Genomic DNA, 67,951 nt, shown 5'->3' on the forward strand with positions numbered 1-67,951 from the left:
GCCTCGAACTCACAGCGATCCCCCTGGGCCATCACCAACAGGCTGAGAACACTGGGCAGGGGCATCTTCCACTGTAACAGTCTGAAATCTTTAAAAGCCCCTAATCCCATCTCCATGGACGCTTCATAACAACATCTTAGCTCCTTCCCATTCATGTCCTGTAATTACTATTTGCCTCACAAAGGTATTAGCTTTATGCTGTTGCCCCTTCCTCCTGAGACACTCCTGGCTGGAGGGAGGTTGCTAAGACTAAGGAAACCTACAAGCTCTCAGGAAGCAACTGAAACTTACAAGGCTCTTTTACAAATGTGACAAGGTGCCTCCTCAAGGCTACAGAACAGTAAAGGAGGGCTGGATGTGCCCTGGTGGTGCTGCTGCAGGCTGGGTAGATGTGCCCTGGTGGAGCTGCTGCAGGCTGGGTAGATGTGCCCTGGTGGCGCTGCTGCAGGCTGGGTAGATGTGCCCTGGTGGAGCTGCTGCAGGCTGTGTAGATGTGCCCTGGTGGCGCTGCTGCAGGCTGGGTAGATGTGCCCTGGTGGAGCTGCTGTGTAGATGTGCCCTGGTGGAGCTGCTGTGTAGATGTGCCCTGGTGGAGCTGCTGTGTAGATGTGCCCTGGTGGTGCTGCTGCAGGCTGGGTAGATGTGCCCTGGTGGAGCTGCTGCAGGCTGTGTAGATGTGCCCTGGTGGAGCTGCTGCAGGCTGGGTAGATGTGCCCTGCTGGTGCTGCTGCAGGCTGGGTAGATGTGCCCTGGTGCTGCAGGCTGGGTAGATGTGCCCTGGTGGAGCTGCTGCAGGCTGTGTAGATGTGCCCTGGTGGTGCTGCTGCAGGCTGTGTAGATGTGCCCTGGTGGCACTGCTGCAGGCTGTGTAGATGTGCCCTGGTGGAGCTGCTGCAGGCTGTGTAGATGTGCCCTGGTGGTGCTGCTGCAGGCTGGGTAGATGTGCCCTGGTGGTGCCGATGCAGGCTGGGTAGATGTGCCCTGGTGGAGCTGCTGCAGGCTGTGTAGATGTGCCCTGGTGGAGCTGCTGCAGGCTGGGTAGATGTGCCCTGGTGGTGCTGCTGCAGGCTGTGTAGATGTGCCCTGGTGGTGCTGCTGTGTAGATGTGCCCTGGTGGTGCCACTGCAGGCTGGGTAGATGTGCCCTGGTGGAGCTGCTGCAGGCTGAGTAGATGTGCCCTGGTGGCACTGCTGCAGGCTGGGTAGATGTGCCCAGGTGGAGCTGCTGCAGGCTGGGTAGATGTGCCCTGGTGGCACTGCTGCAGGCTGTGTAGATGTGCCCTGGTGGTGCTGCTGCAGGCTGTGTAGATGTGCCCTGGTGGCACTGCTGCAGGCTGTGTAGATGTGCCCTGGTGGAGCTGCTGCAGGCTGGGTAGATGTGCCCTGGTGGCGCTGCTGCAGGCTGTGTAGATGTGCCCTGGTGGCCCTGCTGCAGGCTGGGTAGATGTGCCCTGGTGGAGCTGCTGCAGGCTGGGTAGATGTGCCCTGGTGGTGCTGCTGCAGGCTGGGTAGATGTGCCCTGGTGGTGCCTCTGCAGGCTGTGTAGATGTGCCCTGGTGGAGCAGCTGCAGGCTGGGTAGATGTGCCCTGGTGGAGCAGCTGCAGGCTGGGTAGATGTGCTCTGGTGGAGCTACTGCAGGCTGTGTAGATGTGCCCTGGTGCTGCAGGCTGTGTAGATGTGCCCTGGTGGAGCTGCTGCAGGCTGTGTAGATGTGCCCTGGTGGAGCAGCTGCAGGCTGTGTAGATGTGCCCTGGTGGAGCTGCTGCAGGCTGTGTAGATGTGCCCTGGTGGCACTGCTGCAGGCTGTGTAGATGTGCCCTGGTGGTGCAGGCTGTGTAGATGTGCCCTGGTGGTGCCGCTGCAGGCTGGGTAGATATGCCCTGGTGGAGCCGCTGCAGGCTGTGTAGATGTGCCCTGGTGGTGCCGCTGCAGTCTGGGTAGATGTGCCCTGGTGGTGCCGCTGCAGGCTGTGTAGATGTGCCCTGGTGGAGCTGCTGCAGGCTGTGTAGATGTGCCCTGGTGGTGCCGCTGCAGGCTGTGTAGATGTGCCCTGGTGGTGCCGCTGCAGGCTGGGTAGATGTGCCCTGGTGGAGCTGCTGCAGGCTGTGAAATGTGCCCTGGTGGAGCTGCTGCAGGCTGGGTAGATGTGCCCTGGTGGTGCCGCTGCAGGCTGTGTAGATGTGCCCTGGTGGTGCCGCTGCAGGCTGGGTAGATGTGCCCTGGTGGAGCCGCTGCAGGCTGTGTAGATGTGCCCTGGTGGTGCCGCTGCAGGCTGTGTAGATGTGCCCTGGTGGTGCCGCTGCAGGCTGTGTAGATGTGCCCTGGTGGAGCTGCTGCAGGCTGGGTAGATGTGCCCTGGTGGTGCCGCTGCAGGCTGGGTAGATGTGCCCTGGTGGTGCCGCTGCAGGCTGGGTAGATGTGCCCTGGTGGTGCTGCTGCTGGCTGTGTAGATGTGCCCTGGTGCTGCAGGCTGGGTAGATGTGCCCTGGTGGAGCTGCTGCAGGCTGGGTAGATGTGCCCTGGTGGTGCTGCTGCAGGCTGTGTAGATGTGCCCTGGTGGAGCTGCTGCAGGCTGTGTAGATGTGCCCTGGTGGAGCAGCTGCCGGCTGGGTAGATGTGCCCTGGTGGCGCTGCTGCAGGCTGGGTAGATGTGCCCTGGTGGAGCTGCTGCAGGCTGGGTAGATGTGCTGGAACTACCAATCATCCTCACCCATGCTAGGAGCCTCCACCGCCAAGGGGTCACAGCATGCTCCTGTAAGTAACCCAGTAAACCCACTGGTCCACCAGGCTAGACTTGGGTGGATTCACTCTTTGGGGTAAAACTTTCTCACATGTCCTCCTGTGATGAATTTCATCTTTCTGTATATTTTTTGGCTTTTTGTTTTTTATTTGAGATGGAGTGCCACGCCATAGCTATGGCAGACCTGGTGCTCACCACATAGCTCGATCTGGCCTAAAATTCATGGCAATCCCCTGCATCAGCCTCGATAGCTCTGGCTCCAGGCATCCTTATATATTGAAGCATTGAAAGAGAAGCAGTGGTGAGGAGAGGTGCTTCTTAAAGAATCTGATTGACAGAACAGCGGAGCTTTCCTGGCTGTGGGGAGGGCAGTGAGAGGGGCACAGGAGCAGGGCTGTCTATATCTTAGCTCTGAAGCCAATTCTACTTCAGAAAACAGGCCAAGGCAGGGATGGGAAGGGGGGCAGACAGGGAGTTGGCTGGAGAGATGGTTCAGTGGTTAAGAGCATTGGCTGCTCTTCCAAAGGACCTGAGTTCAGTTCCCAGCAACCACACGGTGGCTCACAACATTCTAAAGTGCGATCTGATGCCCTCTTCTGGCAGGCAGGTGTACATGCAGACAGAGCAGGTGCATACATTAAACAAAACAAACAAGCCAGGAAAAAGCCAGCCACTGCAGCTTCTTTCAGCATCACAGAGAGAGAAAGAGAGGGCTGCAGGGCGGGGTGGGGAGCTCTCACTGCTCCTACTGTACAGCCCTGGCAAATAGGCTTGTTTCTATTTCGTGACTGAAGAGTTTACACCTCTCCTTTAAGAAACATGCTTCTGTAAAGGGTGGGATAAAAATGTCCCTATCGGGGACTCTTGGTGACTCCTTCCCCTTTCATTCTTTTCAGACACCTGAGACTTTTTCTAATCTTTTTAAATATATGGCTTTTGAAAGGAAAGTATCAGCTCAGGATGCCCAAGACCAAGTTCTCAGCACAAAGGAGATGTATTTGTCCTAGAGGGGCACAGGGCAGGGAATAAGAGACAAAGGCAGGAGACAGAGGATGAGGGAGAAAGAGGGAAGGGGGCAGGGAGAGGGGGAGGGGATCAGAGGACTGCCTCTGGATGTTGGACCTTACTTGTCAGTCTCAGAGGAGGAAGTGAAGGGCTAAATACGGGAATAGACCCTGGTGGCAAGTGCTGGGAATGTAACAGATTTTGGCCAGGCAGAGGGAATGGGTGAAGGGCGGGGCCTGCCAGTGCGGTGCCTGCCACACACAAACTGGCCAGTGTCCCCTCAGCTTTCAATATGCAAGTAACAAACAGACAGGTGACATACCCAGAAGATGCTCCACCATACAACATGGGCATATACTCAACCATGTTCATAGCAGCCTTATTCATAATTGCCAGAACCTGGAAACAGCCTAAATGTCCCTCAGTTGAAGAATGGATAAAGAAACTGTGGTACATTTACACTATGGAATACTACTCAGCTATTAAAAACAAGGAAATCCTGAAATTTGTGGACAAATAGATGGAACTAGAAATGATCATAATGAGTGAGTTAACCCAGAAGCAGAAAGTCTCACAATGGTATATACTCACTTATGACTGGACACTAGCCCAAGAGGCATGTCCCATGAAAGTCTTCACTTAACAGGAGATTGAGATAGATGTGAGGACATCCTATTGCGAATCTAGATGAGAGAAGTATGGGAGAATGGGGAAATAGAAGGACACATAGGGTCCTAGAAACCTACAAGAAGAACATTATGATGGGCGGATCTGGGCCCAGGGGTTCTGTTCATACTACTGCACCAACCACGGACAATACTTGCAGTAAACATCGAACCCCTTCTCAGATCTAGCCAATGGACAGTACGTTCTCCACAGCTGAGTGGAGAGCGGGGAATGGCTCTCACACGAACTCTGGTGCCCCGTATTTGACCACTTCCGGTGGTGGGGAGGCCTGATGGCACTCAGAGAAAGAATAAGCAGGCTACCAAGATGAGACTTGAGAGCCTATGACCATATAGTGGGGGAGGACGTCCCCCTCGGTCATAGACCTAGAGGAGGGGAATAGGGTGAAAGCGAGAGGGAGGGAGGAACGGGAGGATACAAGGGATGGGATAATAATTTAGATGTAATCTGAATAAATTAATTAAACAAAACAAAACAAAAAACACGTAAGTGGGAAAACGCCGGCAAAATTCCCAGCAAACCCCAACTGTGTTGCACTTTCTCATGATTCAGTCCTTGATCAGTAAGAGTCTAGACCTTGGTGTGCTTGTGGCGCACGTAGTGAGCTGACTAACGAAGCTTACTCTCATAGTCACACAAGTTTGTTCTTTAGTTTTCTTCCAATTTAATAAACATAACTGTAGGATTAAAAAACACTTCTGGGTTTTGAAAACCCACCAATCCCTGAGCTCAAAATCGCATCCACCCCTGGCTCGCCCCAAACTCAGGGCTTGAAATCTCACTAATTCCCACCCTGGAAATCTCCACACACTCCCATACCCAACCCCTCCCCTCACAGAACCCTACATAAACCTGCCTCCCACTGGCTCCCTGTTACATCTCACCAGGGAGAGGCAAGCCACCCTCTTGTGTCTTTCCCAATAAATCTCTTGTGTGAGGTTTGTCGTGTGGTGTGACTTTGTGGTGTTCCTGGGTTCCTGACTGGCAGGATACCAGCCCTCTCAGAGCTCCAACACTTGCACTGGAGAGGCCTTTCCTCTTAGAGCTATAACACAATAACCATCTTAGGGCTCAACACTGGTAGACAGTCAAAGCTTTGATCCACCCCAGTTTGTCAAATGCTTGGGGAGCATTCACACCGAGGCACTGTTTTTGGTCACAGGCTCCCCCCAAAACGGAAAGTACGTTGTTTGGGCTTGTAGTTTTAGATGGGCCAGCGTTAGCAAAGCTGCCCAGCAGAGGACCAGGTAGGAAACACTGATGGCCCTGGCTTCATGGTCTCCACACGGGTGACATATTCCTCAGTGGAGCCCCTAGCGATGTGTCGGCGAGCGCTGTCATGTCGCGCGCAGCCTTCGCCGATAAAGGAGACGCGGCAACTCAGGATTCTTCTGACAGCGATTTTATTGTACAGCTCTTTTTGATAGCAGATGGAGAAGGACCTCTTCCCCAAAAAACCCGAGGCTTATATAGGGAATTCAGGGGCGTATAGGGACGTGTCCTCTTATCATTGGCGCTCTAGAGAATACCCAATTAGCATATCGTCTGCGTAAGCAGGTTATGTAAGGATGACGTAATTGCGCATGCGCACTGGCCACAAGGGCTTCCGTGAAGAACCAGGAAACAGGAAACCAGCGCCATCTTGTAATGGCGGAGCGGCTCCCGACATCTCCCCCTTAACTTTCAATTAAAATGCCAAACTGAAGCCATGAAATTACTGATCCAGCTCTCCGCATCAGCAGCAGGGAGCGATCAAGGAAGTTACATGGACGGAGACCCTGTACACCTGAATTCCCGTGCAATGGGAACTCGAGCCCCGGGAGGTGCACAGGTCTATCCTGTAGCATCCTGGTGCAATGGGAACCTGTGCCCATCAGGAATGCTAGAATCAGGATAGTGTCTCAATGTTTGAGCATGCTAAGCCAAACCTGAGGAGATGCCCCTTGTTCCACAGCAAGCATAGCCTGTGCAAGCACAATTCTGTCACGCTGTTGTTGTCTTTTAAATTTGCAGAGCAACCAAAGACAGAAAACCAGTCCCACAACTAACATAAGGCCAAATGAACCCATCCCCATCCATTCTTTACATCACTGGAAACGGGACAGGGTACACTGACAGTATTCCCCACCGAAGCTCCTGCGCCCTCAACACTGGACTCAGCATCAGCAGACTCAGAAGAACCTGCAGCGGGGTCTCCATCCTTCTCGTCCTTTTTCCCTATCCTGGTCAGCCACACCGGCACCCAAATTGGATTTTCTTGGTCCTGTGGAAAAACACAAACAGCTCCCCGGATCTTATTAATATTGGATCCGGGCCTTTCCATTTGTTATCAATAACATCCTTCCATTTTACCATTTCTCGCGGTGATGAATGGCCAACATGTCTGTCTCACATGTTGATAATGAGAAATGCAACTTGTTTGAATAAGTTGATATAATTCTTATAACCCTGACATTTCCATTTGCATCCGAGCTGAATCACCTGTTAGAAGTTTCAAAAAGGTCAGATGTATTCCAGCTGAAAGTAGTATTACCAAATGCTCCTCCATTAATCATGGCCATTGGTGTCAGCTGTCATTGACCCCACAAAGGAGCCGACTAATAATTCCCAAGAGCTTTTAAATTATCCTTCCTAATTTCAATTTTTTTTTCTTTCTTTCCTTCTTTCGAATCAGGAGTCTCATTGTCAATGCCTCAAGATCCTTTAAAGGATAAAGCCTTTGCAATGTTTCTCCGGGCGGTGAACTAGGTCCTGAGGGGGGTTGCACTCCTTTTACAGGAGGGTCCTGAGCCTTGTGTAAGGATGAGGCCTCATCCTCTTTGGCATCTTCTTGTTCCTCCTCGGAAGACGTCTCCTCCGAGGAAGAATCCCTAACTTTTAAATTTTTAAACTCATCTAAAATAGGATACAATTTTTTCTTTGGTGGTGTAATCTTCACTCGATCACCACCTTCCTTTGTATCACTTTCATTTTTCCCCTTTTTCCTGTTTTTTATTGCTAGCACTCTTTTCTTTCTCTGCTTAAACTCAAATCTTTTTGTTCGAGGTTTCTTCTTTCTCCTTAAACCTCTTCCCTTTTCTGCTTCTGATAGACTATCTGGATGGTCGGCCAAAACCCTCTGTCCTTTGTTAACCGTCTCCCTACATCTCTCATCTTCTATACATGATTTAATCATCTTATAAACTGGCCATGTGCCTGCTCTCAATGTTCCTTGCTCCTTTTCAGTAATCAAGTCTGTCCCTAACTTACTCCATGACCCTTTGGATAAGGATCCTGTGGAAGTAAACCAAGGAGCCACTCGATCTACCTCTTTTAAAAAATTAATCAGCACTCGCTCTGGGATTTTTAAACCTCTCTGTCTAAGCAACGCCCGCGTTGCCTCCAGAGTCGGCTTAACTTGTTGATTTCCCATGCTTCCTTTATCTACAGGAGCGGGAGCGCTTGCTCAGTTATCTACCTGAGACTGACAGCAAATTAATCTGTAGCACAGAAAGGGGACGTGCAAGTCTTGTCCCGTTTCCCACCACTGAGACAGAGGCGACACAGCAAAACGATAACGAAAGCAACCAGCAACAGCGGACCGTACCAAACAACAGAAATCATACCTTGCAGAAAAGTGCCTAGGCTTCTCATGCCGTCAGTTCTGAATCCTCTTCCGACGAGCAGTCAGGGGTCCTTCAAGTCGTTCCTTCACCCAGGGGTCGGCAGTTCCCGGGTTTCGGCACCACTTGTCGCGCGCAGCCTTCGCCGATAAAGGAGACGCGGCAACTCAGGATTCTTCTGACAGCGATTTTATTGTACAGCTCTTTTTGATAGCAGATGGAGAAGGACCTCTTCCCCAAAAAACCCGAGGCTTATATAGGGAATTCAGGGGCGTATAGGGACGTGTCCTCTTATCATTGGCGCTCTAGAGAATACCCAATTAGCATATCGTCTGCGTAAGCAGGTTATGTAAGGATGACGTAATTGCGCATGCGCACTGGCCGCAAGGGCTTCCGTGAAGAACCAGGAAACAGGAAACCAGCGCCATCTTGTAATGGCGGAGCGGCTCCCGACACTGTCATTTGTTAAAATAAAACTTGATCCGTAATGAAATTCAAGTTTCCCTCTGATGTGTCATTAAACGTTACTCATTTTTAACTTTCTTTTCTAGCTCCAAAAAGTGTGAACATCTTTCTTAGCTCACACAGTGGGTGAGTAGGCAGCAGGCCCTGGGGTAGTAGCTTACTGGCCCCTGGTTCAGAGCACAGGGCTGGCAGAGGCAGAGGCTCTGGCTATATCTCAGTCAGTCCTTTGCTGGAGTGCTGATGGCAACCTCCAACCAGGCTGCCTGGTGGCTTATTGCCTGGGTTTGGACACTTGTGGGGAACAGGGTTGGGTCAGGGGCTGTGCAAAGGAACTGCCCTTGAGGCTCATCATGTGTGGCCCATAACCATATTCTGCATGTCTGTCTGTGTGTGTGTGTAGGTGTGTGCATTGCCTCTGTGTATGAGTGTGTGTCTGTGTAACTGCGTGTGAATATGTGCATGCATATGCATGTGTACATGTGTGTGTAGCTGTGTGTCTCTGCATGTGTACCTGTGTGTCTGTGTGTGAGAGCTTGTATGTATATGTAGGTGTGTGTGTCTCTGTGTCCATATGTGTGTGTGTGAGAGAGAGAGGTGTGTGTGTGTATGTAGGTGTGTGTCTTGTCTCTGTGTGTGTATGTATGAGTGTCCATGTGTGTGCATGTGCATGTGTGTAGGTAAGTGTGTGAGTTTGGGTGTATGTGCGTGTTACAGATGTTATATGACGCTGCTTACATATTTTTAAAAAATGACTGACAGCATTTAGTGAGCGACGGGTTTGCTATGACAGTCTCTCTGGGACGGCAGTGAGGTTCTGAGACCTAAGACGCTACTTTTATTTGTGTGTTTGCTGTAGTTATTACTCAGCCTGTGAGAGGCGAGAGGTGTGGGCTGAGTTTACTAAAGGAAGCTTATTTGAAAATAAAAGGCCAGAGTGGGTGGGGACAGGGCACAGGAGGAATGTAAAAATAAGTGCCCGCTTTTATTTTATAAACCAAAGGGTGCCATTCCCCCAGTTTTTCTTTAAAAAAAAAAAAAAGATTTGTTTTTTGTTAATATTTTATTTGCGTGCATGTGTGTTCTATGTGTATCTGAGACAGACAGACAGACAGACAGACAGACAGACATGTGTGCAGGTGCCTGAGGAGGCCAGAAGAAGGCATCAAATGCCCTGGAGCTGGGGTTACTGAGGTTGTGTACACCACATGGGTGCTAAGAACCAAATGCTGCCCCCTGCTCGGCAAGAGCAGCAAGGATGCCTAGCCACTGGGCCATCCCCCCCCCTCTCTCTCTCTGTCACCCCCTACTTTTTCCTTTTAATCCAATATTGAGTATCACGAACTGTCCAGGGTATACCCTATGCTGTTGGCTTTTTGTTGTTGTTGTTCAAAAGAGGACTGTTCAGCAGGGTATGGTGTCCCACACCTGTAATCCCAGCTCTCAGAGAGCTAGAGGCAGGTGGAGCCCTTTGAATTTGAAGCTAGCCTGATCTACAAAGCCAAGTCCAGGCAGGCAAGACTACACAGAGAAACCTTGTCTCAAAACAAAACAAAACAAAACAAAACAAAACAAAACAAAACAACAACAACAAAATTCAAAAAGGACTGTTCCCTCTCTATCCAGCAGAGTCCTTCTGTGCAGCACCCACTCCCTACTGAGGCAGATGCTCAGGACTCTGGAAGATCTGGTCCTACCCTTAGGGACAGACACTGCCACAGGGACCATGAGCCTCCAGTCTGTCTCTCATCTTCAGACTCTTTCAGAGGCAGCTTTTGGATTTGTTTTAGGTTTTGTTTGACTGGCCTCAAACTCATAATCAGTCCTGGCTCGGACGACAGGAGTGTCCCATTGTGTCGGGTCATGGTTTTGTTTTATATTTAGCCAGTATCTGCCTCTGGCATTCTGGCTGCATTTGGGACTCTGTCCCCTAGGAAGAAGTCCCTGAAGGCAATGCCACCCTACACACCCTATGCCCTCCCTTTCTGTGCGCATGTGTGCAGCCTCTCTCTCGAGATTTATATTTACTTATTTATTAATTTGGATTTGAGATCCTAAGCAGAGAAAAAAGACAAAGTCACTCCCTTTTTGTCTGTTGCTGTTGTTTGTTTGTTTTTTATTTTTATTTATGAGCTACATCAGAAGGCTTCAGATGGTGTGGGCTCCTTGGCCAAAGGTGCTGACTGACCCAGCAAGTGAAAGTCGTCACCTCCGCCCTCCTCTCCTCTGTTTCCTTCCTTGCGTCTTAGGCTGTTCCTTTGCTTGCTTTTGGCTTCCTGAATACTTCCTTCTGGCTTATACTCCAGTTTCACAGTCTTACATCTTCACTATATCTCATATTTTGAGCTCATTCATGAAAACACTTCCAGGCAGTGTTGGGGATGACACCCAGAGAGGGAGCGCCATTTAAAGAGGACCTCGCCATAGCTCACGGGGAGGACAAGGAGCCCTGGTAAGCTACGTTCAAAGGCGAGTGAACACAGTGCCCATCTGCTCAGGAAGAATGTGGCTAGTGGTTAAGACACACACACACACACACACACACACACACACACACACACACACACACGATATATAAAATGTGAAGAATTGGGCTTAGCACCTCTAGTGTGCTAAGGTAGAAATCTGGTTTTTTGTTTGTTTTTGAGCTAGGGTCTCACTAAGGTGTTATACCTGGTCTTGAATTCCTTCTGTAGCTCAGACTGGGCTTGAAAATGTAATTCTCCTGCCTCAACCCCCCCAAATAGCTGGAAAGCCCAGTATGCACCACCAGTCCCCTAAAGCATTCATTTTTATTCCATGTGTACTGACAGCTATACTGTAACCTAACCCACGTGTGTGTGTGTGTGTGTGTGTGTGTGTGTGCGTGTTTCCCTATTTCTTCTCTCTCTCTCTCTCTCTCTCTCTCTCTCTCTCTCTCTCTCTCTCTCTCTGTGTTGTGTATGTTTCCTGTGTGTGTGTATGTTTGTGTGTGTCTGTGTGTGTACATTTGTGTGTGTGTGTTTGTGTGTGTGTTTCCCTATTTCTCTGTGTGTGTGTGTGTTGTGTACGTTTCTCTGTGTATATGTTTGTGTGTGTGTTTGTGTGTGTGATCTTCATGGTATATTCTGGTATGTATGTGTTTGGGAGGCATGCCCCCAGAGGTCGATGTTGAGTGTCTGCCTCTATCATGCTCCACCTTGTTTTTTGAAGCAAGTTTTCTCGCTGGACTTACAGCCTGCAGATCATCTAGGCCACCGAGCCCCAGGTCCTTCTGTTTCCACATGTCCAGTGCTGGGAGGCATGCGCCATTGCTGCCTCTTACACAAGCGCCCCGGAGGTCTAGACTCAGGCCCCTGTGCTGTCCCTCACAGCACGCTCTGTACTGACCAGGTCACCGTCTAGTCTCTGGGCAACCTGAGCCTCACCAATAATTGAGAGAGACTTGCCTTCCCCCTATGGAATGAAGCTGAGGTAGAGAAGACAGCCACAGAACGCGTGGAGACATTCATAGGGACGGCAAGTCCTCTCGCCTGATTCCTCGCAGCTGGAAGCAGTTCTAAAACAGAAATTGGATGTGTGGGCATTCTCTCGGGCATCCTTAAAAGAATCTGAGTTAGTAATCCTAGCAGCTTGGGGGTACAAGCATGGCACTGGCGGCAACAAGCATACCCACCGTGAATTTTTGTGGGCAGGGAGACGATTCTGGGTGGGCCAAATTTAATCCACTCCACTCTGCCCACAAATGCTGCAATGCAGAAAACACTCCTCCTCAGCAGCCTGTTTACTTTATGAATGAAACTAAGTCAGTCATTTCTGAACTGCCTTCTGTGTCAGCGCTTCCCTACTCTTTGGTTAAAAAAAAAAAAAAAAAAAAGACTTGGCTCACCCAGCTTAAGGGACTGAGGGCTGTCGTGTGGTTACAGAGACAGTTTTGTCTTGGTAAGGTACGGTGACTGGGCCCTCCTCACATCTAGGTGGCTCAGGAAAACAGGGACAGGACAGGAAGTAGGGTGGGCTATAAGCTTCAAGGATGTCCCCGCTAGTGACCCACTTCCTGAAGGTCCCACAGTCTCCTCAACAGCACCAGCACCTGGAGACCAGGTGATTGGGCACATGAACCTGGGTGGGGTGGGTGGGGCGGGGTGGGGGTGGGTTGCTGGGGTTGGCGGGGAGGGGCCCTTGACATTCAGACCGTAGCATTTCCCACAGACTGTTGTGTCCTGGAGGCGGGGCGCGGGCAGCCAGATGAGTGTAACCCAGGAGTTGGCTAACCCAGGCCTACAGTGCTATGGAGGATCTGTGCCTCAACACACTCCCATGACCCGAGACCCGAGCCTGCGCTGACCGCCGCTGTCTCCTGCACAGTACAGCTACTTTCGCTAGAAACAAGTGAACAAGCGAAATGTAAAACAAATCAAAACAGCGCTGCTCAAGCACAACGGAAGGCCCTTGCTCAAAAGTCTTTCCAGTTCTCTGAGGCCATGTCTCGCCACCAGATACGCATTTTGTTTACAATTAAAAAAATAAATAAAGCAGGATGTAGAGGCACACACTCAAGTGGCTGAGGCAGGGGGATTATCTCAATGAAAAGGCCAGTCTGGGCTATATACTGAATTCCAGTTCAGCCAGAGAAAGAGAAAGGGGGAAACGGGGGTGGGGGGGTGTGAAGGAACAAACGGAGAGAGTGGGAGAAGAAAAAAAAAAAAGAAGAAGGAAATGGGCAAGAGAAGAAAAGGAGGCCGGGAGGAGGAGAAAGGATAGAGGGAAACGGTGTGTCAGGCTACAGTTCTGACACCTGGGTGCCCCGGCCCACCACAGGTGAGTCCTTCAAGCCTGTGAGGCACAGTTTCCTCCTATGCAAAGTGGAGATAATAAATTCACCCTCCCAGCTGTGCGTGGTGGTTGTTTTTTTTTTCACCCTCCATGTCTCCGGGCTCCGTGCACAGCCACCCCACTTCCTGGCAGCCGTCTTCACAGAATGCATCCCTCAGCTCCTCTCCACGGCTTCCCCCCCGTGTCTAGTGCAGCCCCACCATCATCAGCTGTCGGGAATCTCTGGCGACAAGTTAGGGATGCTCCGGCCCCATGCTCCGCCTGCTAGCCTGGGTGAGCTGCTCGCTTGCTTTGTTTTTCAGACTCCTGAGAGCAACCTCTTGGGCCCGAGGAAAAACAGGTGGTGCGACCCGAGGACCGCTCCATGGACCGTCCTTTCTCATTTCTCTTTTTCATCTTTCTAGTCATGGTTTATTTGCATGTTCACCCCACCGCTCGAGGGAGATGCCATTTGCGTTCTCGGCTCTTCCCCTCCCAGGGCAGCTGTTCTTCTGTGAATGGAAATGATGTGGGCTTTCTAATGCTGCAGGCGGTGGTTCTAATCCTGGCTCTGGCATTTGCTGGCTGTGTGGTTAACAGTGACTTCTCTGAACTCGAGTTTCTTCATCTGCATAAAACGGAACTCACATCTATGTCTCGGGTCTCTTCTGACTAAAAGAGAGGCTCGCCTCCGAATCAACCACAGCGATCGATACGCGCCGGTCGCCTCACTCCTTTTATGGATGCCTTCTTCTCTTTATTCTTTGCCATGACAGGAGCTCTGAGTTCTTCACTTTCCGTGTCCCTCCTGCCTGCCTGTCCTTTCTCTGCCTACATCGTTTTTTTTTTCCTAGCTTCATTTCTGTTGCCATGATTTAAAAAAACAAAAACATAAAAACACCCAGACAAAAAAGCAACCAAATGGAGGGTTTATTTGGCTGCCATGTCCAGGCTCCAGCCACCATTTTAAGGAAGCCGAGGCAGGTACTCAAGCAGCTAGTCACACCACATCCCCAGTCAAGAGCAGAGAGAGGCAACCCCCGCTGCCTGCTTGCTTGTTGCTTCGTGTAGCTTTCCGCTGTTCTAGACAGTTCAGGACCCCTGTACAATGAGTGATGCCATCCACCGTGGGCAAGGCTGGCCAGCACAGCCACCCCTCTAAGCCTTTCTGCCCCCAAGTCAAGGAATTAGCATAGGAGCCTCTGGTCACATCAGCTGCCCTTACAGATGAGTCCTAACTCACAGACAGGTCCTGACTCGCCTGTTACCTGGGACTGTGCTGCTGGGGGTGACGGGCACGCAGAAGGCTCTGAACCATGGCTTCCGCGTCCTCCCTGGTCACACTCTGGTCTCAGTCTCTCTGGTTCCGTATTGAATCTCACTCTTTCTTTATGCTCATCACGAGTGATCTGCCCGCTTATTTCTCTAACCTCAAATTTCCTTTTTAAAACTAACTTTTCCCCTTTCTGCCAAATTACTCTTCCCCCCTCGCCTACACACACACACACACACACACACACACACACACACACACACACACACACAGCAAAACCATTCAAAGAGTCACCAGTCTGCTCTTGAGATGTCAGAGAGCATTCTCCTCAATGTTGACATTTTTAGTCCTTTTGCTCACTTACGGCTCCATGCTACAGCCATTTAAGGATAAATCTAGCACCATTCTTTTTTATTATTTTGTTTTGTTTTTTGGTTTTGGTTTTTCGAGACAGAATCTCTGTAGCATTGGCTGTCCTGGACTCGAACTCAGTGATCTGCCTGCCTCTGCCTCCCCAGTGCTTGGGATTAAAGGCATGCGCCATCTAGCGCCATTTTTACAGCTTGAAGCTTCGGTTTTCCTCAGGCCACGAGATGATACCTTGCCCATCTGTATCAGACCTCGGGTATTCAGACACGTGCACCCATCTCTCATTTGTGGCCTCTCTTCCACGTTCACAATGGCTTCTTCTTGAAATGTCTCCCTCCGTGCATGAGCTCACCTGTCTCTGGGCTGGCACCATCGCCCCCTCGAGAGCCCTGCGGTTTGTGATGTATACGTCAGAAGAAGTTGCAGATGTCGCCCAGGGGCCATGCTGTATGTCCTGACTACAAAGGCTGTTGTCCTTCAGACCAGCCAAATACGAGCTTATCCGTGCTGATGTCTTATTGGATGTGGGTTTCTTTTATGTAAACCAAAAATTGATTTGAAGAGATTCAGATGGGAGGCCTTAAGGCAGCACCTCAGCAAAGATGCCCATGTGTGCCCAGCGTCCAGTCTCTCTCCTTATATGTCATGCTCAACCTCCTCCCTATGACTGTCAGTCATCCCAGTGCCCCAACCTCTGGGCCTGAACCCCACTTTCTTTCACTACAGCCGTGGCTGTGACCTGTTGTGCACTGAGCTGACGGAGACAGCTTTTCCCTGCTCTTGGCAAACACCAGCCCCTTAATTTGCTTGTTTATTACATGAAAACAGAAAACATTTGAATTGCCTATGTTTCTCTTTCAAGTGACAAAAATACGTGATAAAGGCAAACGTAAGGAGGAAGGGCTTATTTTGCTCACAGTTTTAGGGTGCAGTCTCTCATGGCAGCCTTGGCATGACAGCAGGCGTGTGAGGCTCCTGGCCACAACACATCCATGGTCAGGAGGCAGAGAGCGATGGCTGGTGTTCAGCCCACCTTCTCCTTTTTATTCAGTCCAGGACCCCTGCCCGTGGACTAGCGCCTCTCACACTTAGTCTGGGCCTTTCCTTCTCAATGAGCCCCACATTTAGAGAGTCCCTCCCAGCCACGCCCAGAGGCGCTCCTCCTGAGCAGCTCTAGACCCTGTCAGCCCCCAGGTGCTCAACACAGAGTAAATGTCAGGTTTGGGGCTACCGCAGTGAACCCTCATAAATTCAATTTTATTCTATTTTTTTCAAACAAGAAAACTATCAGGATGGCAGCGCAACTCTGTAATCCCAGCACTCAGGAGCTGGAAACAGGAAGACGCTAAACACAGCTACACAGTGAGTTCAAGGCCAGCCTTGGCAACATGACACCCTGTCTCAATTTTTTTTTCTTTAAAACTAATTCATGGAGATTAATCAAGTAGCTTCCTGAAGGCCCCGTTAGGCCGTCCATCCTTAGCATCACTCGCCTCGTTCAGCACACAAAGCCAGGTCTGTCTAATCTCAGAGCCAGCCTTCTCTCTGCTCTGTGCTCCTTTAAGAGGGACAGTAGGGGAGGCAGGGAGGGCTGCCTGGTGCTCCTCAGAGCCTCACTAATGACTGCTCCCCGTGATCCCAGGCAGCACAGTCTGCTCAGACATTGTCTGAACATGTGTATCCTGTCCCGCTCCATCTGTAGCTTTTCACTCAGTGCTTGAGGCCCTGCTGGGTCCTTACCACGCAGAAAACGCTGCGGTCCACCCTCACAACGCCCGCCACACAGTGAAGATGCTCAGCTTCCTACATTCACGCAGGGAGAGTTTCAGGAAATCCTAACAAACACCGTTATCTTTCAACATGGCAAGAATTGAAAGAAGCCCCTGACCAAATGTGGAAATGGGCCCTTTCAATCACTTTCAAGATAACTGGGCTTAAAATGTAGCTTCTGGCATGTGGGCAGAAGAAAACCATCCAGAAAGCAAATGCTGGAAGCTTCTTGGACTACTCCAAGAGGACTGGAGGCTGAGCCTCCTCACCAGCAGGCCCCTGCTCTGAGGCCCCGGGGACCCCGCGCTCTAGTACCTGGATCTGGGCTTGTCCATCTTAAGGGACAGGACATAGCTTCTCACGAATTAGACTTCATGTCTAGAGCTCAGTTTAGCACCATCATTTCTGGTGACTAACACTGAAGCACTCAGGGAAGGCCAGCTCCCAGAATTCACAGAAGCCCACTGATCCACAGAAGAATTCAGGCGCTCCCTTCCTAACACAAATCAATGCCCAATTCAGGAACCTTTGGATTTCCCGGTAATAACCAAGGCTTGAATGGTGGCACCACTAATTCCTGTGTTTACTCACTTACAAGCACATTCATTCACAAATATTTCTGTATTGTTATGTTTTCATTCTGGAATGCCCCCACAGGTTCATGCATTAGGCATTTGTTTCAGAACCACAGGTGCTGTCCGGGGTGGCCATGGAGTGTTTGAGGAGCTAGGGCCTAGTAGGAAGTGGGACTCTGGAGTTGTGATTTTGAAGATTATAGCTTGGTCCAGGGCTCTGATTTCTCTCTGATTCCTGATCAGCATGATGCAAGGACTCTCTGCACCATGCGTCTCCACCACCGCAGATGCAGCCATGCCTTCCCTGTCAACCCTCTGAAACTGGGAGCCAACGTAACTCTTTTCTCCCTTAAGTTGTTTCTTCCAGGTGGTTTTGTCCCAGGGACACGGAAGTGACTACTGCAGTAGTGTGTGGCAGACCCTGCCGGGCGCTAACACATAACAGTATGAGTTGCTCAAGGCCACTGTTACCATGGAGCCCAGATCCCAAAGGAAGAGACAGAAAACAAACAAACAGACAGACACATCCTTTTAGACGGGGACAAGCATTCGAATACTTTAATAACCACACAGGTGGCATTGACACTATTCAAATAATAACGGTAATATGGCGAGCAGCTGAGCCTGTGTGGGGCTTAGTATGACTGGGGTAGCAGACGGAGCGTCTGCATAGTAACTCAATGGATCCTCACAAGCCTATGAGGAGAGGCTACAGGTACTTCCACACAATGTCACGATGCTCAGGGATTCACTCACCTGAGTTCAGGAGAGCGGAGAGGGGGCAGAGGGTGCAGATGTGTGGGGTAGGAATTGCCTTACATAGAATGTCCAGGGGAGATTCCCTGAGGAGGAGATACATAGCTGGATGATTAAGAATGAGCCAGCCCTGGGATGACGTGAGAGAAGAGCACTCCTGGCAGAGGAAGACCCGTTAGGACGCTGGAGTTGCTGAGGGCAGATGTGCTGGTAAAGAGCCGTGTGGCTGGCACAGAATGCTGGGAACACAGTGTGGGGAAGAGGAAGGGTCAGCAGGGGCCTCAGCAAGGTGGTCTTGGTGGGTGGAGGCTACTGGGGTGTGAGAAGCCATGAGACACACTTTCGAGAAACCAGGCTGGCTCCTGGTCGTACAACAGGCCTCCCAAGTGAACACAGGATGAGGGTGGGGGTGGGGGGGCTGTAGCAGGGGTGAGGGTGGGAGGGGAAGGGATTCCCGCCATGATGGTCCCAGGGAAGAGCTGGCTCGCATGAGCTGTCAGCCTGATAAAGGGAACAGAGGGAAATCATTGGTGGCTACTGTGTCCTAGGCCTCACAGCTCTGAGCCAAATGTTAAATTGCCAGGTGCTTTGGAAGCCAGCTGTCAAACACAGCCATTGGTAAAATTTAAACTGCATAATTTGCAATTAAATAAATTGTGTTAAGGCAGGAGTAATAAATAGTCCACATTTACCATGCGCTGCCTGCTGTGCTTTCTTTGGGTTTTCACTATTCTCTAAGGTGATTTATGGCCGTTCAGTGGAAGCGCTGGTAATGCTGAGCTACTGTGCTTTTACTGATGCCAGCGCTGGAGCCACGGTGACAGCATTTGTACCACGGAAATGAGCAAACGCTACAAAGCAGAGTTCTGGTTAGTATTTTAATATTTATTTTTACTTTTAACACTATGTGTATCTGGGGGGGGGGCCTCAGAGAGTAGAAGGGGCTGTTGGCATATCTCCAGCTGGAGCCACACCTGAGCCGCCTGATGTGAACCCTGTGTACCAAACCTGGCTCCTCTGAGAGAACAGGAAGTGACTTTAGCCTCCGCCGAGCCATCTCTCCAGCCCCAGCAAATGATGGCTTCTAGAGTTAAGAGACCCAGGCGGCAAATCTGAAGGATGGCAGTCACGCTCGACAGACAGCATGGACTCTGCGGCCTCTCAACTCTGAGTAGCACAGAAGAGACAGCCTGCCAGTCTGCAACCGTCCTAAAAGATGGAGTGACTCTTCTCGTCCCCTGTCTACTTCAACCCAAAGCACCAGCATGACCCAATGGCAGCAACAGCTAAACAATTACCTTGGATGAAGAAAAAATAATCTAGCTGTTTTGTTTTCATTTACAAGATTGCTACCATAGTTTTGCTCTTACCCAGGGCCGCCAGGGCCTTTGCACACGATAGTAAATGCTCTGCCACAAAGCTACTATCTGCAACCCCCTGGTTTGCTTTCAGTTTGCCACTGCATGGGTCACCTAAGGAATATTACATAATGACCAGACACGGATAAAGCGAAAGGTGTGTTTGCACGACTGAGGCAAGTGTGTCAGCGAGCCTCGGGGCCCTAGTGTGAGAAATATGTAACATCTGTCCCCTTGGAACACAGGACCCACAAGACGTGCTCACAGCTGGACACTGCCGTGATGTAAGACAAATGCCCCGAGGGGACAGAAATGTGTTCCAGGGGCTCCTGAGGAGTTTCTGACGGCTGCACAGTATTTAATACATATGTACTGAATGGGGGTGTACGTCATACTCCTAGAGGGGGAATTTTCTATGATGGAGTCTCTGAGCAGCTGAGAACCTGAGAGCTTACAGTAATAGGAAGGCAAACTCTCACAGGCTGAGGACAGTAGGCAAGTGCTGGGGCACTGACGTCTCTCTGGGTATCTCGTGATGATCCTTCCTCACGTCTTTCCCACAGGGTTAGCCCTGGCTGTCAGTCGGGGTGGCACTGTTTGGGGAGGTTAGGTGATGCATCTTGAAGCCTTGCTGGAGGAGGAACATCATGGGGGCGGGGGGGGGGGGGGACAGGCTTCGAGGTTTTATAGCCTTGCCCGCCTCTTCTGTCTGCCCCACAGCTTCCTGTGTCGACAGAAATGTGAACGGCCAGCCGCCCACTCCTGCCACCCTCCAGGCCACTGAGGACACTGCCAGGAACCATAAGCCCTTTCTTCTGTAACTTGCTTTGTCTTGACGCTTTATCCCAGCATCAAACAGTACCTGATAGGGTGGTTTTGCTTTGGTGTTTTCATGGAGGCTGATCTCAAGCTGCCATGCCATCCAACATGACTGTTCTCCCAAGGGTGGGGGGGGAACCTGCTCAAAGGAGAAGGCACTTAGAGGCTAGCCCTGGAGATTTTAAGTGTGTGTGTGTGTGTGTGTGTGTGTGTGTGTGTGTGTGTGTGTCTTGCCTGAGACTCAACAGTTTCCAGTCTAATACCCAGAATGCAATGCAAAAGAACTGTGTACCTTACCAGCATCCTGGAACTGTTTGTGACAGCAAGCTGCCCCTCAAGGCCTGTTCACACTGGCAGGTGAACAGTTTTCTTAGGAAGCTGAGCCAAACAAGTGACTTCAGACTTGAGAATCCCAGGAGTGTTTCCGGCCTGTCTCTGACATTCCCAGAGGCAAAATTATCCCGGATAGAATGTATTGCTAATCGCATTGATGGTCCCCCTCCCTAGGTTTGTAGGAAGAGTCTAGAAGAATCAAAAACCCCTTGCCTCCTTCTAAAATCCACTTGATTTCTTCAGTCTGGGATCCACATGGTCTCTTCAATATCTTTTAGTAGGCAGATAGTTTATAGTGATATAGATGGCTTTCCAAACTAAAACCATGGAGAGAATTGCACAAAAATTAAGCGTATCTTTTCATGTGCTTTCTTTTTAAGCAGGCACGTGTGAACAGCTCCCTCTGGGAAGGGTGTGCAAACCATATTACACAACAATTAAACAACACAGCCACTCCTGGGAAAAGAAAATGATTAGCTTAGGCGGAAAAAAATATACCAGCTTTGTAGCATCTGCAGATACAGCTGGAACTGGTTAAATACTAAATCCTGAGGTGCCAGATTTGGGGAGGGGCATGGTTCTAAAGCCTTTCTTGGGATGTGCCACTCAGAACCGAGACACCTAGTCGAGGAGCGCCGAGCCGTTAAATGTCTCTGGTTAGAAATTTCACACCGTGAGGCATAAAAGAGCACAAATCAAGAAGGCTTCAAAGAGCAGAGTGCTTTTCCTTCATGGCTGCACCAGAAAATGGTGCTGGAAACAGGTGAAGATGAGCTAATGGTTGGAAAGCTCGCAGAGAGAAAGCATGCGCACTCACTTCGAGCCCGACGCCTTTGCCCGCATCTACTCCTCGAGCCGTTCAGCTCCTGTCAATTCACACTGCGGCTCGTATCTTACAAAGACAGTTCTAGAATCCCACAGGCCGATCAATTTAGCCTCTTCTCTACGACTGCCCAGAACACTATATAGACATCGCATTTCATTTGCTCCTGGTAGGTCGCTCGTAGTGTGTACTGGACGCTAAGGAAGCTGGGCACAGCAGGCAGCTCAGCCGGGTCACTGCTTGCTCCACAGACAAGGAGCCCCGAGCTTGAATGACCTGACCCTACATCAAAGCTGGAGTGTGGCAAACATCTGTAATTCCAGTCGCTTCTACGATGAGATGGGAGGCAGACAGGAGAACTCCTAGAAATTTTCAGCCAGCTAGCCTGGTGTACGCAGCAGTGGCCAACCAGAGAGAGTCCTGCCTCAAACATGGCAGACGGTGAGGCCCAACACCAAGGTTGCCTTCTGATCCCCACACACTCCCCAGAAGTCGAATACACACACACACACACACACACACACACACACACACACACACACACAGAGAGAGAGAGAGAGAGAGAGAGAGAGAGAGAGAGAGAGACAGACAGACAGACAGACAGACAGACAGAGAGACAGACAGACAGACAGAGACAGAGACAGACAGACAGAGACAGAGACAGACAGACAGAGACAGACAGAGAGACAGAGAGAGACAGACAGACCGACAGATGGTGAGCCAAGGGAGAATGAGACGAGCTGGAGGGTAAGGAAGTAGCCAGGCCTCTCCTAACTCACCTTAAGGGAAGACTGGGGTCAGGCGCCCTATGAAGAGAACCCTGTGCAGCAGAGTAGGACCAGGAAGAGGAGGAATGCGTGGCAAAGCAGCCCAGGCTTAGTCACAGGGACCCCCAACATGGGGCACTGTGCTGACAAGTAGCCTCAAGAGACAATCCTGCTGTTCTGTCAACAGAAATGTACATAACGGAACTTCAAACACACCGACTGCCTTCAAATCCATCTGACCAGGTGTACTTCCTGAGGCAGAATACTTACTTCATTAAATAGGTGCTAACTAGCATGTATTTAAAACATCCAAAATCTGTCTCAGCTGCCAAGGGGGTTGTATGAATCCATGCCCTACGCATTCTGAGAGACTTGGCAACCCACAGCCACGTGCCTGTGCTGTACGGCGGCTCTGCAGGAAGTCACCTGGCAGACAGACAGAGGCAGATACTGAAAAGCAAGAGGCACTAGCTCTACTGAAAGCCCCGCACCGTCAGGCCACAGAGGGCGAGTGAGGAGAAAGAGACGTACTGGCTTGTCCGGCTGTTTCTGGCCACACTGAGACACACGCTAGCCCATTACACCCCCAGGCCTCGTGTCACGTCTAATACCACCAAGCCTTTGTCTCTAGTAGTGTGTGCCTCGCTGTACTATGTATCATCCCTTTATTATATCACAAGATTTATTGACTAAGGTAAAGCTAAAGTACTAACATTTCCAGAAAGCAGAATTAACCATGCCACCCCCCTACTCCCCCCACCCCCTCAACCACTTGTCATTTTTGTTCTTTTCGGGGGGTATTGGGGGATGATTTTGTTGGCATGGGGTCTCATGTAGCCGAGCCCTGAACTTGTGACCCCTTTGCCCCTATCTCCCAAGTACTGACAGCAGAAAGTACCACCCGAACTCACATTTGTAAATGTTTAAGATCTTTAAGAGAATCCTAAGAAAAACAGTTAAGTCCTTCAGGCCTGACGTGCTTGTCGGAATCTGGACCCTGTGCTCGTGGTCACGTGTTGAAGGCTGTAGAATAGACATAACTACACTCGGAGGTTTTATTCTTACATGCTATTTAGGTTTATATGGTTGTGACTAAAACTGTGTCTTGGGGTTACAACTTCAGGCCAATTCAGCCAAACCCTCAAAGGTTTACCCTGACTGAGAAACTGCTTTAACACTCATGGCACCTTTCTGTTGTAATGTCTCTGATCACGCGGAGGAGACGGAACCCTCTAACACTCCTGGCAGGAATGCAGTGGGGTGCCGCCACCATTCTGCTAAGCTGTCTGTCACTTGGCTACTGTATGTCTCAAACCCAAGAGAGCTGTATATGGAACCCCATGCTTGATGCTCAGAGCACAAAAGAAAATACACTGGATACATAGGCAAACAAATGTGCCATATGCAAAGCAATGTTATTTAGCAATAAAAAATTAAAATATTGTATGTTGTAGCAAGGATGAACCTGAAAGAAATCAATTGCAGGGGGGCAGTAAATCACATGAGATGTCCACGTGGGTAACTCCGCAGAGACAGAGAGTAGGAGGGCCATTTAAATTCATGCCAGTACGCATTTACTGAAGTGACAGATGAGAGTATCTTGACACGGTAGATTATCTTGTCGAGTAATCTGTGACAAGGAACTTAAATGACCCTCTTGACTCAGCGTTCCAAGTACTTGGATCACAGGTTCACAGCGCCACACCCAGCTCCAAGTCATGGTTTTAATAAGTATCTAGGATATTCGTAGCATATAATTCAATATTGACAATATACTAGCATATATTATAACCACAGATTAAAAGTTTAATCATGTAGAAATGGAAAGATGAGGTGGATAAGCTACTCCACCTCAGGGAGCTGCTCCATTCTATGAGACCAGCTAGTCTTTCTACAAATATTTACTGAGCTCTGATCTGTCTTCGAGAGTCAGGAATGAATACGGCATGCCTCCCCGCGCCTTTGCACTCTGTGCGCCTTGCATGGTACGCTCGCTCGCCTGTGATGTCCTGTTTGGCACCTGCTCCTGCGTGGTGTTGTGTTTGATACAGAACAAATGGAAGACACATCTGTTCTTGAGAGGCTCTGGGTGGAGGAGAGTCACAGTTCTGAGGTCACACACCTCAATTTTAGCAGGCCAGTAGGAATAAAGACTATCCCTCACCTTGGAGCTAAATAAAAAAGTGCCAAGAATCCCTGCTGTCCGGGCAGGGGGGGGGGCACTGACAACGCGAGCACCCCTACTTTGGCACTGGAAGCTCTCCAGGGTCTTTTGTTCCATTGGTTTCACTTGTTAGTGCCTCAGGGAATGGAGGCCAGAGCTGATTTTCATGTTGTTTTTCTAAGCCATGGCCATGGTTTGCAGTCTAAGCCTCTAGCTGGCACTGGCCTTACTCAACATTTGTCCAAATCAGTGAGCTGTACTTTAAGGTCCTCCTCAACAATGTACCAGGTATTTCGCCCGCCAGCACACCAGGTGCTTCTTTCTAGCTGCTCAAAGTGCATGGCTGATGGTGGGTAATTAAGTAGTTCCACACACAAGCCACTCAGGTGCCTCTTCTGCTCCCCCCCCCCCCCCCCCGCTCTTATCCCCTCCACTTTCACTGACTGTGTTGGTAGCAAGACCTGTACAAGCATTTACACTACGAAAATTGGCAGGAACTTCAGGGGGTGACTTTCTTGGTTGTTAGACTAGAGAAAATGGTTGTCGCGTCACCTGTAGTCAGTACCGAGTCCTGTCCACACCCTGCACTGTGAATAACACACACACAATGTGCAAGAAACACTGTCCACTGTGTGAAAGTTATTTAAGTAACAAATTACTCATCTATTTAACGAGTGGCTCAGGTTATTTTTTTTTAAGTCTTTCTACATAGTACTTTCACCTTAATCACTAAAGTAAACAAAAGCATCCACCAACTGTCAGGTTAGAACTACGCGTATGAATTAATTGCAGCTGTAGGCTGGCAAGGGAGCCAGGGCTCAGCAGAAATCAATAGAAGCATTCACTGAGAATTAATCAGCTTCATGGAATTTATATGAGTAATGCATATTTAATTATCGCACATGACTGTGTGCCTTTTGGACACATCTTTCTGACAGCACACACATACAGAGATGCTTTCCCCAGAGGACCAGTTAAACATTCACCACCACTTACATCTAACCGTGGCTACGCTGGCGCGCATGGTATTATAATTCAGTATGAAAAGTATGCTATTACTATTTATTTATGGGAAGTAGATAAAATACTCACAGCAAATTCATGACCACTATTCGTAAATGTTGATATATTATACTATTTGGTCTCCAGCAAAATTCAAATAGATGTGATAAAAGTTGAAGGGAGACTAGGAGGGTGCAGGAGTCTAGGGGAGACTAGGAGGGTGCAGGAGTCTAGGGGAGACTAGGAGGGTGCAGGAGTCTAGGGGAGACTAGGAGGGTGCAGGAGTCTAGGGGAGACTAGGAGGGTGCAGGGGTCTAGGGGAGACTAGGAGGGTGCAGGAGTCTAGGGGAGACTAGGAGGGTGCAGGGGTCTAGGGGAGACTAGGAGGGTGCAGGAGTCTAGGGGAGACTAGGAGGGTGCAGGAGTCATCTAGGGGAGACTAGGAGGGTGCAGGAGTCTAGGGGAGACTAGGAGGGTGCAGGAGTCTAGGGGAGACTAGGAGGGTGCAGGAGTCTAGGGGAGACTAGGAGGGTGCAGGGGTCTAGGGGAGACTAGGAGGGTGCAGGAGTCTAGGGGAGACTAGGAGGGTGCAGGGGTCTAGGGGAGACTAGGAGGGTGCAGGAGTCTAGGGGAGACTAGGAGGGTGCAGGAGTCTAGGGGAGACTAGGAGGGTGCAGGAGTCTAGGGGAGACTAGGAGGGTGCAGGGGTCTAGGGGAGACTAGGAGGGTGCAGGAGTCTAGGGGAGACTAGGAGGGTGCAGGGGTCTAGGGGAGACTAGGAGGGTGCAGGAGTCTAGGGGAGACTAGGAGGGTGCAGGGGTCTAGGGGAGACTAGGAGGGTGCAGGAGTCTAGGGGAGACTAGGAGGGTGCAGGAGTCTAGGGGAGACTAGGAGGGTGCAGGAGTCTAGGGGAGACTAGGAGGGTGCAGGAGTCTAGGGGAGACTAGGAGGGTGCAGGAGTCTAGGGGAGACTAGGAGGGTGCAGGAGTCTAGGGGAGACTAGGAGGGTGCAGGAGTCTAGGGGAGACTAGGAGGGTGCAGGAGTCTAGGGGAGACTAGGAGGGTGCAGGAGTCTAGGGGAGACTAGGAGGGTGCAGGAGTCTAGGGGAGACTAGGAGGGTGCAGGGGTCTAGGGGAGACTAGGAGGGTGCAGGGGTCTAGGGGAGACTAGGAGGGTGCAGGAGTCTAGGGGAGACTAGGAGGGTGCAGGAGTCTAGGGGAGACTAGGAGGGTGCAGGAGTCTAGGGGAGACTAGGAGGGTGCAGGAGTCTAGGGGAGACTAGGAGGGTGCAGGAGTCTAGGGGAGACTAGGAGGGTGCAGGAGTCTAGGGGAGACTAGGAGGGTGCAGGAGTCTAGGGGAGACTAGGAGGGTGCAGGAGTCTAGGGGAGACTAGGAGGGTGCAGGAATCTAGGGGAGACTAGGAGGGTGCAGGAGTCTAGGGGAGACTAGGAGGGTGCAGGAGTCTAGGGGAGACTAGGAGGGTGCAGGGGTCTAGGGGAGACTAGGAGGGTGCAGGAGTCTAGGGGAGACTAGGAGGGTGCAGGAATCTAGGGGAGACTAGGAGGGTGCAGGGGTCTAGGGGAGACTAGGAGGGTGCAGGAGTCTAGGGGAGACTAGGAGGGTGCAGGAGTCTAGGGGAGACTAGGAGGGTGCAGGGGTCTAGGGGAGACTAGGAGGGTGCAGGAGTCTAGGGGAGACTAGGAGGGTGCAGGGGTCTAGGGGAGACTAGGAGGGTGCAGGAGTCTAGGGGAGACTAGGAGGGTGCAGGGGTCTAGGGGAGACTAGGAGGGTGCAGGAATCTAGGGGAGACTAGGAGGGTGCAGGAGTCATCTAGGGGAGGGTAAGAGAGGCCAGTGTGGAGGCAAATACAACAGCCAGGCTTTCTCTGATATGTGGACCTGCGTGTGGGTATGTGACATAAAAGCAACAAGTGGACTCTTTGGAGGGTGGCGGAGGAGGAGGAGGGCCTGGAGGGGACAGGCAGGAGAGAGCACATACATGGTACTCTGGAGGGGACAGGCAGGAGAGAGCACATACACAGTACCATGGCATGGGGGGATGCAAATCTCGTAACGAAGCCCATTGCTCTCTGCAATAAAATGGATAGGCAGATATAGCCAGATGATAGATGACTGATAGATGATAGATCTATAGATAGGAGGTAGATAGATAATATAGATAGAGAGATGATAAACAGATATAGATAGATGATAGTAAGGATAGATGGATGGGTGGACGGATGGACAGTTTGTCAGATAACAAAGCTTGGGAAGGGCAATGGCTGCCATTTCTCTTTATTTGCCTGAATGTATGCTTGGTAGTTAGTATTTTTCTTCCCACACAAACACATCACACACATTCTAGGAAAGGAACAAGTTGAGAAGCTGTCTGACCTTCGGTACTGAGAAATGAGTAAAGCAGCTGGACTTCCACTGTGCAACAGGACAGCCCCTAACCACCTGTGGCCGTGTAAATGTAAGTTGTCTAAAATTAAATACAATGAAAAATCCAGTACCTTAGTTTAGCTGACCAAATTTTGAATGCTCAGTAACCACATGCGGCCAGCAGCTACCATATTGGTCAAGACTTTTGCCTTTTCCAGACAACAGATGGGTGATAGTTAAATCTTGTGCCCACGAGTGTGAGACCCCAAAGCCATGCACCTTCTGGCATGGTGAACCTCAAACAGGACTGTTAGGATAGGACTGGTCAGGTTGGCCTGACTGTCTGGTATTAGCATACCGAGAGGCTGTAAGGATGACAATGCAGGCCCTCCCTGCTTCCACCCTGCTCGCTTCCTGACTCTCTACGGAGCAAGAACAAACTACTTAGCTCGTGTTTTGGTTTCCTCTTTTCTGATGGCGTGATCGCAGTATCCACCAAAGGGCTAGTGGGTGGTTTATGTGTTAGTATCTGTCGGGCTCTAAGAGAGTGGCGCAGAGTGACTGCTGTAAGATTCCTCTTGAGTTGCACCTGGTGGCACAGCCTGTCATCTCTGCTACTGAAGAGGCCAAGGGAAAGGATTTTGCAAGTTCAAGCCCTGAGTGGGTTTGAGTTAAGCTTGGGTTCAGGTGCTTAGAAGTGAGACTGTCTCAAAATAAAAGTTACAAAAGGGTTAGGGTTGTAACTCCATGGGGGAACCCTTGCCCAGCACATCTGAATGTTGTCAGGACATTTCATCCAAACTGAAAAACCCCTCCAAGAGGGACAGAGGAAGCTCATAGGATGCAGGAAGTAAATAAAACTTGCAAGTTGAGGAAGCTCTTGAAATTTACAAGGCTCTTAAGGGCCCCTCCCCAAGGCTAAACAAACAGCAACAATTGCTTGAAGGAGACTCTAAAGCCAGCCAAACTCCTGAAAATTTTACAGGTGATTTCCGTGATGCAGCTTCTGTGAGGTTAGCATCCACGATAAGGTGGCACTTTGTGGTGATTCAGCTGTTTGGGGGCCACTCACTCTTATCTAAGTAACTCCTCACCGGTGCTCTGTAAGTATGCCCAGGAAACCCACTGTTTACTTTGATGCTTTCTCTGGGGCAACAGATGTTTACTTCTGTCTCCCTAAGACAAGTTTAGCACAAGAATAAAGCCCTGAGTTCAAACCCCGGTAAAACACACATGGACATACACACATACACATCACACACATAGACACACACGCGGACATACACATATATGTCACACACAGACACACAAACACACTTTCATTATAAGAGGAGCTGACATAAAAAAGCAAGATGTCAAAAACTCTGCCATGGCCACTAGCAAAGACCAAGGTGTCATTCAGCCACCTTTTATCATGTGTGACAAGCAGTGGGCCACCAGGACACCTCCCGTCCCCTTCAGTTGCACAAAGCTCTATGCTCTCTCACAGAGGCCTGAACAGCAGAGTGAAAGCAGACAACGTTACAACCAGGATTGTGTGCTACCCATCACACATGAGACACAGTGGGCTCCACGCCGCACTGCATTAATGGAAGTCCACACTGATGGGTCTGGCTTTCTGGTTCTTCTGTTTGGCTCTTTTACATTGTATCACCACCATCATCACCATCACCTTCATCACCACCATAGCCTTCATCACCACCATAGCCTTCATCACCTTCATCAACATCAACATCACCTTTATCACCATCACTTTCATCACCTTCATCAACATCAACATCACTTTTATCACCATCACTTTCATCACCATCATCACCACTTTCATCACCACTATAGCCTTCATCACCATCATGACCTTCATCACCATCACTATCATCATCATCACAATCATCACCACCACCACCCCCATCATAACCTTCATCATCATCATCACCTTCACCATCATCACCACCATCATCACCATCACTTTCATCACCACCATAGCCTTCATCACCATCATCATCACCTTCATCAACATCACCATCACCTTCATCACCACCATAGCCTTCATCACCATCATCATCACCACCTTCATCACCACCATAGCCTTCATCACCATCATGACCTTCATCACCATCACTATCATCATCATCATCACAATTATCATCACCACCACCCCCATCATAACCTTCATCATCATCATCACCTTCACCATCATCACCATCATCATCATAATATAGCTGAAAGCAGCAGGTTCTTTCTGAAGCTTAAAAATGCATTACTTAACCCACTTTTTTTTTTAGGCATCCATGTTGTCCATGCCACCTACGATTTTATCCAGGCAGCTCGCAAACAATAGCGAACCATTTTCTGCTCAGCTGCTGCGCTGCAGATACGGTCTATGCGTTCCCGAGGACGGTGCTGCCCGCAGTCCCAGCAGACATTTACTATCTCTGCCTCTAGTTCCAGAAAACAAACTCCTTGATCATTTGCCCAAGGTCAAGGGAACACAGCATGTCTGGGTTTTATTCGTTTAATTTTATTCTGTCCCTTTGCTTTGGGATGGAGGCTTGTGTGAGTGCACACACGTGTGTCCACCTGTACATGCATGAGTGTGCACGTCTGTTTGGAGGACAAAGGCCTACCTCAGGTGTCAGCCTCAGGAATGTCAACCCCACCTCCTCTGAGACAGTCTCGCTTGTCAATTAAGCTAGGTTGGCCAGCAGCAAGCCCGGGCTATGCTCCTGTCTCCACTTCCCCAGCTCTGGGACTTTTTATGGGTTCTGGAGCTCAGACTCAAGCCTTCACACTGGCATCACCGGCTCTTTATTGACTGAGCTGTCTCCCTAGCTCTCTGCTTTAAGTTTCTGACACACAGTCTTGTATAGCCCAGCCTTGCCTTGAACTCACTAGGTGGCCAAGGATGACCTTGAACTTCTGCCCTCTTGCCTCCCTCTTCTGTGAACCCAGGCCCTCTCGCTTTTAAAGCCCACAGAAACCTATGACCCAGGCACCTGTGTGGTATGTCTGAAGCAAGGCCTCTAATGCAGTGAAATCATTAACACTGAGGACCACCATGCAACCTGCAGGCCTATCTCTCGTGGCGTCCTCCAGGGGGCCCCGCGTTCAGGAAGTACAGTCTGAGTTCCCAACCTCTGGACTAGGAAGATCAGCACCGCCCACTCAATGCGTGCTCTTGTGGTGGGAATCCGGAGTTTGCTAATTGCCGGGACAAAAGCTAAATTGGTTTGGGGCTGACAGTTGAAGTGGCCCTCACCCTGTCGCCCACAGTGGGGGTAACTGACCACCCCAAGAACTGTCTCACCGCGCCCACAGTCCAGACCTGATCCCTGTCCCCCACATCCTGCCCCTACACTCCTTGATGACATTTGCCCAGCCCCTACTTGCTTCCTCTGTGCCTACCAGTCTGGCATCCTGAGGGATTTGCCGTCTTCATTCTGTGGTTCTTCAGTCTCCCACTTTCTTCCTGAGTCTGAGCCCCAACTCCTCCACCCTGGCACCCTGCTTGTTCCTCTCTGCACTCCTGGTAACCAAGCTCTTTGGCTGAGCCCCAAGACCTCCTCCTGTGAGCCACAAAGGCTGCTAGGCTTTGGGAAACAGTTCACCACGGCAGACTGTATGCCCACTCCCCATCCTGGGTCCCTGAGAGCCATGGCCTGTATGTCACTTCTCAGTCCCTGGCCACTGGCACACCTGTGAAATTTAGCTGCCCCAGCTCTAGTCCCAGAGGTCTTTCTGCCGTGCTAACACACAATTTGAACAGAATGAGAAGTTCTGAGTGAGACATGCCAACTCACTAAGCTGCCAGGCACTGCCGTCAGGCCTCTGCCCATCCTGGCATGACATCCGGCAGCAATTCCAGGGGCACCAGCTCTGCCTCACCAGGACTTCTCACCCCTTCTTCATGGACCCTGCAAAGCCACTGGACTTTCTGGTGGATCCCAAGCACTTCCTGACCATCACAGGCCTTCTCAGACTGAGAAACAAGAATGCGGCCCCCACACAGCGAGGACGGCCTTACCCACAAGAGCCACACCTGTCCATCAGCCCTGCAAGCCCCTGGGGGATGTGGTGCACATTATAGACCTCACCTGCACCAGGCACCAGGACCCTTCCGATGTCATCCAGCCTGGACATGACTTCCCACTCAAGGACCCTCTGCAACACAGATGATTTAGCGCAGTGGCTTTGGGAGTCCCAAAAACCAGCTGTGTGTTTTGAACTCCACGCTGCCTTAGACTTGGGAAAGCAGGAGTGGACAGGTGAGGTGTGAGCAAGCAGGAGGACCAGAGTTCAGGTCCCCAGACCCCATGTAATCCCAGCAGTGAGCAGTGTGGGTGGAGACGGCCAGATCCTAGGAGCTCACTAGCCTGACTGTCCAGCCAAATGGTGAGTTACAAGTTCAATGGAAAGAATTCATCCCCCCACAACAAGGAGAGCGATAGAGGAAAACACCCAATGTTGGCCTCTGGTCTAGACAGACAGACGGACAGACAGACAGACAGACAGACACACACACACACACACATGTGTGCATGCATATAGAGACATACACACATGTGCGCATACACATGCATACATATATATAAATGTACGTAGACATGTGTGCACACCATTCACGTACACCTGTGTACACACAAACACATATACAAGACCATGTGTACACATATACCATAAACATGTATGCGCACATGCACATACACACATGAACAAACATACAAATATACAGGTGCACATGTGCACACTCATGAACACACGCACATCCAAGAAGCAGCAAGCACACGAGCAAAACAATGGTAGAACTATTCTTCAAGACAGCAGCAGGCACAAGGATGATTCTAGAAGCTGATTTCAATATATGAAACCAGGAAGGGCTTCTGGGGGAAAGCCATGTTCAGATGTCACCTAAAGGGTGAGTGGAGGGATGGCGGCTGAGGAATTCAGAAAGGGGGAAAGTTTGTGAAAGCCTGAGATAGAAAGTTAAGGTGTTTCCGGGCGTGGTGGCGCACGCCTTTAATCCCAGCACTCGGGAGCCAGGGCAGGCAGGTCGCTGTGAGTTCGAGGCCAGCCTGGTCTACAAAGTGAGTCCAGGACAGCCAGGGCTGATACACAGAGAAACCCTATCTTGAAAAACAAAACGAACAAACAAACAACAACAACAACAACAAGATGAGGTGCTTTAAGCAACACTGCAGAGGAAACCTGATGCTGGAGCGTGGACAGGAGAACTGAGATGGGGGGGGGGGGGGTACAGCAGGTGCTGCAGCAGCCTTAGGCCACCCGAGAGCTTCTGCCTTAGATTGCCAAGGTGGAAACGGGAATCTATTAGCGTTTTGATCAAGAGAACTGCGTGCAGTGAAAATGTTTTTCCGGCTAAAATGTGGTGAGTGTAGTAGGTGTGGTGGCGAGACAAGGTGGGTGTGCATACGGTTGTGGGGTGCAAGGAGCTCACAGTCCACTGTGCCAGCCGCAATGCCGCCGCCCACGTGGCGCTGTCACAGGAGAGCAGACTGGGACCATATTCCCAGCAACCCTACGTGGCCAGCTCAGATTCTGCCAATGAGGGACCCTTGCCTGAGATGTGGCAAATGGAGGGGACAGCCATCCTTCCCTGGTGGCAAATGTATCCAGTGTAAGAGTCACAGTGGCTCGGTGTAAGTTTCCGCACATCGCTGCACACATCTGGCAGTGAGCTCACCCCCAACTCCAGTTCCTGGGGGTCGAGATGTCCTGAAAGTCAGCACCTCCCTTCCTCACCGTTTCATGAGCCTAGCCTTCCCAAAGGTCTCTGATGCCTCCAAGCCTCTCTACCACATGCCCCTGCTGTTCTTTTTAAGTCCCACAGGTCAGAATCGATGCAAGGGTCACATTGTCGCAGCATGAGACCACGGGTGCTCAGGCTAGAAAGCAGGCCACACACACAAAGAGAACAGAGGTTCCAATGCACATCTGTCTATTTCATTGTTGTCAATGTGGGGAGGGAAGAGGGAGAATGGGCAAAAAATGAAACAGACTTTTGGTTTCAGAGCTATATAGCCTTGGGACCAGAGAGGCAGCTTAGAGGCTGAGAGGTCTCAGGACCCATCCCCAGCATTCACAAGGCCACTTACAACAGCCTGTAACCCCAGTTCTTGTGATCTAAAACCCACTGCTTGTCTCCTTCAGCACTCACGGGGTGCACGTAAAGTAAATAAACCAAAATAACGCTAAAATCTAAAGTCTTGCTGATGTGGCCTTGCACCCTCACAGCACTGGAAGGGATGTGCACCTCGGGCTGACTGGACATCATCTGCAGGCTGAACTGCTGACACTGAGCAAGAAAGGGGGCGCTAAGGGCCAGAGTGGAGCAGCAGGGGCTTAGTGGAGTCCACACGAGGTGCAGGACACAAGAAGGAAAATCCAGTTATGACCCACAGGGCAAAGCCAAGCGCCAACAGCAGAGAGAAGACTCATACATGATGGTGAGAGAAGGGAGCATACTGCTTGGTATGGGGAGTAGCAGAATCAGAAATGGAGCATGCTGGGAACAGCCCATGTGGCTGGGCGGGCTTGGTCCATGGCAACAGGAAGCTGAGAAGGGGGGAGGGGGGATGGCCTCACTGGTCAGCTAAGGTCAATCCTAGGACCCCAGAATCAACATGGGATGGTGCACCGCCTCTCTGGAAACGTCCCCACGCATTGCATCTCAGTTCCTTAAGCCAATCAGGTTGACAATGGAAATTAGCCCTGACCCCAGGGAGTCGGGGAAACTGAGGGCGTGGGTGTGACAAAGGGAACCAGGCAGAATGTGATTCTCTTGCCAGCTCTTTCTGTTCAGTGGTCTCCTGGTCAGCGTAGGCTCCCTCTCCCTCACAGCAGGGAGAGGCCACTGACTGAATTTTCTGGAATAGCTTCTCATGTGACCTCAAACACCAACACTTGATCATCTCCCTTCTTTGAAAGTGTTGATCCACTAGATTATGAACTCATTTTAAATTATTTCTTATTTAATGAGTTAGGAGTGTTTTGCTTACATGTATGTATGTATGTGCACTACCACACGTGTACCTGGTGTGTGCAGAGGTCAGAAGGTGTCAGATGCCCTGGACTGGAGTTACAGGTGGTTGTGAGCTGCCAGGTGGGCGCTGGGAACTGAACCCTGACTCCTCTGGAAGAGCAGCCAGCGCTCTTGACTGCTGAGCCATCTCTCCAGCCCCAATGAGCTTGTTTTAAGATGAGGTTCTATGCTGAATCCTCAACGCTGCTCCCAGCACAGCAAAGGTAAACACGGGACATTCTCATTTAATGGCTAAGGCTTGAAAGGCAGATTTTGAAACATCAGGGCACATGGCACATCTCATCCCTGTGTCCAGTGGCCAGGAAGTCCCCATAGAGGAAACGTCCAGGGACCCCAGGCTATCGCCGAGCTTGCACATCTATAAACTGGAGTGAATGGTGCCTGGTGCAAAGGTGAGAGGATCTGGTAACGTCAACCTGCCTCCGCACCTGCCTGCATCAATTACTCTACGCGTAGCTGACACAAAACACCTGGCAAAGACAACTTGAGAAAGAGAGTTTGCGGTGGCTCAGGGTTTGAGAGTAGAATACACCACGGCAGGAGGATGAGGCGTTGGCTGGTCACGTGGCATCCACAGCCAGGAAGCAGAGAGACGATTGCCCGGGCTCAGCTCACGCCCCCTCTTTTATTCTGTTCAGGACCCCCCACCCTTGTGACAGTGCCACCCATATTCAGGGAGGGCCTTCCAACCTAATCCCAAAACTCCCTCACAGATGTATGCTGCAGAGTTTTGTAAGTCCAGCGGAGCTGACAGCCAAGGCTCACCATCACAGTGCCCGCCGCAAAGACTCCAAGGACGCACTCCTCCCCGAGCCCCACCCCCTGAGCACACCGAAGCTCTGAAGCTCTTCTTCCTTCTGAAACGCAACTCAACTTGACCACACAGCTTTCCTCTTTATCCTCTAGTCCTGAAGCAACAGGGAAGTAGACGCCAGAACGTGGCGTATTTGTTAATTTTCTCAGTTTCGGCAAAATTCCAGACCAAGAAGCATCTCTAGGAGGAGAGGGTGGGTGGGGGCTGCTTAGAGTGCGCAGGTGCAGCCCAGGTGCGGCCCATCCTGGTAGGGAGGCATGGGAGCGGGGTGTGAGGCGGCTGGTCACATCATGTCCACAGTCAGGAAGCAAGGGAGAATGTTGGTCCAGGACCCCAGTCAGTGAGATGGAGCCACCCACATTCGGGAGGGTCTTCCTTACAGGAGCTAGGTTCCCATGGTGACAAGGAAGATTAAGGACCACAGAGGGTACCTTTCCTCCACTCTTTCCAAATTCCAAAGGGAGCAGACACACTGAAGAAAGGGCACAGAAGATGGACAGTGCTAGACGGGTCCCTTCCCAGACACACAGGGCTGCGCCGTGCGCCGTACAGGAAGGTGAAGTTCCGGTCAGCTTTCCTCCCTGGGGAGGGCGCTGCAATTACACCCCAAGGACAGGGCTGTTAGAGGCGGTGTGCGTACAGATGCAGTTAGGTCTGTGTGACTACAGGCGGGAAGAAGGAAGGACTGGACATTTCCTAAAGTTGGAATTCGATGCCTTACAGACAAAAAAAAAAAAAAAACAGACAGCGCCAACAGACACCTGGTGAAACTGGGGTGCTGAGCGCAGCCCTCTGACATCACACCACTGCACAGATGCTAACCTCTCATTCCACACTCGTTGTCTACACCCATGGTGTCTGGGAGCCACAACTAAAAATCTGTTCCTAGCCCGCTTGCCTTCGGATTGAACCATAAGACACAAGCAGAAAATGTTGAGTGGGGCTTGCAAGAAAGGCTCCTTAGCGGGGCGTCTCTCAGCTGACGTGTGTGTGTGTGTGTGTGTGTGTGTGTGTGTGTGTGTGTGTGTGTGTGTGTGCGCGGTGGGGGTGGGGGTGGGGGTGGGGGTACATGACTCGGGCATCTGTGTTGCTGAAGCCACAGTAACTGCTGCAAATTGTATCTAGGCTATTCTGAGTGACCAATGAAGACATTATTATTTTTTTAAAAAAATATAGGCAATGTTATTGTGGCCCAAGTATAGTTCTTACCTAATGTAATACACACAGCCTAGATTTCCATCTACTTGCTTATTATGAGCAGAAATTATGTTACTATCAGAACTAAATACTTACAATTCTTACATTAGGTTAATGGTTGAAGCTACACCTGTTGGCTCACCTCTCTAATCCCAGCACTTAGAGGCCTGAGGCAGGAGGATTGCTGCCACGTCTGGGCTATAGCACTGAACACCAGGCCAGGCTGGACTACAGAGTGAGACCTTGACCCAGACATCAGCTGTTGAGTCGGATGTGAGCTTGAAGCCTCTGTTTCAGTTCCTGCCTTGCTTCTGTAAAGTCACGGGCTCTGAGACGGACACCTCTACAGGACTGGATGTGGCTGGCATTAACTCCAGGACCTTGGAAAGTCCAGTGTGGGGAAAGGCGTAGCTGTTTGGAGCATCCTCCTGACAGGCTCTGTTCCAGGACAGTGGTCCTCCACCTTCCTAGTGCTGCGACCCTGTAACAAACATGCTTCCACACGTTGTGGTGTCTCCAACCATACAATCATTTTCATTGCTACTTCATAACTGTATCTTTGCTTCTGTTACAAATCATAATGTAAACATCCGATAAACAGGGTGTCTGACTGCAAGCCCTGTGAAAGGGGTCGCACCCCACAGGTTGAGAACCGCTGCTTTGAGACCTTTTCCCAAGTACTCCCGGGAGCAACAAGGAAGGAAGGAGCCTCAAGCACTTCCTCTTGTCTGGCCAAGCCAGCGGAACCCAGAGAGAGGGCTGCAGTGCCCTGCAGGCTCTCGACTTGCCTCCCTCTATTTTTAGGTCTCACTACAGATCAGTCTCAACTAGTACGAAAAGCAGAAGCAGTCAGAACGGTGGGGCAGACTAGGAACCAAAGTGCCAGAGGCCTCCCTGCCCCATACCCTTCACGGCCTTAGGTCTCCCTCGACTTCTGTATGCAAAGAACCCTGGGATTTTTAAGACCATACAAAAGTTAGGACAGCCTGAGCATTTGTAAAAACATATGAGCAAAAGAACCATTTACCCCTTATACCTCCTATTGCGCATCTACAGTCCCAGGGCATGGCAGGTTGAAGCGGAAGCCTCGAGTAAATTTGAGGCCGGACAGGTCTCCAGAGACATGTCTGGAAAGGAACCTATAGACATACTACTTTATTTATGTAGCTATGAAGCATATCTATGTGGCATCACATACAGAGCATAACATAAACACACTGTGTTAATATTCAATATTTCACAGCTATCTCCTTGGTGCTGCGCAGGCTAGTGAGTGTGTAAACACCCTGGAGAGAGCTACATAAATACAAAAGGTGAGCTGTTAAATCACCTTATAGCCACAAAGACACATTCATTGGCAGTCTATGGAGGGACTAGATCCCCTTACAAATTAAAGAGGACGCCTGCTGTTGGGCTAATGCGCTGAGCATGCAACTGAGGAGCCCAGCCTTCTGTTCCGGGGCCTCAGATCTAGAGCCTTCAGCAAATAACATTGTCAATATTTTAAATCACATTTGGTCTCCAAGAGGAGCAGTGGCAGAGTCCCCTCCCTTTTCAAAGGCTTCTTGGAATTACCTTCCTTGCTGCAGTGGGCCTGTGAGCATTAACCCTTCTTCAGCCAGTGAGAAGGAATTCCTACACACACACACACACACACACACACAGCCAAGGCTTTGATATGAACACCAATGCAAACATTTTAAAACTGTGTGTGTGTGTGTGTGTGTGTGTGTGTGTGTGTGTGTGTGTGTGTGTATGCTGCTTCAAAAGCTACGTGCTTTTGTCACGGAGTTGTGTAGAATAGCAGTAAATTACACTTGGTAAATCAACAAAAACAGTTGAGTGAGAGGGAGGGTCTGTGCACAAGGTAGAGGGCGGGTCCCTGCCTGCCCCTCTAGACCCTCAGGACTTTCCCCAGTCTCTCAAAGGAAAAGCATCTGCCCACCTAATGAACTTTTCTTTTCTGTAGCCTCCCAGGTGGGGGGCCACAGCCCGGGCAGACCTCAGTCCTTCAGGCCAGCAGAGATGTTCACCTCATTTCTATAACATCTGGGGTCCAGAAACAGCCACAGTCACCTGTCCTGACGAGCTGTGAGGCCTAGAGAGGCTTGGTAGGGTCCCAAGGGCAACAGAATTCTCTGGGGACAGCCCAGTTTCTGTGGGAAACAAGACACATAAAACCTTCTAAATCCACATAGTGGGTGCTTGGAGCTTAGGGCTTAAAATTGTGGGTGCGGTGCGTGTGGCTAAAAATAAAAAGGCACGGGGCTGAGGAGATGGCGTGGCAAGTAAAGTGTTGGCTGCACATGCACAAGGACCTGAATTCACATCCCGACTGCCTGAGAGACACACTGACACACACCTGCATCTCCATAGCTAGGCGTGCATACTCATCGGCTGACCTGCCTGGATGAAACAGTGAGCTCCAGATTCAATTAGAGCCATCAATTAAAAAAAAAAAAAGGTGCAGGGAGTCTTATGGTGGCCTGTGGGCCTCTGTACTGCACACAGGCACACACACACACACACACACACACAGAGGGAGAGAGACACACCAGAGGTACCACATACAAACACAGAGGAGGATGCAGTGGCAGTCAGAGAGGCAGCAATGGTAAGGCTGATTCCATCCATCGCCAGCCTGCCTGTGGAAGAGAAGCCAGGAATCTTTAACTGCAAACAGGGCACTCAACAGTGGCTGAGTTGTAAACACGAAGGACCTCTGTGCTCACTGTGTGTTTGACTGGCGTCGGGTAAGACTTGACTCTGTTTGTAAAATTACCCAGAGAGGGCAAGTGGGTTCCGTCCCTTGTCTGGCAGGTACCCCTTTCCCCAGTTTCTGGCTCACCACAGGTGACCATCTCCCACCTGGAGCCCAAAGTCTTAAGACTTTGCTTGGTTTGCTCAATCAAGATGGTGAACTTGATCACCATCACCTTTTCACAGTTGAACTAACATTGGCACACCTGCACAGCATTATAAACGCTAAATATGTCACCCAGACTTAAATCGACTCAGGGCTAACTGCCTACTGCACGTCTCATGGGCATGTCCAAAGACTTTCCCATCTCTACCATCAGCTCCCATGCTTTAAAAAATAATAATAACGAAGACCCATCTACATTTGTTTTTGCGTGTAATGTTTTGCCGGCTTGTATGTCTACACACTATGTGCCTGCATGCCTAGCGCCCAAGGAGGCCAGGGGAGAAGAGGGTGTTGAACACTCCTGGAAGTGGGAGTCACAAACGGTTACAAGCTTCCATATGGGAGCTAGAAATTGAACCCCAGTCCTCTGAGAAAGCAGCCAGTGATGTTAAACCCCTGAGCCATCTCTCCAACCCTGAGGTCCCACACTTTCCTCTCTCCTTCCCCATCTCCCTGGTACTGCCCATGCATGCTCTCAGACTGTTAAGTGCAGAGACACCTGTGACGCAGCCAGTGTGCACACCTCACATGAGTAACGCTCACGGACCCCTGAGCTCACTGTCTGTCTGTGGGACCTTTGACACGGTTCATAATCTCCGACATGGATAGATCTTACTCGTCTGCAGAGGCACTAGTAATAGCGTTAAAACTTTACAGGGTTGTGGCAAACATTAATAAATTCATAATTTGAGTAGCCCTCAGAATGGGACCTGGTACATGGTCCCAAATGCTGTGTGGCCATTACTTACCGGAATAACTTCCTTGTTGTCAAAGGGCATTCGGTGTTATCAAAGGATCACTGGTCCCCACAGACAGGAGTTTGGGACAGAAGTGGCTACAGACCCAGTTTAAGACTACTCATCCTTTTAAAAGTGGAACTGGCTCTGGAGTATGTTTGGAGGGGCGCGGACGTTCAGATATCTGGACAGGGGCTGTTATTTTGATTTTAAAGTTTTCACGTTGCTTCCTGCGCCCGCACCTAACCTGGCCAGTTACAAACTAGAGCTGCAGCTTAGGGCATGGTGGCCCACGCCTTTAATCCTAGCACTCAGAAGGCAGAGACTGGTGCATCGTTGTGAGTTCGAGGCCAGCCTGGTGACTCCAGGACAGCCAAGGCTACACAGAGAAACCCTGTCTCGGAAAAGAAAGAAAGGAATTAAAAAAGAAAGAAAGGAAAGGAAAGAAAGAACGAAACAGAGGTAGCAGGACCGCTACAATAACATGCTCTAACTTGCCTCCGAATCAAAAGTAAGTATACCCAACTACTCAGAGACGAGAGAGGGCTGGTAGGGGCTTAAGCTAAAAACCCCGCATTACGGGAAAAAAAAATCACTTTCACTATTATCATTAGTTAATCGCCTGCTGTAAAACCCGCCGAGTCGTCCTACTCGAGGAACCTGGGAGGGTGCTGGAGCGGAACTCATCCCGGCGGCTCCGCCCAAGACTCCGGCTCCACTGCCGCGCAGCCTGGCAGGGAGGCGGTTCGGCTGCACGTGATCCGCTCCAGCCGCCGTGGCCAGCGACCCAGATCCGTCCCCGGAACCCAAGCGCTGCCCTGGCCTTGCTGTGCTACAGTGCGCGTGCATTTGGGGCCCAGGTCCCATTTGGGTTCACGTGCCACTGGGGAGCTCGAATGTCCCCAGTAAACGTGATTGTCAATTCAGCGGAGGAACAACCCCGGGTCTCCATGTCCCCAGGGATGGAATTCAGATTCCTATTTATCCTGAGTTATGGGTACTCTAGACACCTGGGGGCGGCTGTCCGGCCGTATGGACCGAGGCCACGGGGCGCGCGCACGGCATCCCTGCGCGCTGATGTGGCAGCCGCCGCAGGTCGCATCACGTTGCTGGCCCTGTGCTGGTACCCGCTGGAGACGGGATTAGGAGGGAGGCAGCAGCGGAGGTGCCAGTAGTAAACGTGGGCTTGCCACACTCCCGGCGTAGCTTATCGCACGAGGGGGGCGGGAGGCAGCACGGCGTCTCGCAGGCTGGGGCGGGCAGGACCCGGACTGCGTGGCTTTCCCGCAGCAGTCCTTGCGTGCCACCCCTCCCCCTCCCTGCGCTCCCCCGGGAGCACTCGAGGCCCCAAACGTCATCTGCTTGTGTGATTTAGTGGCACCGCAATTCCGGCTGCTGCGGGGACTTTAGGTGGCCCGGGGACACTGTGTCGCCAAAACCACTTGAAATGCGACATTTAGAACTAATGACTACATTTTCATTGATCTTAAATCCAGGGAGCGGATTGCAAGTCACCCCTTTTTAGGGTAGCTCTACAGCCTGCAGCGGGGGGTGCCTTTCTACCCAACCCTCCCTCTATGCCCAGCCAGTGAGCAAAGGCTCCGAATTTTCCTTCCCTGCTCAAGTTTAGCCACCACGATTTCGCGTTCTTTCTCTGGCCCAAACCAACAGCAATCGGTGGGAAAGCAAAAGGCCACGTCCTCGTTTCTGCAGCGAGATGCCGGTCGAGTCGGGGGAGCCCCTCGTCCCGCCCAGCCCCCGCGCCCTGCAGCGCCCGGGGAAGACGAAAGGCTCAGCCCGGGTGGCCGCTCCCTCCTGGTGGCCCCGATCAGGTGGCCCCGCCCCCTCTGGGCCCCTCCTCCCCGCCCCCCTCCGGGCTGGACCGCGGATGGTACGTTCCGCACGTGAGCTGGGTGCTGGTCTGGCCGGCGACGCGCGTGCCCTGTGGCCAAACACTGCCCGGAGTGAGAGCAAACTACCAGCGCAGTGCGTGTGCGCGCGGGTGTGCGCGCGCGGGTGTGCGAGAGGGCGAGCGTGCGAGCACGGGGCGGAGGGGCGGCCAACTGCTTTACACTTTCAACACTGCACCGAAGAGGGAGAGCGAGACAGCCTGGAGACGCACACATCCCCCCAGGATCTCCCCAGGCGACCGTCCCACAGATTACAGGACAGAACCCTCCAAATCGAAACGGAGGAAACGGACAGCCATTGAACATGGACGAAGGAATCCCTCATTTGCAAGAGAGACAGTTACTGGAACATAGGGATTTTATAGGGTAAGGTGTACGCACCGTTGCGAATATCGATCTAGGCTCCGGTTTGGCTTTTTCCCCCCCTGCACAAAGTGATATGGAGCGGGCGAGGGCAGAACCCCTCCCGGAATGGGGCCCTGATGCTGATTTCTGTTTTTGCAGACTGGACTATTCCTCTTTGTATATGTGTAAACCCAAAAGGAGCTTGAAGCGAGACGACACCAAGGTAAGTCTTAAGTTTCCCATAACCTGCCTGGATAGTTAATTAGGGCCATCGATTTCGCAGGGAAACTCTGCCCGCAAATATATTCCAGCCCCGAGCTTGCCTAACTGTGAATTTTAAGTGGCTTGCTGGATACTCCGGGGGATATTCAACACCGCACCTGAATTTAAATTGCATTTTAGAAGTCTAGAGAGTGAGTTTCTGGGCATTAGTTCATTACATAGTGCGTTTGGGGGTTGGGGTGGGAGGGTGTTATCCAGTCAGTGAGTGAATGAGTGAATGGTTAGCTCACTGCCTTCTCTTTTCCCTGGCTCGTGGATGAAGGATACCTACAAATTGCCGCACAGACTAATAGAAAAGAAGAGACGAGACCGAATTAATGAATGCATTGCTCAGCTGAAAGATTTGCTGCCTGAGCATCTGAAATTGACAGTAAGATGCACACTTTCATTCTTTGATGATCTCCGGGGTGTGTTAGCCTGATAAAACTCCCAGAAATAGCATAATAAATGTAAATATTAAGAGGCCTGACTTCTAACTTGTGCTGTAACGAGAGTTTGTCAGAGACTCAGAAAAGGGGCTCCTCTCCCAGCTGACAGCAAGGAGATTATTGATGACCTGCCTGTGGGGAGCTGAGGTGTGTGTGTGTGTGTGTGTGTGTGTGTGTGTGGTGTAAGTTGCTGGGCTGCGTGGAGGGCCAATCAAATAAAATATGTGTTTTAAAGTAACCCCTGCCCCCTCTGTTGCACCACTGCAGACACTGGGGCATCTGGAGAAAGCTGTAGTCCTGGAATTAACTTTGAAGCATTTAAAAGCGTTAACAGCCTTAACGGAGCAGCAGCATCAGAAGATAATTGCTTTACAGAATGGTAAGTGGGTCTGGGGAAGCTAGCTTGCCCCGATATAAAAAGAAAAAGCCGGGGTAACACTGGAGGCGCAGTGCTAGGACTCCCCACTGAGTCCTGCTCCTGGGGAACATTGCCTCTTTTTTTTTTTTTTTTTTTTTTTTTTTTTTTTTTTTTGTGGCAAGTACCCAGAGCATCCCAGAGGCTTTGAGCTGGAGGAGCCCCGTTTTTATTTAAAGTGGTGGCTGCAGCTCTCCAGTTGGGTTTTTCAACCAGGAGGAGAGCTCCTCACCCCGCCACCCCCTCCTCTTGGCTGTCTGCGGATTATATCGCTGGAATGCCCAGGAAAAGCCGAGCTCACTGTAGGCAGCGCAGGGCCCACGTGATGAGCAGATGTCTTAACGCCGCGGTTTTTCTTTTCGACTCCCTCCCCCGTGCACCCTAGGGGAGCGCTCTCTGAAATCGCCGGTCCAGGCCGACTTGGATGCTTTCCACTCGGGGTTTCAAACCTGCGCCAAAGAAGTCTTGCAATACCTCGCACGCTTTGAGAGCTGGACGCCCAGGGAGCCACGCTGCGCACAGCTCGTCAGCCACCTGCACGCCGTGGCCACTCAGCTCCTGACGCCACAGGTGCCCCCAGGCAGGGGCCCGGTACGCGCGCCCTGCAGCGCGGGGGCTGCGGCCGCCCCGGGTCCCGAGCGCGCGGCCCGCTGCGTGCCGGTCATCCAGCGGACTCAGCCCGGCACCGAGCCCGAGCACGACACGGACACCGACAGCGGCTACGGAGGCGAGGCAGAGCAAGGCCGCGCCGCGGTCAAGCAGGAGCCACCCGGGGACCCATCGCCTGCACCCAAGAGGCCGAAGCTGGAGGCGCGCGGCGCGCTCCTGGGTCCGGAGCCCGCGCTGCTCGGCTCGCTCGTGGCGTTGGGCGGGGGCGCGCCCTTTGCGCAGCCCGCCGCCGCGCCCTTTTGCCTGCCCTTCTACCTGCTGTCGCCGTCCGCCGCCGCCGCCTACGTACAGCCCTGGCTGGACAAGAGCGGCCTGGACAAGTATCTGTACCCCGCGGCGGCCGCGCCCTTCCCGCTGCTGTATCCCGGCATCCCCGCCGCGGCCGCTGCCGCCGCCGCCGCCGCCTTCCCCTGCTTGTCCTCCGTGTTGTCGCCGCCTCCGGAGAAAGCAGGCGCGGCCGCCAGTACCCCCCTCCTGGCGCACGAGGTGGCGCCCCCGGGGCCGCTGCGTCCCCAGCACGCGCACAGCCGCACCCACCTGCCTCGCGCCTTGAACCCCGAGAGCTCTCAGGAAGATGCCTCGCAGCCGGCCAAGGACACCCCCTGAGCCCCGCTTCCCTTCCTGAGCAGGTGCAGGGGCCTCCCGAGGAGTCGCCAGGTTTCCAAGTTCAAACGTTTCCTAACGCGTGCCAGGGAGGAAGATGCTCCACGGGCTTAGGACAAAAACAGGTGTTCTGTGTTACATTTGGAGTTCCCGTTTTTTGCCTGTTTCTCGCCCTTTTGCCGCCCCGCCCTCCACCCGCTCACACCCCCTCTCCCGTCCCCGCTGTCACAGAGCCTCTCCCAGAGATACTGGTAATGTTCTTTTACCCTGCCTTCGTAAATTTAGTCCTTGTCTCCGTTTTCCAGCTACAGACCCTGGTTCTAGGAGTCTGTTGGGTGGGAGAGCCGGGTGGAACCAGTTAAGAGTGCCTGCTACCAGGGTCCTTAGACCCTAGGTCCTGGAACAGCATGTGTGTCTGTCTCTCTAGGAGGCACTCCAATTATCTGAGGGTCTCTGAGAGTTAAATTGACGAGTCAGTATTTTATATTGTTCTGGTTTTTGAAAGGTACCTATTTTTCAAAGAAGTGAAGCTGCCTTTGGGCCTAGTGTGAGGTGGCTGGAGTGGTGTCTTTTACTCCTTGCACTTGTTGGGAGAAACTGGAGTTGGGCCACTTTCCTGCACTATGTCAGCTTGGGAACTGGAAGAGGGAAGTTGGAGCCCTTGGAGCCTTTGCTCGCACTTTATTGACAAATTGACCTCAAACCCTTCGCTCCACTTTTAATTTCTCAATTCACCCGTACATGCCATAGGTTGTATATTTGTGTCTCTCTGATGCGTAGTCACTCCCCACTGCTCAGTATTTCACCCATCATGGTTCCAAAATTTTGTAACGTTACTGGTGTGTGTGTGTGTGTGAGAGAGAGTGTGTGTGTGTGTGAGTGAGAGAGAGAGAGAGAGAGAGAGAGAGAGAGAGAGAGAGCGCGAGAGCGCGAGAGCGCAGGGGGTGCGTGGTTTTGTCCTTAAAGTGTGCAGGGCTGGAAAAAGGAAAGCCCAAACACATTGATTTGTCCTAGAGTTCTTAGATGACAGAAGTGGAGGGACTGGGCAGGGGGTCCCCTACAAGGGCAGGGGGTCCCCTACAAGGGCAGGGGGTCCCCTACAAGGGCAGGGGGTCCCCTACAAGGGCAGGGGGTCCCCTACAAGGGCAGGGGGTCCCCTACGGTTGGAAGATGTGGAGGGAGGCCCTGTTTGTATTTTTCTGGAGACCAAACCAGACACCAGATAATCAGAAAGAACGCTTTTTTAAAATAAGGCATAAACCAAGACCTTGTCTAGATATTTTTAGTTTGTTGCCAAGGTAGCACTGAGAAATCGCACTTGAATGTTATGTAAGGAGTGAGACACACCAGTCTGGAGTGAATAAAGTCATCTGGGTCTGTGAGTCGGCCGGGTCTGTTTGCTGCTGCTGCTGTTGCTACTGTTTGCCTCAAACGCTGTGTTTAAACAACGTTAAACTCTTAGCCTGCCAAGGCGGCTGTATGTACATAGCTGTTAATACACCCAATTAATGATGTCTGACATGCTATTTTTGTAGGGAGAAGATATGTCCTAATGATATTTTGAGTTAAAGTATCTTTTGGGGAGGACGTGGTGAAATGTTTGCACTTTGGTTACGATGCTTATATTGCTTGGTGCAAGCTTACGCTGTCTTAAATTATTAAACAATAAATAAATATTATCTGCAAGAAACCAGCTGGTTTTAGACAAGTTTAGTATGTAAAAATAAACTAGAAACTATCTTTATATTCTGGTATTTTCAGCACTTCATAAATTCTATTACCTAAATGTTGCCACACTATTTTGTGACTTAAAAATTCTTACTAAGGAATAAAAACTTTATATATATGATATGGGGTTGTCTAATAATTAAATAATACTGGGTTAGTTTCCATAGACTGCTGACTATAAGAAAAAGGACTCACCAGGGTTCTCAGACTTTTTTTTTTCCCTGTCTGTTTGGTTTGGTTTATTCTCATTGGTTTCTCTAGGGGGACACTCCTGGTCTGGCCCCGTGTCTCCAGTTGCCCCCAGCGTATCTTAATAAAAACTACAAAAGGAACAGCCTGGCAGCCACTGGGGGTCTGTCTGACTTAGCCCGGGTTGCTCATGTTCTTTATGATGGACCAGGTTTGGCTCTGTGACCTCAGATAGCCTCTCTTGTGTGGTCTGGTGTTTCTCTTCCACCCAGGTCTGAAACCCAGTACCAGGAGGGATATAGTTTGCCTCCCTAACTTTTTACAGAATAACCCTGGTGTGAGACCTTGCCTTGGAGTTCAGGAAATCATTTCTAGACTTTTCTCAAGTGTGTGATCCAAACCGTGAGTTGAGATGAATGGAAGGTTGCCCACTTTGTATTTGGGGGAGGTATTGAACCCATGATTTCTGGCGTTTTAAGTGACAGTTTCTAAGATGCAGGGAAAGTGCTCCCTCTGCTGACTGTGATGAGCTGACTAGGCCTGGTAAACCGGAGCTACAGCCTCCTGAATTGTATAAGGAAAGAGTCAGGGCCACACAGGGGCTGGGCCGCTCCTGCCCAGGTGCTGCCCCTCCCACGGCTGAGGTCTGCACAGGCATGCTCATTGTGACTGGGTGAAGCTCCTCAAACAGCAAACCACCCACCCACGGGTGCAAAGGAAACAAAATTCAACCTTTGAAAAGAAGGGTCTGTGAGCATTGGTAATGTCAGTTGTTAGAATGATTACTTGCTCACAATTAAAATCATATATATTTTTAAAAACCAGCATTTTAAGTATTTTGACCTACATTTTATTGTGATTACTGTCGTGACTGAAAAGAAGATACAACAGTTGGTGCTTGCACAATTTTATAATATGCAATAAAAGCTTTTTTTTAAAAAAAAAAAAAGTTTTGCCCAGGTTTTACAGGTCACCCATTTAGTCTGAAATTATATATAGTAACGTGATAAAATTATGAAGTTAGGGCAGAAAATAAAAATAGTATCTTGTATTTTACATCTGAAAGTGTGATCTTGTGTGTTCCTAGGTGTAGAACTCAGGACCTCAGGCAAGCTGGGCCAGAGTGCTTCCACTGGCCTGGGCTCTCAGCCTTGGGAAACTATCGTCTGAATCATTGGTTGACTTTAATGAATTAACAACAGAATCATTAGAATCCACTAAGGAAGTACCTGTGTCTGCAGATTTGAAACATCAACTGAACTTAGTAGATCATGTGATTTCCCAACTTACAACAATGAATCTTTACTCACTAATGCAGTTAATGTTCATCAATTTTGCATAAACAGACTTAGAAAAACTTTGTATTGAATTTATAAATACCACCACTACCCAGCCAAACTTTGCTTTTTCAAGGTGTCAGACAGCAGGGCTGTGAAACTCTGACCTGCATCCTCCTTCCATGCTTTGAAACCGCTTTCACTTAAAGCCGTTGCTGACTGCTGAGGCCAGGACGTTGTCCTCCTATCATGTGGGGACAAGGTCTTAGCCTGGTCCACTGTCACTGGTCAGTCAGTGTTCTCGCCACGAGAGGTGACTGTTCCCTGGGGGAGATGTTGGAAGCAGGGCTGGGCAAACAGACCATAAAGGCTTTTTATTTCAGGTAGAAATGAGCAGAGTGAATTAAGACTGGCTTCCTTATGTGAAAGAGGCATTTTTTTTTTCCTCTCAGCAAGCAACATATCGCTTACTAAATTTTTTTTTAACCCACTGAGCCTTCAAATCAAGATATTGAGGCCCTCTACCAACTGTTTTCATGTTAGTTTAAGCATGTTCTAGGTAGATTTACAATTTGTGCTCACACCCATTTCAAGTGCCAGCTTTCCAAGGGTGAATTTGAGTAGAGGAGTGACAGAAAAAATCACATTTTCTGGGGTAGAGGGTGATTTGCACTGCAAATGTGCTATTCTCAGAAGTTCCATTGCTGTCTTAAAAAACTCTGAATCTAGAGATACCCCCACAAGCAACTGAAGGTTCTAGATTAATGCTGTTTTCTCTTTCCATTGAAATACTTAGCGGGACATGTACTAAAGTTTATTTCATCTATCCTCTGGAACGCCTGAACATGCTCTAGAAAACATCCTGTGCAGCCGGGCGTGGTGGCACAGGCCTTTAATTCCAGCACTCGGGAGGCAGAGGCAGGCAGATCTCTGTGAGTTCGAGGCCAGCCTGGTCTACAAAGTGAGTTTAGGACAGCCAGGGCTACACAAAGAAACTCTGTATCGAAAAACAAAAAAAACAAAAAAAACAAAAAAAAAACAAAAAAAACACCCAGTGTGTACTGAGTGTTTCCTAATACCCTGGGGAGTGAACTGTCACTTTTACATTATGCATTTTGAATGCAGTGTTAGCACTTGGGCTCATCCGTACAGATTATGTCAGATTATATATTTATTTTGAGGTCTCATTATGCGCACAAGCTAGCCTGGAACTCCTGTATAGAGGACATTGTTGTCAAACTCCTAAAAATCCAGATGCCTCTGCCTCCGGCTACCTCTGCTTCTCCAGGCGTCTCCTTCAGCTTCCGTCCCCAGCCAGTCTGCCAACTGTCACTTCTCAGGGTCAGAGAGCCACCCCTAAAGCTTCCCTGATCATCTGGTACCTGTTTCCTGTGGGCTGGGACAAGACCACACCCATTTGCATTATGTGTCTAAAATGGGAGTAAGCGGGTTCAGACAGAGGCCCCAAAGGTGCTGCTGTCAGTAAATCAGATGAGCTTATATCCTCAGCGATGGTCTCTTAAAACTTGCAGATTCCCAGCAGTGTTTCCTATCAGATTACTTGAAATAGTTGAAGTATTCTATGTATCTTTCCGCTAATTCATTATGCAAAAGTAAAAGCCATATGCTAGTGGTTTCAGACAACAGCAACAGTAAGAGTGTTTTCGTGTGAGGAATAAGTTACTTCCTGGGTGCTTCTTTCTTGCAGGTCAGTGAGAACTGTCAGGGTTGGGTGTGCCCTTGTGTTCAGGGACAGCCATGGCCAGAGCTTCTGGAGAGGAGTTTCAGGGCTCACTGCATACAGTCCTTTTCCTCTTGAGCCACGGGTTCAAGATGGGAGCAATAAATTAATTTCTCTCTCTCTCTTTATACAAGAGTATGGTGAGAGTTGGCTAACCTCCGTATCTCAGGGTCATGGGGTTCACAGAATGATACTAAAACAAATTGCACAGTGACATCGATCATGCAATGGTGCGTGAGATAGATCCTCGGGCTGGGCTAGGTGAGTGAGGGAAAGCTTCGAGTGACTGGGTTTTGCAGAGAGGACATGCGTTCATAAGGAGAACTCAGGAGCAGCCTGTGCTATGCTTTCCATTTCATTTGTAATACTAAACTGGATTAGTTTAGTCCCTAATTTCTCTGTCTCTTAAGGCCTTGCCTGCTGTGCTGGCTGTCAGCTTCAGCATCTCCTGTGTGAGTGGCCCCTCTCCTGCCAAAGTAGCTGCTTTTGTATAGTGAGGGGGACACTGCATCTCACAGGTGTGCCTTGCCTCCTGTAGGGCAGACACAGGAAACAGACTCACCCCGTGGTGGCTTCTTTGCCCTCACAGAAGGAAGGGGCCAGTTCTGAGGACCAGCTCTCCACTTAGTGACAGAAGAGGAAACAGGAGTCCTGAGGAGTGCTTCTTCAAAAACAACTTGAGGGTGGGTGCAGGCCAGGAGCTCTGCCGGCCCACCAAGACTGGGACCAGATTTGTTGCTTCAGTGTGGAGACTTAGGCTTGTCCTGGAATGAGCTGAGCCAGGTCATAAAGGACTTCAAGAGCGAGGGGAGAGCCAGTCGGGGAGTCGCCTTTTGACACAGCAGTACCCATGAGACGAAATTCTAAGATGCCAGTTCCAAAGTCCTTTATAGTCTTCAATTCTTTTGTCCCTTGGCTTTGGAGACACCCAGAAATGTGTGGCTCTGGGTTTTCAAGTCTACATATGATCTGGCTTCTGTTTCTCCCTCTTCCCCCACCCCCCCACCCCCCCCCCCGTGGCCCTCACTCCGCTAAGAGCTTTCTGACTAAAGGGACCTGGAGCCAAGCAATTCAGAGTGCGGAAAGGACATGGATTTTTGGTACTTTTTTTTTTTTTAAGTTTTTTATTTTTAAATTATTTATTTGTTTGGTTTGTTTGTTTGTTTGTTTTTTAAAGACAGGGTTCCTCTCTTTGTAGCCTTGGCTGTCTTGGAACTCACTCTGCAGACCAGGCTGGCCTCAACCTCACAGGGATCCCCTGCCTCTGCCTCCCAACTGCTGGGATTAAAGACATTTGACACCACCACCTGACACTGTGTGTGGTTGGTTTGTTGTTTTGTGTGACAGTTAGAGCTGTGAGCTACCCAGTGTAGATGCTGAGGACTGAACTCTATCCTTCGGAAGAGTAATGGCTCTTAACCAGGGAGCCATTTGTGCGGCCCCTTGGAGGGGGCTTGTGTGGTGTTGTTGTTGGGAGGGTGCATCTCACTATTAGTAATCTAGGCTGGATTCAAACTCCATGAGATTAAAACTGCTGAACCACACACTTGGCTAAAAAAAAAAAAAAGTCAACCCATCCTGCATCTGTTACATTTTTGCTTTTGAGCTGCTTAGACAAGCGCTAGCCACCTCCCAGTTCGCTGCAGCTTTTATATAGGGTATTTTGGGTGAACATTGGCTGGGGTTCGATTTCCAGGGCCTTTCCGCGTGGAGGTGAACAGAGGTATTGAGCACCTGTAGGTCGGTGATAAATTCGGCCCTTCCTGTTGGGCTCTGCCTGGCCGCTCCTACCCCCATCTCCCCTTCCAGAGGCCCGGGTTGCTCTTGGGATCTGGAACCCTCCTAAACCCTGGCATCACCCAGGCTCCAGACCCCACAGGACATCGAGGGAGAGCTCGCGTGAACCACCTGGAGCAATACTACAGTGCAGCTGTGCAAGCCTCACGTGACCCAACCCCTGGGCGCTCTGCAGGCACACTGAGTGTAATAACACACGGCGGAGCTCCGGGTCTGCTCATTTAATTTGAAAGCCTGGTCTGAAGGGAGCTGCGCTGAGCTTGCCTGGGCAGGGAGACGCCTTCTCAGGTTGCCTAGTGACAAGATTGGAGATGATGTCATCCCTCCCCCCCCCCCCCCCGCCGCCCGCCAGTCCCTCCCTTAACGGGGCTCACAATACAGCCTCTGCTCTGTGGGCCCTGCGTGGTCGCGTGCTTTCACACGTGTCACCGCGCACGCTGAGCCGCACGTGAGGGGGAGGGGGCGGGGGAGCGACCCAGTGCGCTTGCGCAGGCCCAAGGACTCGGCCTCCTGCAGCTGATGACGCTGCAGTTTCTCAGCCTTCCTGGTTCGGGGAGCGCATGTAGGTCCTGCAGCTAGGGCATCCCCTGCCGCGGCCTCACGTGCAGATTAGTAAAGTGGATTCCTCCTAATAAGGGGCAGGCGGGGAGGTATAATTGGTGGATTTTGCCTGGTGGGTGAAATGAATCCGGGCGAAAGGATGGGTTGTTTTAAAATAACATATTAAAGAATTATTTACCAATCCGCCCATGAAAAATGATCTGGTCTCAGACTTTGGCCTTTTGGAGTGACCATATTATTTGATTGTACAGTACTTCCTGCAACACATTTATAAACGGTCCAAAATGAATGAATTGGAAAGGGGGGAGGGGGAGGCTGTTAATGCTTTTTACAGAATTCTCCCCAGGATGCAGCTGTATTATTCCAGCACCCCCACCTCCTTGCAAATTAAGATTCCCACGTGATGGGAAATGGTCTCAGGTAATAGTGACATGTGGACAAGTCAGGCAGTACTGCAGTCTAAAAGGCACAGGCGTGCCGGCCTAGAGACGTTAACAAAGCACAGGGTTTTGAGTTTGCTTTTTAATGACGTGTATGCATGATTTCCTGCCGTTGAATTTAAATAACTCCCCTCTTCTGGTGTTGATAACTGAGTCCCTCAAATCCCGTGGCCTTTGGTAATCAACTGCTATTTTTGCTAATTAGTGATCAAGTCCCTCTGCCTGCGAGTTTTCCACCTGACTCTTAGGAAGAAGACAAGACAGACAAGACGGTGATGCAATCTCTGTCTAGCTTGCCCTTGGCCTCCTCCCAGCTGCCCTTCCCCCTCGCTGCTCCTGAGGACCGTTTCCTCCCACAGAGTCTCCCGGTGCCATTTCTTCAGCCTGCAGCACACCTCTGCCCTCTCTCACCGGAGTATCTGGATGGATAAATTGAACATCTTCCCTGATTTTTGTTTTTATTCAAATGCCACTCTGGACAGGTCGTTCATAAGCTCCAGCAGTCCCATAGTCCCTTCTCTCTCTCTCTCTCTCTCTCTCTCTCTCTCTCTCCTCTCTCTCTCTCTCTCTCTCTCTCTCTCTCTCTCTGTGTGTGTATACCAATCCTCATTCATACTGTGCAGATGAGTGAGTGAAGGGGCAGCCATTTCGGTTGTGATTGCTTTCAAAGACAACAGCGCTAAACTCAAAACTTACTCAGTGTTAGGAATCCATTTCCCCTGCCACCCCGGCCTTATCAATAATAAAGACTCAAAGATAGCGACAAGTTACGTAAGGAGACACAGCCGCCGTCATCCTGTCCCTGCAAATGAAAGGCCCGGTGTGCTTTAGAAGGTGAGGGGTTCCCTAAAACTCCGGATATACATTAAGAAACTTTACAGGGGGTGGGGGGCTTTGGGTTTCTGTCCTGAGGTGCAGGAGGTCCTAGGTTTAATCCCTAGCACCTCAATAACGACAATAGGTGACTTCACTTAGGCTGACAGGACCTAGTCGCCTGAGGCAAAACCTGGTCAGTGGGAGGCCAGCGTCAGCCACGTGGTGAGTCCTCTGCTGGGATGGGTTACAGAGTGAGACAGTGAGACCTTGCCTCAGAAAGAGGGGTGGGGGTGGGGGGACGGATGGAAAGAACAAAGAAAGAAAACATCTTCACCCCTGGTGGCAAAGAGGGGTGCTTTGTAGTCAGTGTTAACAAATCTGGAGAGATCAGAGAGCTTCCAGCACCACAGGTGGGTTCCAGGAACAGACTCAGCTGCTCAGACTTGGTGACAAGGGTCTTTCCCGTTGAGCAGCAGCACCAGCCCAACCACGGTACGATTAACAGCAATGTCCAAATGATGTTTAAAATTACATTACAGTTTATTGTTTATGAAATTCTGTAAACGTTGAGATTTAAAGAAGTGTGTGTGTCCCCCCCCCTGTCCCCCCCCCCCCCCCGTCACTTCTCTGCTTCTCACTGAGAGTGCCTGTGCCTGTCCTAGCCCTAGCCAAGCTTAGGGCAGGCTTCCTAAAAAGCTGTACCCTCGCGTGGCCCCTGACCTCCTCGTGGATTAGAGGGACCTGAAGGTGACCTCTGGTGACGTGACGTGCACAGCCTGCAGCTGCTCTGATCGGCAAGCCAGGGCTTGTAACCTTTACCCTCATGTGTTGGTGGATCCTTAGGACCTGCCACAAGGCCTGGCGCACGGCAAGCACTCAGGGAAGGACTGTCACAGCCAAACCCTCCGCTCAGTTCCCACAGCCCTGTCCTCCTTCAAGCCCTTACCCTCCCTCACCGAGGCTGTTGCAAGACTCTTGCGTGTCTTTTACCCAGTTCTCCTAACCATGTGCACAGCTAGCGTCGTTAAATTCTAAAAGGCGGCATACGAAGACTAGTCAGGGACACGCTAAGACAAGGACCTCCAGGCATGTCTAACCCCTGTGACCTTGCAGTGTAACACTGAAGAATAATACATAGTCGTCAAAAACACCACGATCAGGTTATCTTGGAAAAAAAAAATACAAAAAGCCCCTATAGTGCTTTCGTAAGCTCGTGTTTCTGTGTTGAGCTGCACCCTCAGATCGCCGGGGGATTTGTGGGTCACCAGTCCCTGGTTGTCCAGGTGGTCCAGGCTCTGCCCACTTCTGTTCTCTTTCTGATTTCTCCAAACCAAAGATGGGTTAACTTGATGCCCCAGTCACAGCTCACCAGTGCCTGGCCCTCGGGCTTTGTGTCTTGTCCTTGGTAGAAAAGTTTCCATTGAGAGGCCTCCCACGCCTGCTTCAAAACCCCTCTGAAATTGTACCTCATCCGTGCAGACTTGCACAACTGTCTCTTTTGTGCCCAGACCTTCCCTTTAAGTCTCCACTTCAGGGATTAGCATCTCGTTTGTACACGCAGGTGTGCGGAAAAAGATGTGGCGCATGCTATCCTTTGACATGATGTCTTCTGTCATAACGCCACATCCCTAGGGCAGGGCAGGCAGAAAGTTCTTGCTGTGGCCTTCCTTCACGACTGACGTTCCCGCTCTGTGGTTCGCACACAGACCTAGGGTCCTGAGAGTGAAAGAGCCCCGGCCTCTTCTGGGGCTGCTGAAATGGGGCTACTCTGTCTGTGGAGCTGAGTTCTGTTCCCAGCATCCCTGTGTGGGACAGCTCGTGGGAGGCTGTAACTCCAGCTCCGGGGCTCTGATGCCCTCTTCTGGCCTCTGTGGGTAACACACACACACTTTATAACACAAACATACACGTCGTCATCATCATCATCATCATCAGTCTTAAAGTATAAGCCTTTCCTTCTCGGCTGGGGCTTTAGGAATATAGAAAACCTGGTCACCTGTGACTCTCAGCCTTGTCACTTCTACCTTTCCCTTCCCTGGGATGACCTCTGACTTTAGAGAGACTCAACTCATGTGAGTGAGTAATGTTGGCCTAGAAAAATGTCACGAACAGTGTGCTCAAGAGTGTCGACCAATGGCCGCTCCGTCGCTGTTGCAGCTCACTGCTGGGAGGTCACGTACACAGCCTCAGCCAAGATCATGTGTGTGTCTACTTCTGCGGTGTCACCAGCTATTTCAACAAACGTCAGAACCTGTGTCACAAACAAAATGTGACTGTAAATGCGTGATTGTGCCAGGAGAAGGCTGGCTGTAGAAAAATGGGGTGCCTGCCTGGAGATTTTAAGTATTTAAACCCAAGGGTCCCTGAAGGGAGCCATTTTTCAAAGTCCCTGAGGAGAGACACAGCTTAGTGTCTCTAGATTGTCCCTTCACGGTGAGACTCCAAGCGATGTGTAGTTCATTGACCCCGTCCTGGTGGTGTCATGCTGGCTGCATCTCTTTCGCCTCTGCTTGTCCCTGGCTGCTGCCCATCTGGCCATCAGATTGTTCACTTTGTTCACTTGGTCTTAGCTGCAGCTCAGGCTCTTTAACGACCCTCCAGACCGCTCTCTCACTTACCTAAGACTTCTGCTTAGCTCCCAGCTCTCACTGTTAGGAAGCGGCCCCCATGCCGTGGTGAGAGCCCGGGCACCACCGTCACCCCAGCCCTGAACCCTCACTAGTCACCTGCTTCTGAACCCTGCCTCTCCCTCCAGCAGCACAGGGAAAGGTCGCCCACTGCGCTCCTGACAGCCTTTCCATTTTGCACACTGGCATTCAAAAACTGCCTTTTGGGGACCGACAAAGACCAAGGTCTCTTACTCTGTATATTTTCAGATATTTTTTTTTCTGTTCTTTATTCCTTTGATGCTTTCTGAAAGCCTATTTTGATGATATTTTAAAATCCATGCAAATTATCATGCATGAAGCCTCTGTGTTAAGGTTGGCCTACCACCCTTGGGGTCACTGCTAGGGCAGGGGACATGCCCAATAAACATTTTGAATAATTATCTAAAAAAAAAAAAAAGAATGAAACTAAAGGCGGCAGCTGTCTAGTATTTCTCGAGGCCCTGGATGAGTGCTGACTAGGAGTGATCGATCCACAGAGTCCTTTCCTCTGACTGGAGTGTGGGCTAAATTTGGAGGTGATAAGCCAGGCTGGAAGGCAGCCAGGGAGTTTCTCCTGGTCAGGTGGGGGCCTCCAGCTGTGAGCTGGCTGCCCAGACACCTCCTGCCTGTCCTCTCTGATTACCAAGGCTGGGCTGTCCTTCTGGGACTTACAGGGGAGCAAAGGGGAGCCTCCGTGGCTGTTCCTCTTCTGGCTCACAGGACCCCACTGCTCATTAGAAAACTGCCTTCTGGGGAAGGACAAAGGCTACTCTTTGTATAGAAATATTTTTTTCTGTTTTTTTTTCCTCTAAAGCTTTCTGAAATGTATTTTAATGTATTTTTAAACCCACACAAGGGGCTAGAGAGATGGTTCAGCAGTTAAGAGTACTGACTGCTCTTCCAGAGGACCCGAGTTCAATTCCCAGTACCACATGACCGCTCCATACGAGTCTGTAACTCCACATCCAGGGAACCTGACAAAACACCAAATACACATAAAATAAAATAAATATTTAACCCCACTCTCAAGCTTTGAACAAGTTTCTCATTCTCATTCATATGTATCCTTACTACCCTGTTGGCTTTCAATCTTTACTTATTTGGAATTTTATGTTCTAAGCTATTTCAGCAGTGACTTCATTTTTATTTTAATGTTAATAGTAAGTGTTACTAATAATCTTGTCTTCAGTTTTCTCTTAAAATTTATCTTTTTGCTCTAATCATTATTCAGCTTTATCTTACAGTTCATATTATGTCGTTTTATAAGCCTTTCCCAGAGTTCCTGGTTTTAAATTTTACTTTACTATTCCTTAAAGATTTAAAAATCTTTATTTCTTTTAAAAAAAGATTTTTTAAAAAAAATCATGGTGTGTGTGTGTGTGTGTGTGTGTGAGAGAGAGAGAGAGAGAGAGAGAGAGAGAGAGAGAGAGAGAGAGAGAGAGATTGCAGATGCTGGTAGAGTCCAGAAGAGGGCATCAGATCCCCTGCAGCCATAGTCACAGGTGGTCACGTACTGTCCAATGTGGGTGCTAGAAGCCAAACTTGGGTCCTGTGCAAGAGCAGCACATACTCTTGACCGCTGAGCCATCTCTCCAGCCTAAACTTGCTTCTTCATTTACAGCTTCCATGTGGTTTTAAGTCATGCGGCCTCCTCTGACAACATACAAAGCTTTTGTTCTGCTTCCTTCCCTTTGACACCACCGCTTTCCTTTTCCCCTCCTTCCCTTGTCCACGAGTCTGTCAATCAGCTTGGGCTGAGCACAGTTGAATAATGACTTTTAAGGTGCGCACTGAAATTACGGTGACTCCTCTGCTGTCACCACCTTCACTGAAAGCCACACCGCAGCTGCAGCTTTTGCGTGGAGGCTCATTTGGACCGAGCTTTGTATGCTGTATTTATTTCTCATGCCGTATGGCTTAAAATAATACTAATTATTTTAATTAGGTTCTTTTGGAATAACTCACCCCAGTGACCTCAAGCATTTGGGCATTTTGTTGTCACCGGGAGATAAGCTGAGTGTAGGCCAGGCACCCTGTGCCAGGCCTCGAGGAAATTCCCAGGAGTGACTGGCATTCTTTTTTTTTTTTTTTTTTTTTTTGTTTGTTTGTTTGTTTTTCGAGACAGGGTTTCTCTGTGTAGCCTTGACTGTCCTGGACTCATTTTGTAGTCCAGGCTGGCCTCGAACTCACAGTGAACCACCTGCCTCTGCCTCCCGAGTACGGGGATTAAAGGCGTGCGCCACCACGCCCGGCTGTGACTGGCATTCTTAAGGAGCTGGGCCTCACAGGCACCACAACCGCCAACCAAACCACACCCAAGTAAAAGTAACGCACATACGAAACATTCCTGGCGGCTGGGAAGCGAACACTCTGGTAGCGCGGGAAACAGACATCGGGTCCTAGTTTGTTTCTGTCGCTGAGATTCAGCAGCCGGGTGGGGGGGGGGGGCAGCTCTCTTAGTTGACTCTTCAGGCCGTTCTTCCAGAGACATCAAAGCAGAAGGAACTTGAAGCAGCCAGTCACGTCACAACCACAGACGAGGGCAGAGGGAACCAGTGCGCATGCCTAGTGCTCTGCTTTCTGTACCGTTAATACAGCCCAGGGCGCAGGGTGCCCCCAGCGGTGCTGCCCACTCTCGGGCTAAAGTCTTCCCTCAACAAGTAAGGCAGTCAGTGAAGGAGAAGCTGGAGGGACATAAGTAGACTCGGCAGGCAAAAGTGACTTCCCAAAATGGCAGCTTCTTGTTCCCAGAGAACATTTGCGTGAGAAGTGTTGGAAAGCCGTGGAGGCAGACCAACGGGAAAAGGAGGACCCAGGCCCCTTTAAAAGACCAATAGCAGGTTCGATTTAGTGGACTTCCTGCCTTAGGCCTCTCCCGCCTGGGATGTGTAATGCTGTAATGTTCCTTGTGGCTGTGGCTGTGGCTCGGTTTTCTGTCCCTTCACAATTGTTCAGTTCTTTGCTCGTGCCAGGGAACAAACTCAGCAACGCACTAGGCAACCTCCCTCACCCCAGTCGCCCTCCCAGTCAAAGCAGTCCCTTAGAGACATGTCCACAGGCCAGCCTGATCTAGACAGCCCCTCACTGGGACGCCCTAGGTGATGCCGAGTAGAAGCCACCAGCACGCCTCGTTAATACACATAACAAGGTTTAAAAGTGGGAGCTAAGAGGAGAATCGTGTGGGTGTCTAGGAATAAGAAGGAGGCCACCCCAAAGGGAAGGAGCAGTCACCCTCACTCTCCCTCAGCTGTGTCTGTGGGGGAGACCTGCGAGGTGACGGAGCTGTAACTGGAAACGTGCTCAGCTCTGCGACCCAGCTGCTAAGACATGCTGAGTTTCAGTAACTGTGAAACCTGTTGAGTCACAGTCTGCACCTGGGCCGGAGGGCCAGATGGTTTCGGTGCCTAGAAACGGGTAAGAAGTGCCAGGTCTATGGCGACGACGACGTTCTCAGGGAAGGAAAAGTAGGATGCAATTAAGAAAAGTTCCCGAGTCACAAATTTGGTTTGAACATTCTCAAACTGGAAAGTACTGAGGCAAGCCAGGCCCGAGACCTAACCCATGGTCCCAGCTACTCCAGAGGCTGCGGTAGTGGGCAGACTTTGCCGGGACTATAGCAGGAGTTTACGGCCAGCCAGGGAAGCCGCGGTCCCTAAATAAAGACCACAGAGAGGGCCGGAGATGTAGGCCATTGGCCCAGAGCTTATGCAGCTTGTAGAATGTGCTAGGCCCAAGGTTAATTTGCAGTACCACACACAGAAAACGGAGGGGGGGGGGGGAGGAAGTCAGGGACAGGAAGAACATACTAAAGTCTTTCTTAAGTCCAGCCACTTCTTGGGGCTCTTCCTGTTGTGACTTAGTTCTGCACTCCCGGCCCCGGGGCTCAGCCTCTAGCCCCAGCTTCCTAGCCCGAGCCGAAAACACTGAGAGATCCTAGAGGCTGATGTCATTTGTACATTTGAGGGGTTTTCCCCCCTCCTTTGATGGTGCTGCGTGTCTTCCACCCATAGAGAATCCAGCTGAGCCTCAGTCGATGTTCAAGATCGCTACATCTTTCCAGCAGGCAACCAGTGGAGAATCTCTGTATTGAGGGAAACCACAGGGAAACAGATTCAATTCAGGAGTGAAGAACCTCGAGTTTTGTTTTTGTTTTAAAAGGGGCAATTGCCGATCCTATTCATGTAGCTCTGCCTAGCTCCCAGACTCCCCACATAGCTGAGGAGGACTTTGAATTTCCAATCCTTCTCTGTGACTCTAGCGCTGGGCTTAGAGGCATGCGCTACCACCCCTGGGTTAAGTGGTGCCTTGTGCATGCTAGGAGAGCTGCTACCTACTGAACCGAATCTCCAGCCTCATGAGTCCATTTAAAAATAAATAACTACAGATGTCGTTGAAACCACACAGCGATCAGGACTTTGCAGGGTAAGCGGGCGATTGTCTGCTTTGCTGTTTGTGGTCGGGGCGCTTTCTCATCAAGGCTGTTATTTAGGGGAGTTCTACATCCGCATTTCTCCTAGTTTCAGACTATTGATATTCTCTCTGTGCGCCCCTTAGCCGTGACACCTCGTGGTTGATAGACTTTCCATCAGTCCAGAGTCACACCCCTGGAAATGGCTGTGCTGGCCTGCTGAACTTCTGAAAGGGAGTTTAGGGAAAGTGTGGGTAAGGGGAACCCTCAAGGACTAGAGGCATCAGTGTGGACCGGCACAGCTCTCTCTTGCCAGGACCCTGCCTTGCAGCACCTCTAGTTTCTTCCTCCTGGGCCTCCAGGGGAGTGTCTTGTTCTGGTTGCTTTCTGGATGGCCATAGAGCAGCCATGAGAGTCCTCCAGGCAGAGGGTCAGGCTGCTCAGGGGGATGACCTCTTTGGCTTCCAAGCCCTCGGGAACATGCTACAGTCTTGTTTTATCTCCACTATGTCACGACACTTTCCTTAAATAGTCTTCCCAGCTTTACGGTTAAGGAAAGAGGGCCACCACCGGGTGCTCTGACAGAGGTGATATTAATGTTAGATTTTTTTTCCTGAAATTGATCATCTTGTTATGGCTATGAGAGAGCTTTTAGTATATTAATTTATTTGGGGTAAATGGTTATCAACTCACTTTCAAAGGCTCAGTCAAAATGTTAACACAAATACTAATATATATTTAGAGAGAATGGTTTTTGTTGTTGTTTTGGGGGTAGTTTTGAGACAGGGTTTCTCTGTGTAGCCTTGGCTGTCCTGGACTCACTTTATAGACCAGGCTGTCCTCGAACTCACAGTGATCCGCCTGCCTCTGCCTCCTGAGTGCTGGGATTACAGGCATGCGCCACCACGCCCAGCTGAGAATGTTTCTTCTGTAAGGCACACAGAATGATACTCCAGACATAGGCAGCATCGTCACTGTCGCTGTGAACCTAGATGTCATGTACGTGACTATACTTGTGAAGCGTGTTACTTTTGTTGAAAAGATTTTAAACTCAGGAGTAAACAAAACATCTCTGTGTTGGGGGTTGGTCTGATGTATTTTAATGCTAATTAATAAAAAGCCTTCACACCTGGGCAGGGCAAGTGAGCTAGGCATGGCTAAGGGTCCTGGGCTTGGAGAGACAGGGAGAATCTTGGGATGAAGAGAGATCTAAGGAGAAGGAGGCCACTATGGGTTAGATGAGGAGAAGCACATGGCCGGCGTGGATGGAGGATCTGGCCCAGATGAAGAACATTAGCAACTATATGGGATTATGGATGGGAGGCAGCTTGATAGAAATTATTAGAAACAGATGGCATGGGATTGGGGCAGGTATGGGACACCTGACCTACTATGGGAAGTAGTTTACAGGATTGATATCTGCCCTGCCCCAGGTTAATTAAGGCTATTTTAAAATAAAACAGATGTCTGTGTCTTGATTGATTGTTAGCAGGTTATACTGCCATAATAATAATTATAGGTCTGATAATAAACATTAGTAAGCCATACCGGTATATTAACTGCAACATCTCTTAGTTAAAGTTTTCTATTGCTGTGATAAAACACCACGACCAAAAGCAGCTTGGGAAAGAAAAGGTTTATTTCAGCATATAACTCTTAGGTTACACTCCATTGCTGAGGGAAGTCAGGACAGGAACTGAAACTGAAGCCACGGAGGGGTGCTGCTTGCTGGCTTGCTCCCCATGGCTTGTTCACTGCGCTTTCTTGTGGGACCTATGCCCACCTCCAGCGCAGTGGGCCTCCCCACACCAATAATTAATTTAAGGAATGCCCATAGGCAATGTGATGGAAGCATTTTCTCAACTGAGGTTCCCTCTTCCTTGATACATTTAGGTTTGTGCAAGTTGCCAAAACAAAAACAAACAAACAAACAAACAAAAAACACAGGACAATTCCTTTGAGGGATTCCCTTACAAAAGTTAGGAATATGGAAAGAGAAAAGAACACTGTTACTGTAGAGACGCCTGACAGGCTCCACCATAGTTATGTGCTCATGGTCAGCATCGCTCATGCTAAATCACATGGATTTCAGGCACACAGTGGATTGTGCCAGAAGGCCATTTCGCCACCATAGTTTGCTCACTCAGATTCTTAACCCAAATTAAGAACTGGCATGTGTACACAGGTTAGGAATGTGGCTTTGAAGAATGCCTGCCTTTACTTTTTGTTGCCACAATAAAAGACTTAGCCAAAACCAACTGGGGAAGGAAACTGTTTAGCTCAGCTTACAGGCTACAGGCCACTGTCACAGAGGCCTGGGCAGGCACCTACAAGCAGGAAGTGATGCAGAGGCTGCGGAGAAGCGCTGCTCGCTGGCTTGCTTCGTTCGCTTCTCCAGCTGTTCCTCTTACACAGCCGGGCCCAGTGGGGTGGGCCCTCCGATGTCAGTTAGCCATCAGGGAAACAGGCCAGGGCCTGGAGGGTGGGCTCTGGGGCAGAGAACACTGGCTGCTCTTCCAGAGGGCACACATTATACCCACATGGCAGCTCACAACCCTCTGTAACTCCAGTTTAAGGGCATCAGATGCCCTCTTCTGACCTCCAGGGGTACCAGCCTTGCATGTGGTGCACAGACATATGTGCAGGCAAATACTTACACACATGACATTAATTGTATCCCACAGACATGCCACATACCAGGGACCAACATGACGGAGCATGTTCCCCTTTCCCACGAATGTCAAGTTGACACCCAAGTTCAGCCACCACGCCTACTGTGCTGATGTCCTGGATTAAATTCCAGCACTGCACACAACTGAGTATATAGTACAGCCTGTAACCTCAGTACCTGGGAGGCAGGAGGGTAAAAACTCCAAAGATGTCTTTAGATACAGATGGAGTTCCAGGCCAGCGTGGGATACATGAGAAGTTGCCCCAAAACAAACAAGCAAAAACAAAGAAACACCAACAAAAGAATCTTCCAGAACTGATTTATGTCCTGCAGGGGGCCTTTCTTTAAATGCCGGTCCAAATTGGGTAGATATGGCCAGTCCGTTATGTTTCTGCCTCCAGAGTAGTGCCTGTCTGTAGGGTAGCAAAGCTGATGTGTGAAGATTTTTCTCTAATCTCATGACTCAGAGTCATTTGTAGAAAGAGTTTCTTGGGTTTTGTTTGTTTGTTTGTTTGTTTGGTTGGTTGGTTGGATTTTTGAGACAGGGTTTCTCTGTGTAGCCCTGGCTGTCCTGGACTCACTTTGTAGACCAGGCTGTCTTGGAACTCACAGAGATCCAACTGCCTCTGCCTCCCGAGTGCTGGGATTAAAGGCGTGAGCCACCATGCCCGACTGAAAGAGTTTAAATGCTGGTGTGACTGGACGCCACTCAGTCTTCGAGTGACCTTTAGGGACTTGTGGTTCAATATGTATTGCATTCAGACACCTTTCACTTACACACGGGACGTCCCTGTCACTAAGAACTGAGGTGGTGCCGAGATTCCGCACACACACTGGGAACTGCCCACAGAGTAGAGGGCGGGAAGGGAGCATTCTGGGCCTGACCCTTGGAGACTGATTCTGGAAAATGCTAACTCATCGGCTGCTGCTGCTTGTGGCTTGTTTAATCTCACCGAAGGACCGCTGGGTTTTTGGCGTCCTCTTTTCAGTTCTGTGCTGTGACAAACAGCCCAACAAAAAAAATAAACCCGGGGGCGGGGGGTGGGGGGGTGGGAAGAGTTTGTTTCAGCTTACAGTTTCAGGACCGCCTCCATCATTTTTCACTTGTTTGTTTAAGGGAAGTCGAGGCAGAAACGGAAGCAGCTCCTCACTTCACACCCACAGACAAGAGCAGGGAGGATCAAACTCATTCATGCCTCCTGCTTGCTTTTGTCTAGTTTTCTCTTACTCAGTTCAGCATCCCTGCCTAAGGAATGGTGCTGCTCTTAGTGGGGTGGGCCTCCGACATCAGCAGGCAAAACAAGTCCCTCCTACACAAGCCCACGGGCCAGCCTGACCTGGGCTATCCTTTGTTGAGGTGCCCTTCCCAGGCGATTTTAGGCCATGGCAAGTTGACATCCAATGCTAACCATTGCAGACGACCTGTGAGTAAAGGGCGTTTCCCTGTTTCAATCAGCTCTGAGCAAGAGAAACGGTCGCAGATGCATAACCCCACTCTCCCTCTCAACAACTTCTTTGTGGTGATGGGCTCATGGGCCAGGCACACTTGAGACCTTGAAGCACACACAGGTTGCTCTGACGTTTAGGGCACACACTGGCCACCAGAGAGGGAGGAATCCCACCTTTAAAAGCATCAGCTGCTTTCTCCTCTGGGGAACTCTGTGGAACAGACATTTCTAGTGTGGGCGCTTGTCATATATATAATATTTAATATGGTCAGTGTGCCCACGGTGCACGTGCTCTAGACACTAGGAACCACAGGCATGAAGTGCGGGGTGCTTTGTGGTTCCCAGACACACCCAAACTCCCCGCACAGGTCCCGGGTTTCTCCTTCCTTCCTTCCTTCTTTTCTTCCTTTCTTCTTTCCTTCCTTTTTTCTGAGACAGGATAACAGACCTAGTGTGGACTTCTCTGTTACCTCAGGCTGGCCTGGAATTCATGATCCTTTGCCTTGGTCTTAGTGGCCTGGGTGTCGAGATTACAGGCATGTGCTGCCACGCCCAGCTCTCCTGAGTCTTAAGGTTGGAAAATCATGCCTGGCCCAAGGAAACAGGAAAGCCCCGAAGGATGGACAGACTGGCCTGCCATTGCTAGCTTTTGAAGGTGGAGGAAGGAGTTTGATGCTAAGGATTGTTAAGAATGTTCTAGAAACTGAAAACAACCTCCAGCTTACAGGAAGGAACCTTAGCCCAACAGCTGAGGCCTCAAATCTTACAAACTGGAATGAATAGAGAATGAATCTTCCCCTTGGGCCTTAGAAAGGAATGCAGAAAACTATCAGCTTGACACGTCTCACCCTGAGCCTGTACTGACACACAGAGGGTCTTGGGTCCTGCTGTCTTCACACACACACTCACAAACTCACACACATACACACACACACACTCACACACACACAGACACACACTCACACACACAGACACATACACACACAGACACAAACACACACATACACTCACACACACAGACACACAGACACACACACACACACACACACACACACACACACACACACACACACACACACACACACGGGAATCCGTCTCACACTGTGCACTAGGCATCCAAGTGTGTAGCAATGTGTTCTGGTTGTTAGATTACAGGTCTCAGTAAGAAGGTGAAATTGGCAGTGATTTAAGGGGGATAAGAGAGGCAGCTCTGTGAGGAGGGTTAGGAAAAGACCATATTCCAGCTCAGAGAACAAGTTTGAGTTGGGAGCATGCCCAGAGTGTCCATGTCCAAAGAGCAGTAAGGAGCCCAGTACTTACCATAGACTGGGCACAGCAGATCGAGAAGACCAGACGTTAAGGCACCGAGACAGAACGGTCTCTCTTATGTATGATGACGTCAGACCAGACTCATCCCCCACCCAAGATGGGAGGATGGTAGCCACATTGACCTTTTACCAGTTGAAGAATTAGAGGCTTGGCCCACTGCCCCATGACACACACGCCCCATCACTGGGCCCAGTCAGTGGAAGCTTTCAAACACACTAAGCTTGGCTGAGAAGAAGAAGAAGAAGAAAAAGAAGAAGAAGAGGAGGAGGAGGAGAAGAAAGAAGAAAAGAAGAAGAAGAAGAAAGAAGAAGAAAAGAAGAAGAAAGAAGAAGGAAGAAGAAAGAAGAAAGAAGAAAGAAGAAGAAGGAAGAAGAAGAAGAAGAAGAAGAAGAAGAAGAAGAAGAAGAAGAAGAAGAAGAAGAAGAAGAAGGAGAGCCTACGTCATACCCTTGGCCTGACCTACATATCCTGGGATTACCCAACTTTCAGGAGCTCCTTGTTGGACCTGATAAGTAGGCTGGCCAAGACACTGAGCACTTTAAAGGCCATCATGGGGCCAGGGGGATGGCGGTAAAGGTTAGAGCCCGAGCTTCGGCTGGAGAGAAGGCTTGGTGGTACAGAGCTCCGGCTGCTCCTCCATTGGAGTTCGATTCCGAGCATCCACATGGAGGCTCACAACCATCTCTAACTCCAGTTCCAGGGAGTCTGATGATCTCTTCTGGCTTTCCTGGGCACTGCATGTATGATACGCAGCCATAAATTCAGGTAAAATATCCATGCACGTAAAATAATGTTTTTTTTTTAATTTTGTTTTTTAAGAACAATTTGATTCCCAGGGCCCATGCGGTAGAACAAGAGAAGTGGTGCCAACAATTTGTCCTCTGCCTCAGTGCACAGTGGCCCTGCGCAACAGGAAGCAAGTTAAAGAGGGAAGGGTCTGTTTTTACTCACAGTTCAAAGGGACATGGCCTATCATGAGAGGGAAGTCGTGGGGCGGTGAGGTGGAAGTTTCTGGTTTCCTTAAAAACTCAGTTGTGCCACGTGATGTTTCTCTGGAAGGCGTCTTGTGAGAGGGTGTGTGATGCTTGGAAAGAACATAAAGAGGACCCCACGGACGGCGAGGTGATGCTCTCGCATTGCTGCACTGTGCCACGCTTCTCTGGTCTTCGCTGTTCTTCCCTTTGTAGAGAGAAACTTGCCAGAGAACTTCTTGTGGTGTTCTGGCTGATTCTGGCCACTTCTGCTGACTTGCACAGATTCCACGGAGCCTTGCTCTTTCTGCTGGGTTGTGCCATCCAATGGCTTGGTGTTGCTGTTTGTTGTTTGTTATTGGACTGGACTGTTGGTATCCTGACAGGAAAGAGTGGAACTGCCCCCAAGGAACTACTTCTTAACAGGCCACAACCCCTTTTTCCTACTAACATTTTTTTCTCCCCCTACCCCTGGTCCATGGGTAAGAAGGGAGGTAGAAGTGTTTGAGAACCCTAAATGAAGTGGGTTTTGAAAAGTCTAAGCCTCCAGGGCAGGGGATTGACACAACTTCTCAGTTGCGTCCATGGTCAGGAAAAAGAAATGAATGCTTTCTTTCTCTTTTCTGTCTGCCTGAGACCCCGGCTCATAGGATGAGGGATGCCCACAACTTCTTCTCTCCTCACGTAAATATTTCCTGAAACATTCACATATGTGTCAGGAAGTTTGTGTTTCCACCCTGATTCTAATCCTGTTAACAAGGAAGATGAACTTGTCCGTTTTGCAGACAGCAGCCCCGTCTTGCTCTCCAGCTTGCCCAGTGAATACAGACTGGGCATTATGGGCAAAAAGAACAGCTCC

General features: G+C 50.2%; 1 protein-coding gene and 2 long non-coding RNA genes across 3 annotated transcripts in view; 1 reads left to right on the forward strand and 2 right to left on the reverse strand.

Moving 5' to 3' along the window:
• LOC311587737 overlaps positions 1–8,485 on the reverse strand; it is a 269,462-nt gene extending 260,977 nt beyond the window's left edge. Inside the window, exon 1 of the long non-coding RNA XR_014775956.1 lies at positions 6,114–8,485. This is a non-coding gene — a long non-coding RNA (uncharacterized lncRNA). The remainder of the gene's footprint in view (positions 1–6,113) is intronic.
• A 33,815-nt stretch (positions 8,486–42,300) lies between these two features.
• On the forward strand, positions 42,301–45,454 carry BHLHE41 (basic helix-loop-helix family member e41). Its single transcript, XM_084766489.1, is given in 7 exon segments — positions 42,301–42,447; positions 42,449–42,524; positions 42,526–42,692; positions 42,831–42,894; positions 43,216–43,323; positions 43,649–43,760; positions 44,182–45,454. Coding segments are annotated over 7 exon segments (1,560 nt in total). The 5' UTR covers positions 42,301–42,304; the 3' UTR covers positions 45,072–45,454.
• Positions 45,455–46,030: 576 nt separating this feature from the next.
• Positions 46,031–47,985, reverse strand: LOC311588627. Its single transcript, XR_014776278.1, has 2 exons — positions 46,190–47,985; positions 46,031–46,109 (listed from the first exon to the last, which is right to left on the reverse strand). It is a non-coding gene; the product is annotated as an uncharacterized lncRNA (long non-coding RNA).
• Between the last annotated feature and the right edge of the window lie 19,966 nt (positions 47,986–67,951).

Source organism: Acomys minous, assembly GCF_964271855.1.
Source record: "Acomys minous genome assembly, chromosome: 17".
NCBI lineage: Eukaryota > Metazoa > Chordata > Mammalia > Rodentia > Muridae > Acomys > Acomys minous.